This window comes from Peromyscus eremicus, chromosome 23, assembly GCF_949786415.1.
Source record: "Peromyscus eremicus chromosome 23, PerEre_H2_v1, whole genome shotgun sequence".
In the NCBI taxonomy this organism is placed as follows: Eukaryota; Metazoa; Chordata; class Mammalia; order Rodentia; family Cricetidae; genus Peromyscus; species Peromyscus eremicus.
The window spans coordinates 36,526,778-36,598,127 of NC_081438.1; the positions used below are offsets into that span (position 1 = coordinate 36,526,778).

The following is a 71,350-nucleotide window of genomic DNA, read 5'->3' on the forward strand; positions in this document are numbered from 1 at the left end:
GAGTACCTCTAAATACGGTTCATCTTATTCTGTCCTCAAGGTTTGGGCTTTTCACAGCAGAAACTCCAGAACTCCCACCAGGGACAACAGAAAATCTGGATCAGAGACCAGCTTCTGTGAGAGCCACAGGGAGATCCAACACACCACAAGGATGTTGTGGTTATGGACATGGTGGCTGCGGAACCAAGTGTGCCACACTCCCAGGCAGTGCAGCACATTTGTTGTGTGATTAGACCAGGCTCTGCCAACTCCTCATCTGATAAGGAACACCGCTGTCTGCTGAAGGGAGACAACCTCCACCTTCTGACAATCTGCTCCTTCCATCAGCCCCCTATGTTTCCTCTGGGACTAAGCATGGAACCATGACTGGAGAAGGTTTGTGGGTCTCCAGACAAGGTTAGGCTCCAACAACTGTGGGTCTATGTAAGTCTCCACATGGCTTCCTCGCTGTCCTCTTCCAGGATATCCTGTCACAGCTTGTAGAGTAAGATTCCAAGAAGTCAATGCCTGAAGAAGATGAGGTCTGAGGTAGGTTCCCAGAAAGTCAGGAGGTGGTTTCAGTGATGGACTCTACCAAGGAATAGTCCAGAATCTCAAAATGGAACTGGAGCATGACATCAGAAGGTAAGATATTCTGTTGTGAGGCAAAGGTCTGGGGATTCTCTAGTATGAAAGTTCTTTTATGTGGATGAATTTCTAAACAGTCATATTAAATAAGAAACACAGAGCCAAATACAGTGGTGAAAGCTGAAGAGATCAGAGAAATAGTGAGTAGCCACAACTAGCCTTAGCTTACCACCACGCAGTAGCTTCCCCAGAGAGAGAGCTTCTTCCTGTTTAACCTGTGCTTTTATTGTCTTCCTGTTTTGCCTTTTCATTGGCTCTAATTCCAGCCACATCACTTTCTCGTCACTGTCTTTCTATACAGACCTCCAGGTCTCTATGGTTGGTACTGGGATTAAAGGCATGTGTCACCACACTTGGCTGTGTCCTTGACCACACAGAGATTCTGCCTGCCATGTGATTGGATTAAGGGCATGTGCTACCACCACCTGACTTCTGTTTATGGCTTTGCTGTGACCTCTGATCTCCAGGCAAACTTTATTAACATACAAATAAAATATCACATTTCAGCACAAATAAAATATCACCACATTTTCCCTTTTTAATATTAAATCATTATTATTAATTATTAATATTAATATTAAATTTAATGTTTTAATAGTAAATCATTATTAATTATTAATATTAATATTAAATTTAATATTTTAATAAAAGGAAGGAAAAAGGTTATAACTAATATAAGAAAAACTATATATAATAAGTACAATAACTATATACAGTATATGTAAGCAATAAATACTTCAACAATGTGTAGTCCATTTGAATTTGACAAATTCAGAGAAAATAGTCAGCAATTTCCAGAATTTAAAATCCTGAATCATGAGAGGACACTGGAATTCAGGTTATCTGGTACATGAACTACTCGCACCGAATGTGAGGTCGAAGTGTAGGCCTTGTGTACATCCTACTTCACAAATGAGTCTGTAGGCTGAAGATGATGCCCCAACACTGCGGAGAAACCTCAGGTGACTGTCCAGGCAGCTGGCTGTTTCTGTCAACTCCCATTTTTTGGAAGTCGCTTGTTTGCACTTCCTGTTTTATTATGTAGTATTATTTCCTTCTTGGGTCTCTGAGGGAGTTGAAGATTAGATAGTTATAGTTAGTTGAAGATTAGTTATAATTATAGTTATAGTTATATGTTTCTTTGTTAAGAATTTCAGAAAAGAAACTCACTAAAGAGGTGTAAAGTGTATAAGTTTAAAAGACATTGTAAGATAGTTTTCTGTTGGTAATACGAGTTAGTAGAAAGTGAATCAGGTACATTACTTACCAAATATAGGATAGATAGGATATCTTCTTTAATTTTGCCAAATACAAATAGACTAGATATTATAAATAGACTAGATATTGTAACTGTAATTCTTGATTGATAATTGTTTTGTTATATGTAATTTTACTATGTTAAAGTTAAAACCTTCCTTTTTAAAAAAAGAAAAGGGGAAGTGCTGTGAATATCACTCTGAATGCGATATTGACTTCCTGAAAATCCTGGCTACAGACATAAAAAAATAAACCTAGAAAAACTACAAGACAGGTGATGTATATTTTACCTGCTCAAACATCAAACAGAAATCATCTTTGGCTGGTTTTTATACAATGCACAGTCTATACGTGTGCTAATGCAGATGTTACCTTTGGAAGTTTGCATGTTCTCAGCGCAAGGGAACCAGATATCAGTGAAAACAGGTGGCCCACATGATCCAGCCTCTCAGAGCTCCTCTGTTGCAGTTTCCTCTTAGTTCTGCATCCAGAATAGCTTCAAGGCTTCTTGGCTGAGAGGTTCCAGCCTTTCAGACTATGCTATCTAAGACTGCAGAGAAGTCTTGCAGTTTCCCATTGCATAGAGACTGAAAATAAATGTCATGGTTAGTTCTTCTAGGACTTGACCATTATCTCAGTTTTTCCAGGTTCCCTAAAGATGCCATTGCCCACAGACAACAGGAAGCAGTCTAGATAACACAATGCTCATATTCCCAAGAGGTGGGGTGGATGGTTTTTGGTCATTCAGTGAGTTATCGATGTTTGTCATTATTTAAGAGTGATTTAGGAATATAAGATAACCTCAGATATTTTATATTGTTATAGATTTTGGTATATTGATACAAATTTAAAGTTATTTTTGATAAAATGTATTTATGTTTCTATTCTTGCTTAAGGTATTGTGCTTATGCAGCTCATTTAAAAATGTAATGTATAACTAAGAAATGCAGGTTAGTAGTTAGTCATCTATGACAATCAAACTCAAAGTTATATTAGGTATGTTTTCAAGGTTAAACAGATATATTTTAGATAGATGCTCTTCAAATGCTTCAAAGACCTATAGCATTTAAGATGTTTAGTAACCTGAGACTTTTCATAGCAGTGAGACACATCTGCTCCTAGCAGCACCTATCTACTTCATAAAAGGATGACGGATATCGAAGGTCCTTCATGTGGGGTGCTGTGGGATGATCTGTATGTCAAATTGCTCTGGTTGGTCAATAAATAAAACACTGATTGGCCAGTGGACAGGCAGGAAGTATAGGCGGGACTAACAGAGAGGAGAACAGAGAAAACAGGAAGGCGGAGGGAGTCACTGCCAGCCGCCGCCATGACAAGCAGCATGTGAAGACACCGGTAAGCCACGAGCCACGTGGCAAGGTATAGATTTATGGAAATGGATTAATTTAACCTATAAGAACAGTGAGCAAGAAGCCTGCCACGGCCATACATTTTATAAGTAATATAAGTGTCTGAGTGATTATTTTATACGTGGGCTGTGGGACTGGCAGGTAACAGAGATTTGTCCTGACTGTGGGCCAGGCAGGAAAACTCTAGCTACAGTGGGGTTTGCTTTCCTGGTGGCAAAGCTAGCCACTTGGGCAAGGAAGTGCTCTTCCCTTGACTGCTGACAGTATACTGTACAAACTGGACAGGCAGGACACAAAGGAAAAAGACTGTTGAATTGTGCCAAGATAAGGCAGAACTCTGTTACAGCTCTGGGGGGAAAGGTATCCTGACTGTCAGAAGTCAGGCTATACCTACAGCCGTGAGAGGAAGTTATCCTGGATATGTACAGCTGTAAAGAGAACGGTATCCTGACTGTTGGGAAGCCAGGCTATATATCTACAGCCGTGAAGGGAAGGTATCCTGGATATGTACAGGTCTGAAGACGGTGTTACCCTGACTGTCGGAAGTCAGGCTGTATCTGCAGTTGTGTTCCAGTGGGTGATGGTTGACCTGCAGGATGTGGCAAACCTGCTCCTCTCAGAGAGAGAGAGCCATTAAAGCTGAGCTCTGCTCCACTCTGCTAAGAAGCTTCCCAGCAAAGATGTCTGTTGCTTCCCGGCTCCACTCCCGTCACGGAATTTCCCAGCAGAGATGCCCATTGCTTCTCTGCTTTATTCTGCTAAGAGGGAAACCCCTGCCGAAAAACGGCAGTCTGCTCTGGCTCAGGTGAAAATCGTTACAGAAATCTGAGTTGAGGCCATCCTGGTCTGCAGAGAAGTCCTGTCTCAAAAGCAAGCAAACAAACAAAAAGTTAGCAGAGAGGCTGAGAGACGGCTCAGCAGTTCAGAGCACTGCCTGCCCTCCCGGAGGACCTGGATTCCACTCCCAGCACCTACATGATGGCTCATAACTAGCTATAACTGCAGTTCTGGGGACCCCGTGCCTTCTGTCCTCTTTGGGCACCAATCATGCATGCGGTGCACAGACTTACCTGTAGACAAAACACCCATACACATGAAATAATAATATCAGGAGACGAAGCTCCCTGTTTCTGTGTTTGAGTGTATTCTGTGTGTAGTTCTGGTAGGAATCCTGATATCTTGGTGTCTTCATGGCTTTTATCGATTTACTTCTCTCCTGAGATGAAACGGGCTCTTGGTTCTGTAAGGCCTGTGGGTATCTGCTGAGAGAGTAACTATGGTGACAAGAACCACAGTCTCAACCAAAGCTGCCTTGGGTCTGGATGTTTCCCTTCGTGACCTTTGCTTTGGAATGGCATATGCTGAATGCTGATGTACTAGAGTGCCAGAGGTACTTTCATCTGCATTCATTTTAGCTTTGTACATATTCTACTTACACTTCTCTTGCTGCGACTGAAAACAGAAAAGGAAAAATCTGCAAACCTCTGACCAAAAGCATCTTAAGGGAGGAAAGCATTTATTCGTCTTAGGATTGAAGGTTACAGCCCAACACTGAGGGAAGTCAATGCAGGATCTGAAGGCGCACCTGCTTGCTGGTACACATAGCATTACTTCCATCAAAGGATCACATTTCACAAGCAAAACTTAGAGCAGGGCTCATAGAGAAAGCTGCTTACTCCGTGCCTTGCCAGCTGGCTTATACCCAGCTGGCTTTCTTTTCTTTTCTTTCTTTCTTTTTTTTTTTTTTTTTTTTTTTTGGTTTTTCGAGACAGGGTTTCTCTGTGTAGCTTTACGCCTTTCCTGGAACTCACTTGGTAGCCCAGGCTGGCCTCAAACTCACAGAGATCCACCTGGCTCTGCCTCCCGAGTGCTGGGATTAAAGGCGTGCGCCACCACCGCCCGGCTCCCAGCTAGCTTTCTTATACAGTTGATTTCCACATGCCTAGGGATGGTACCTCCCCCAGTGGGCTGAGCCTTCCTACATCAGCTAACAATCAAGGGAGTCCCTCACGGACATATCCACAGGCCCATCTGATCTAGGCCAATTCCACATTGAAGGCTCTCCCCTCAGATGACTCTAGCTTTGACAAGTTGACACTTTATGCTACCTGGGTCAATACTCAGTATTGTGTTGTGAGACACCGTTTTAGAGAACTCTTTGCTGTCAGCTATCATGTTTCTTTGCCTATAAACTGTGGAAACTATCATGGATCTCTTAAACAGAGCCTGTGAGTATCAAGAAAAGGGGTCAGAAATGGGTTGAAAATTTGCTGGGCTTCCAATCCTGCATTTCCTGGGTCCCCTAGCTTAATATTATTTGCAGGCAGCTAGCCAGGTCAGGGTCGCCTCCCCCACCAGGTGTTTACACTTCTGTAATCTTGTGTCAGGTGAAGGGAAGGAATCTTGTTCTGGCTTTAAGTTGAACTGTGTCAATTGTACCTAAGAGGTCTCAGAAGACAGAGGAGTGAAACCTCATATATATCTCAGCAACCCACTTGACGTTTTGATTATCACTGCCAATTGATCTTTGGAACCTGGTCTTGGGTCCCATCATGTCTTCATTAACCCTTTCTTGTTCTTGGACCTTCTGTTCTCATTGGCTGTGTGGAGCCCATGGCCTCTGTCTAGTCTTTTAACCCGAGTGTCCACAGCCTTATGCAGGGGCAAGTCATCTAATGATAGAAGCATCTCTCATGATGGAGAACATTCCAGCAGAAAAATAAATGTTTTTTTTCTGGGTATGGTGGTGCACACCTGCAATCCTGCCATGTAAAGCAGTGGTTCTCAACCTTCCTGATGCTGTGACCCTTTAATTCAGTTCCTCATGCTGTGGTAAAACCGGCCATATTTTCGTTGGTACTTCATAACTCTAATTTTGCTATTGTTTCGGATCTTAATGTAAATATATGTGTTTTCTGATGCTCTTAAATGACCCCTGTGAAAGGACCATTCAACCCACAAAGGGTCACGACCCACAGGCTGAGAAACACTGATTTAGAGGATGGAAGCAGGAGGATCTGGAGATCAAGACCAGCACAGACTTCAAGGTGAACGCCAAGTGAGCCGGTACTACGCAGTGAGACCCTGTGTCAACACAGCACCCAGGACCATTCTCTCTGTTTCTGTACTCTTGCCTCAGCTCCATTGATCCTTCTGGCTCTCTTCTTGACAGTTGAACCCACTTAGCTGGTAATAGCTGCTTGAGGTGGGATTGAAATTGGCTGTGATCTAGTTGTTTTGGTGTGTGTGTGTGTGTGTGTGTGTGTGTGTGTGTGTGTGTGTATGCATGTGTGATTTGTTTGTATCTGTACACAAGTTTTGGTGTGTGTGTGTGTGTGTGTGTGTGTGTGTGTGTATGCGTGTGTGGTATGTTTGTATCTGTACACAAGTTTTGGTGTGTGTGTGCACACACATGTGTAAGTATGTATATGTGTGGTCTAGTTGTGTATGTGTTCATTCATCTGTGTGGAGTGAGCATGTGTAGCCATGTGTATGTGTGGTGTATGCATGTGTATGTGTGTGCATGTGTGTTTGTGGTCATGTGGTGTCCACATGGGTGGAAGCAGGAGTTTGGCACCATGTGTCTTCCTTAATCCCTCTACTCTTAGTTTTTGTTGAGCCATGTTCTCTCACTGAATGCAGTGCCCACCAACTGACAAGACTGGCTGACCAGTGAGCTCTGGGGCCCTGCTGTCTCCTAGGGTGTCTTAGTTTTCTTCTCTCTTGCTGTGATAGAACAGTGACCAAAAACAATTTTTGAAAAGCACTTATTACATCTACAGGTTACAGTTTTTCATGAAGGGAAGACAGGGCAGAAATGCAGACAGGTACCTGGAGGCAGGAACTGAAGCAGAGACCATGGAGGAACACTGCTGACTGGCTTGCTCCCCTTGTCTTGCTCTGGTGAACCTAGTTGCACAACAGCAGGTGGAAACATCCCCCTGGCAGTTGGAACATTCACAGGCATATATTGCTGCAGGCCTCAGAAATATGTAGCAGGAATTCAGCTAACTATGACCAAAGCTGTTACCTGAAAGGTCAAGGACTTTTGAGAGAAAGCCAAGGCTCAAGGAGTTCTGGTGTTATTCGGCTTTTGAATGTATCAGCTGTTTTCTGCTATGAATTTCATGTGCACTATCATATTTTCCCCAATTGATTCCTTCTCTTAAGAACTTATAACAGTGTGGATTGATCATTCTTTGGGCATAGTTTTCCCTATACAATCAAGGTATTTGGATAACAGTCCCACAGGCAAGGCTTCCTTCTTCCAGGCTTTTTGTTTCTCTTTTTAACATTAGACTCAGATATCTGCCTTCTGTAATTATCTCCATTAGCAAGTATCTAAGGCCAGGGCCCTTCTCTGGACAAAGGCATTTTATCTGAGATACCTCTCAAACATCCAAGGATAAATGACAGACAGAATAAGCATTCCAGACCACCTGCTACTCTCCTGAATTAAGGTAAATATCCATAGGGAGACACCACCTAGGCCAAGCAAATGTTAGGTACATAGCTTTGTTTCTTGTGCAAATTAAGTTTAGATCCTCCTTTCTTACACAGCCCAAGTGACACCTCTAGACTTCCCCTGTAATAATTACTCAGAACAAAAGGACTTTTTCATGTTAGGTACATCAAGCTATGACACAGGCCTAGCTAACCCCACCCTGCTAGATGTCATGATTCAGGATTTTAAATTCTGGTAATTGTTGATGGTTTTTTAATTCATTCTTCTTGGCTGTGTATATATGGCTTCATCTCAGCATAGATGGGGTTGTGCTTTAGCTTGGTGAAGTAATACCTAGTATGCCTTGACACCTACCCTACAGCAAAAGACCTTCATACACATCAGTTCTTGCTGGATAAATCCTCCCTTATAGCCTAGACAAACTGACACAAATCTCAGAACCTACTAGGAATATCACCCTATATTGAAAAGACCCACATGTGACTAGAGCTTAATGTTCTTCTCAGTATCACCTCCCCAAAAGCAAAGTTTCAAATATACATTCATGGCTAGTTGTCACATTATACTAGGTACCCTATCCTCTACAGCTAATGTTACAGGTACACAAAGAGATGGTGTTAGGTCATTCTGACTGACCCCTGCCTTGCAGTCAAAGCTTTCTCTCTCTTTCCCCGCCCCCCCCTCTCTCTCTCTCATACACACATACAACTATGTGCCGATTACTTCTAGACATTTTCTACCCACAGCAAAAGCCCCACATACACACACAGGGCTAGGTTTCTACTTCTGCTAAGTACAATCTCCCTAGGAGGATCTCAGGAGGATCTCTAGAAGGACATGGTATCAAGCTTGTAAGAGGAATATACATACAGCCAAAGCTAGACACAGAAAACTAGGTGTTGGGTACTTTTGGTATCCCTTCCCCTCTCTGTACCTCCATGTTTTATATTCACTTCAGAAGTTTGTGAGTCAGAAACAGCTGATGGAGATGACCTCTGGCATTTGTCTTCCTGGATCTGGCTTCTCTCACTCAACGTCATCTTATCCACATCCATCTCATACAGAAAAAGATGCCATAAAAACAGAGGATTATTGTGGTGAGTGTCTGAAATTAGGCCTGTGATTTTACAGTTGCATGCAGTTTACAGGACCATTTCTTGATTAATGCCTAATGTGGGAGATCTAGGCCCATGTCGGTGCCTCCACCATGTATGTTGGTCAGGAATTGTGAAAGAAAGCAAACTGAAGTAGCTGTGAAGAGCAAGCCGGTAAAGAGCTGTCCTCTGAATCTGCTAGAGTTCCTAGAAAACTTCCCTAATGATGGACATTAAACAGGACATGGGGGCCTAATAAACTCTTTCTACCACATTGGGTTATGTCAGGACCTGTCTATCAACAATACGAAGTATACTAGGACAGTATCCCAGGACTAGTCTCAATTTGTAATCCTCCAGACTTCATCTACTGACTGCTGGCTTTAAGAATGTAATATAAACCTCTATGAACAAATGGAAGTTTAAGGTTGACTAGATCTCAGGGAGAAAAGAAATCAAGGACCAGTACAATACAATTCCATGGGGTGAGGATTGGAGAAATACTGCTGAATGAGGATAGACACAACAAATAGTGTCCAATGATATATACAGAGACAGGGGAGAAATCTGAGTGTATTTGTATTTTTTTTATTTTTTATTTTTTTGCTTTTGACTTCTTTATTCAATCAATAATGTATGATTATACATTACATTTGTAATGCTTTTATAATTGCCAAAAGTTTATGCTGTATAAATGCAGCCAACAAACTCAACCAAAGTAGAAAATATTTCAACAAAATAATATATACAACTTGCTATGCATATGTGACTTTACATATCTTAAGACATCCTCCACAGTCACAGTGCTGACTGACAGGGGTAAGGAGCTAGCAGGGTATTTGTGTCCTGCAAAGAGGCACTTGGTCTTTCTAGTTAAGAAGTAGATGACAGAAAAGGGTGTTCCTTGAGTATATGTTTGAAAAAATATGTAATTTTCTTAGACCATGGAGTTTATAGGGACAGGGAGGAATCGTATCTACAGATGGCAGTTTCCTGACAAGGTGAGGAATTAGTGCATCTACAGCATCAGAGAGGTGGAAAAGAAAAGAAAGGAACAGGATAGGACAATGGAGGTAACTATATTAAAGGTATTCAAGTCAAGTGCCATTGGGGGCATAAAATGTGAGGATGGAGATAAACACCTGAGATGATCTGAAGGACATCGGTGAAGGTGAACAAGTGAGGATGTCACATCGAGTGAAAGTATCACCTCAACACTGGAAGCAGTTAAGGAAGCTGTGAGTTTTTAAGGAGGAGACAAAAACTGGTGTTGAAGCCCTAATGTAAAGCAACAGGGGATGGCATTCTTCCTGTGCCTGCCTGACTACTCAGTCTTCAGCTCAATAATCATATGAAAGGCCCACTAAATGATACATATACTTAATCTTAGACTCTGAGTGTATTTTAATATGATAAGCACCAATCAGAGCGTATAAATAGAAGAGTGAAATCATATGACTTGAGATAGTTAATCTTGGGATTTATAAGCAGCAAAAGTGGTTGCAGGAAGGTCAGTTTAGGAGGCTGGCAGAACTTTGGCAACATCATGTCATGTTCAATCTCTGGATCCAACATTGGTGAATGTACCCACTGCACTCTGTGGAACATGGCTCATAAAGTCAGAATACATGTTAGCACATTGTGACCAGCACACACAACCATTGTAATACACATAACCTGGCTCATGAGATCAGAGGATGTGGGACATTCTGAATCTTGCCACAGCACACATCTCATCTCATTTCCTGCATTCTGTTTGGTGAGGTCAGAAGGGATACCACTCCTAGATAATCCAGCATCAGCCAGCTCTCCCACCTACAAACCAGCACCGTGTGTCTCCACACCTGAGCTCAAGCAGAGCACAGATGTGCCAAGCACAACCAAACTCTGAACACCAAGCATCAATCCAAACACTCCCAAACACAAAGAAAACAGAAACAATCAAGTAACAAACTAAATCCAGATGAGCAAGGCCCATGACAAAAACAGAAGTAATATGAAAAACCCAGGACAACATAACTCCTCCCAAATGAGTAATCCCAAAGTAGTGGGACATAACTCCTCCCACAATGACCAATCCCAACGGAGAGAGACTTAAACAAATTCAAGGCTGAGTAACAAGGGAAGTTCAATGGCAGATGCATGGATCTCCCTGGGAGGGGGAAATAAAAGAATATCTCCTGGGTGCAGGTGAGGATGGGAACAGGAGGGTTTGAGTTGGGAGGTATATGAAAGGGTACTCTACGGAAAGAGATGACTGGAACACGGAAACATAATGGGGTCAGGTAAACATGATGCAAGGGGACTCCACAAAATCTACAAGGATAAACCCAGCTAAGACATCTAGTAATAAAGGATCCACAGCCTGAACTGGCCATCTCCTGTGATCAGATTGTTGGCTACCCCAATTGTCGTCAGAGAGTCTTCATCCAAAACTGATGGAAATAGATGCAGAGACCCACAGCCAAACATTAGATTTCTTTGGGGTTCAGGGAATCCTGCTGAAGAGAGGGAGGAGGGATTGTAGAAGTCAGAGTGGTCAAGAACATCACAAGAAAACAGAAACAACTACCTGGCTCATATGAACTCAGTCTGAACCAACAACCAGATAGCCTACATGGGACTGACCTAGGCCTTCTAGATATATCAGTTGGTTCTGTAGCTGGGTCTACTTGTGGGACTCCTGACAATGGTAACAGGGGCTGTCCCTCAGGCTTTCCTGGCTCTTGGGAACCTATTTGTGAGTCCCTGCTGTGCACCACTCTACTTCCCAAAACATACTGGTCAGTATAATCCCAATTGGATAAGTCCTGACTCACAGAAGGGTAGAGAACACTGAGATAAGATGAGGTCTGTAGATGGACAAGAAAACATGGTTATTACTCTGGGAATATAGTGGTGTCACTGGGCAGATACTGTTGTGGGGTATGGGTTGTGAGCACTTTTGAAGATCTGGCAGATCCAGTGCTGGATGGTGATTCGGATAACCCACATGGCAGGGAACATGTCAAGGAAGAACTGATACTCCATTGGTGGAAACAAACTGCCCTTGATAGGTAAGGCTTGGTGTTATGCATGCCTTTCCTGATCCCACCCAGTACCTTACTCTCCAGCCTAGCATTACTGGGGCCCCAGGAAAGTTAAACCACTCTGAGAGCAGTGGGCTGAGGAAACCACCTGGTGAGACCTAAGGAGGACAGCTCCACAGTGATGAAAAACCCCAGTAAAGCAAAGTGGAATGCCATGACCATTGACCTTCAGCTGTGTCTTGGCAACAGCACACCTCCCTTCCCACCTTGATTTTAAATCATAATTCATAGCCATTCAGTGTCACACATTAATGACCAAGATCTCACGTGGAAAATAACACCCAAATGATGTTGATCCTCCATGGATTGTAAGAATGAAGTTAAAGACCAAGGCCAAAGGGCAAGTGGCATGGCACTAATGACTATGAGGTCTGCTCATAGCTGCTTCATTGCCCACCAGAAAGAACCAGAAGGAATCCATACCATGAGAACTCTTTGTGAATGAAAACTCAGCAGAGTGGGGCATTGATTGGAAGACAGTGTCTTCTGGAACATAGAAACTATAGGTATTTTATTCAGGAGCACCTACATATTTTGAGATATGTATGTCAATTCTGGAAAATTCTCATTGAAGAAGATCAGGACTTTTTAAACACGGTCAGTTCAAGGTCATGTATCCCATGCTTTTTAGTGTTAAATGACAGAGGGCTGGGGGAGAGAAAGAACCACAGATTGACTGTATCAGTCATGGCACCTAAAATGTAACTTCACACTGCCTGTCTAGAGACACATGATTAAGATTTCACTAGTGCTACTTGAAGAGGACAAGGACATGTCAGGAGAATATTGAGATTACAAATGCCATATGACCAACTGGACAACTCTGCAGATGTCCATGCCATTATTTCCTCCCCTTGTGTTGACTTGTGTTTCTATAAATCTGAAGTTAAATAAACCCTGCCTCCTGTAAGTAGATCTTTGTCAACTATTAGATCATTACCATGAGAAAAATTAGTAGTAGAGTCGCTGGAGACAAGAATGTGAGAGGAAAAAATGAAAAATCACTATGGATTTTGCCAAGCCTTGATTGGACCATTGCATGTGACATCACATGGAGTCCAAGTGATGTAAGCTAGATATCAGCCAATAAAAGGGCACCACCTAGGGCTGAGTTTGTCTTTGTACTTCAGAGAAGCAGTTGGTTGGTGGGAGAGCAGTTGGATTCAGTTGCTTCTGCTAGATTTGGACTTTTCAAAGCCTGTCGGATCTCAACTTAGTAAGGTTTTCAGTTTGGGCTTTTGTATCTATTTGGTATCTATTCATTGCTTTATTTACATGTTTGGTTTGGGTTTTGGTTTTTGCCTGTAAATGCTTTTTCCTTATTTCACCTCATCTTCCTTTTATCAACTTCTTTCTTTGTCACTTTTGCCTTTGTTCTTGTGTAATTCACACATAGAGTGGTATAGATTATCTCTATAGCATGAGGAATTTGATCATGACTTCCCATATCTGACTGTTTTCCAGTTTGATCACATTTACATGCTCTATTTCACTTACCCACACATTGAATGTGGCAAGTACTTCCAAATGATCTGAGGTTCTTCCCTCTGCTTGTTCAGGATCCCTGGGAAACAAAGTGTGACAGTTGTGTTTGTGGAACTAGAATATTTGAAGTAACACTTTCTCTAGTTTCAAATGTTTTCCTGAAAAAGGCATTTGATGTCCTTTGATGTCCAATTATAGGACTTACCTTAATGTTGTGTGTGTGCTCTGCTTTGTGTCAATTGGTATGTGTGGACGAATCCCAATGTTCCCGGGTGACTGTGAAGTATGGTCTTGATGTGTTGTTGAATTTGGTGTGAGCTATCTCTCATTAAGGATTTTTATAATCTCTTAGTCAAGGATATTGCCTGACACTGGCCTCTTTTTAAGTTTTATTTACTTGGTGTGAGAATAAAGGTAATGCATCTTTTATGAGAAAAATTTGAAAATGTTCCTTTCCTCAGACTTATAGGATACTGAAATATCTGGAGAACATTGCTGTTAGATGTTGAGATGATAGAATTTATCAGTGAATTGTCCTGGTCACTGTATGAGTCTTTCTTGATACTCAATACTTTCAGAGTGTTTTGTCTAGTTTTATTTCCTAGACTTTAATTTTCCCTTTGACATATTATTTCCCTCCTTCTTGGATGTATTTTTATTTTTTATCAGGGGAAGGAGGGAATGGCCAGAGCTTACAGAAGGACAGTGATGCATGGACAGATCTTCCTTTCAGACAAAAGGTCATTAGTAAAGATGGTCTGGACACTCTGTGGGTGTCTGGAGGAGTTTTATTCCCACCAGACAAAGTGTGTCTCCATTAACTTCATGGTATCTGAGGGGAAAGGAGTTGCTTCAATATCAAGAAGCAGGCTTGGTTAATATGAGATTTGTGTTACATGACAGAGGATGGGATCTGGAATTTAGGCTACTTGAAGAGCTCATTGATTATATTCACAAGGTGGAAGGGAGAGATATGTTCAATGTGTGACTGTGTGACAGCAATGAATCTATGTTGGCTTCTGGGGAAGTAACAGGAGTGGGGTTGCAATGCATAGCAGCCCTCTCTGCTAAGGGCATTTGTCCTTGGGGACAAGAACATAAACGGAAAAAAATTAATAATTTAACAGAAAATAATTTTTAAAAATCACTGTGTTTTTTTCTGAGCCTTGATTGGTCCATAGCATGTGACATCACATGGAATCCTTGTGAGGCAAGCTAGATACTAGCCAATAAAAAGGCACTGCCTGAGGCTGGGTTTGTCTGTACTTTGGAAAAATCCGTTGGTTGGTGGGAGAGCAGTTGGACTCAGTTGTTTCTCATACACTTGACATTTTCCCTGATCTGTTGGATGTGGACATAGTGAGTTTGATTCCCAAGTTCTCAGTTTGGGATTTTGTCAGTTGTATTTAATTCTTTCTTTATTTACATTATTGGTTTAGGTAGCATTTTTTCCCTGTAATTCCTTTTTCTTCATTTCAACTTATTTTCCTTCTATCAACTTATTTTCTTTGGTCATTTTTGCTGTGTTCTTGTGTATTTTTACAAATTTAGTGTTATGTATTAAATGCATAGGATGAGGAATTTGATCATGACTGATATATGGCTGTACTCTACTTTGATCATATTTATCTGCTATAGTTTACTTCCTGACCCATTGAATTGGACAAGTACTTTGTCAATGGGACAAGTCCCATTGAATTGGACCCATTATACAAAGGCAATCCCCCTGCCTGCTCATGACCTGCAGTGAACAAAATGTGACACCTGTGTTTGTGGAACTGGCATGTTTGTAGTAACACTTTCACTAATTCCAAGTTTCTTCATGAATTAAGCATTCTATTCCACTGATGTCTGATTTAGGACTTGCCTCAGTGTGGTGTGTATGCTGTGCCCTTTGGCAATTTGTGTCTGTGGACGAATCTTGAGTGTTCCTGGTTAAAGACGTCTTGATCATGAAGTCTGGTCTTATTAATGTGGTGTTGAATTTGAGGTGAGCTATCAATTATTCTCATTCAGGTTTTTCCAATCTGTCAGTCACGAATATTGCTAGATACTAGAATCTTTTTGAAATGTCTTCTATGGTTTGGAAATTAGGGGAATACTTCTTTTATGAAATGTGCTTGAAAGTGTGCCTTCCCTCAGTTGTATGGTCTACTGAAATACTTGCTGATCATTGCTGCTAGTTGTTGAAATTGGACAAGTTGATTTCCACTTTGTTGGTTTTGGCTCCTGGGATTTAGATTTGCTGTGTCATATTTATATTTATGTTTTTCAGTTTTCTTTATATTTATTCTTCTTTCATACAGTCCATCCTGACTGCATCCTCCCCTCCCTCCGCTCCTCCCAGTTGGCCCTCAGCTCCTCTCTCCACCAGATCCACTGCTCCTCTGTGTCCTTGAGAAAAGAGCAGGCTCCCAGGGAGAGCACTGAACACGGAATAACGAGATGCAATTGGATTGTATCGAAACTTTGGTTTTTCTTTTAATGTGTAAATACTTTTGAAGAAACATTTAATTTTTTGTTCTTTGAGAATTTCATTTTATTTTTATTATTAAAATGTTTTCTTTTCATTTTACATACCAACCACAGACTCCCCTGTCCTCCCTCCTCCCACCCCCGAGCCTTCCTCCCAACCCACACCCCATTCCCACCTCCTCCAAGGCAAGGTCTCCCACGGGGAGTCAGCAGAGCCTGGTACATTCATTGAGGCAGGTCCAAGCCCCTCCCCCTTGCACTAAGTCTGCACAAGGTGTCCCACCATAGGCACTGAGTTCCAAAAACCCTGCTTATGCACCAGGCATGGATCCCGATCCCACTGCCTTGGGGCCCCCTAGCCAGTTCAAGTTAAGCAACTGTCTCACCTATCCAGAGGGCTTAGTCCAGTCCCATGGGGGCTCTTCAGCTATTGGTCCACAGTTCATGTGTTTCCACTAGTTTGGCTAGTTGTCTCTGTACTTTATCCCATCATGATCTCAATGTCCCTTGTTCATAGAATCCCTCCTCTCTCTCATCGATTGGACTCCGGGAGCTTGGCCTGACACTCAGACGTGGATCTCTGCATTGCTTCCATCAGTTACTGGACGGAGGCTCTATGATGACAGTTAGGGTATTCACTGTTCTGATTACTGGAGTAGGCCAGTTCAGGCACCCTCTGGACTATTGCTAATAGTCTAAGGTGGGGTCATCCTTGTGGATTCCTGAGAACTTCCCTAGCAACCTGTTTCTCTCTATTCCAATGATGTCTTCATTTATCATGGTATCTCTTTCTTGCTCTCCCACTCTGTCCTTTTTCCAGCTCAAACCTCCCCATTCCCTTATGTTCTCATCCTCCATTCCTTGCCCTCTATTACCCCACCTCACCCCAGTTTGCTCATGAAGATCTCATCTATTTCTCCTTCGCTTGGCTATCTACGTGTCTCTCTTGGCGTGTTCATGGTTAGCTAGCTTCTCTGGAGCTGTGGGTTGTAATCTGGTTATCCTTTGCTTTACATCTAGTATCCACTTGTGAGTGAATACCTACCATGTTTATCCTTCTGAGTCTGGGTTATCTCAGGATATTTTTTATATTTTTATACACATTCCCCTAAGCAATCGCATGATACATTTCCATACAGCCCTACACTGTACTTGATCATATTCCCCTGCACTACGTCCGTCCCCCACCATATCTTTGTGACTGATACTGTGACTTTTACACAAGCCTAGCCCTCTCCTTCCTCATGACCAGGAGAGACAGAGTAGATCCTGTTTCTGTTTATGGACCTGCCTTGTCTCCTGTAGAACTCTATCTAGTTTAGCTACTTTCCTTAGAACACAACAGTTCTCTAGCCACTGTGATGAGTGTGGAGTCTTCTGACAGTCTCCTTATGTGCTATGCTGTTGCTCCATTTTTATCCATGTTATTCCGCCATTGGGACCGTGAACAAAGGGCTCTTTAGTGTGTTGCTGAGATGGAGGTGAAGTATCAGGGACTCTGATAAATGATCTTCACATCTATGTTCATCAAGGAAAGGAGCTCACACTTGCTCCTTTTATTGAGCTTACTTGGTGGTGGGATCAGGCAAACACTGGCACAGGGATGAGTTTGGATGTGTTCTTTGCTTTCTCTTTCTTGAATTATTTTCTATAACCCTGGTCTTCATTCTTCTGCAAAGCTTTGAATGATTCAAGGAATCCATGAGATCTGGGCTCTGCCTTGTTTGGAGCTGTTTTTGTTGCCAGTCCAAACTGGTTGCTTATGACTTATGTGTTTAAATGTTTTTTATTTTGTCTTAACTCAATATTCATACATGTCTAGGAATTCCTTTCATATTTTAAAATTTTCTGGAGTTTAAAAACTGTAACATCCCTGAAAGAGCTTATGGACTGTAGTTATATCAGTTACAACATCAACTTTTCTCTAGTGTAATTTGTATCTGATCTCTCTTGATCAGCTTTGTTGAGGGGTTTGCACATCATGGCACATCCTTGAACAGAAGCAGCTCATTCTTTCAGGGATCTCAGGATTTTCCTTTGCATGCCAACTTTACTTATACCAACTCTGATCTTTCCTAGGATTCCTCATTCACTGCCTTGGGTTTAGGTTCTTCTAGTATTTTTATATCCTTGAAGAGCATCATTAGATTGTTTGGGATGTCTCAGATTTCATAACAGAGAATCCCAAGATATGTCCTCCCCTTCTAAAACTGCATTAAACTTTTTCTTTTAGCATTGTGTGGGTCTGAAATTTCCCACAAGATAAAGTGGTTGAAATTGAGCAGAACACCATGGGCAGCCACATGGAAGAGGACATCATTGAAAAGGATTTCAGGATGTTAACATCTCTAGGGTGTGGTTCATTCAGGGAGGTGAAGCTGGCCTGCCATCTTCCCACACATACACGAGTGGCTGTCAAGGTCCTTGAGAAAAACACCAACAGTGTGGCTGACATCAGCACTAAAGTGAACATCCTTCAGTCACTGGAACACAGGCACATCGTTCGATTTTTTGACATGATCGACACACTGTCAACCACTTACGTGATTATGGAGTATGTGGCAGGAGAAGATCTGGAGAGCTGCCTCAGGGCACTGGGCTGTCTAAAGGAGGAGGAGGCTAGAGGGATTTTCAGGCAGGTGGTGTCAGCGGTTCACTTCCTCCACCAGAGAAACATCGCACACCGTGATATCAAATTAGAAAACATCCTAGTCGATGCAGCAGGAAACGCAAAGCTTTGTGTCTTTGGGATGGCAATTGAAATCACAGAGGGGCAGATGTTGGAGGAGATCTGTGGCTCCTTGCTCTATTGGGCCCCAGAGATCTTGGCAAGAAAACCCTATGATGGACTGGCAGGTGATATGTGGAGCTTGGGTATCGTCCTATATGTCCTGGTCACAGGGCACTTTCCATACATGGAAGAAACCCTTGAAGGTATGCACAGGCTCATCACCACCACAGTATGTCCCATTCCCTACCATCTGTCAAAACCCTGTCACATCATCATTGCCCGACTACTCATGGTCCCCACCTGGTACCGATTCACAATCTCTCAGCTTGTGGAACGACCATGGCTGGGCCCCATTCAAGAAAATGTACTGCCTGCCACCAAAGAAATCCTGCCCAGGGTCGTGGAGATTATGTGCACCATCGGCTATACCTGTGAGGAGATTGTGTCATCCCTAACTCACAGGCGAGAAGATAATCATGTAATGGCTACGTGCAACATTCTCAAATATCAGCTGAGTTGTGGGGACAGCCATCTTCAAGATCAGATGCCCTGGCTAACTAGCAGCCCTGCAGGTCCTGTTCGCCTCCCTCTCCCCTTGACCAGGAGAGCCAGTGAACCAGCGTTTACAACCGGTCCACAAGCTGGGAAGGGTCACTTTAAGGAGGAGGGTGTGGAAGAGAAAGGCAAAAGATGCAGAAGCCACACCATGCCCCACACATCCTCCCTCCCGGACGATCTGCCCGGTTCAGACAACACAGTCCCAGAAAGAGATGCTCTTATGGCTGATGTCATCAACACTGCTACAGAGGACATTGCAGTCAACAGGAATTCTGTTGACACCCTGCCTGGCAGATTTCTGAACCTGGACTTCTCTGAAGAAGATTCATCCCAAGAGTCAGGCATTCCCAGTGACCAGCCCCAGGTGGCACCCACAACATCTGGATCCAGGCCATTCAGGGTCTGGAAACTGGTGAGGAAGCGAATTTCCCATGCCCTGAGAACACTGTGCTGCTGCTGCTGCTGCCTGCCCACCCCAAGGTGAGCCCTGAACCCTTGCATCAGGGGTTCAAGGAAAAGAGGGGACAGTGGAGAACTACATGGAGAACAGTAGGTTGGGCCACACAGATCAATTCCTACATTGTCTATTCAATATGCTATTTCAATATCCTTTTTAAATGAAAAGTTGTACCCACTCAGAGGGCCCAGAATTTCAGATGTGCGGTACATTAGATGGCAAATTCACAGCTTCCTGTTCATGTAAAGTCCTGAAAGGTTGAGGGAAAAGCAGATAGCATAGCATGGGGTCCACAGGGTGGAAGGAAGGGAGGAGAGTTTGTCTAAAGGGGTTAAAGGTTCAGAATGGAGGAATGAGGAGGAGAAATATGGCACAGAACTTTTATCTGCCAATGTCACTAATAGAGGTGCTTTCATGTTTCTTTCTGCTTTGAAGTGTGGAAACTGAAACGGCCCAATAGAATTCCAGACCTGGTGAGGAGTGAGTGCCACAGAAGTGAGCCAGAACTGATCTCCAGTGTGCCAGCTCCCTCCAACCCAGGGCAACAGGCTCCTGCCTACATTCCTCCTCCAGCTATTGGGTCTGAGCTGCCACTCTGCATCTCTTTCAGCTTAACCCAGCTTCAGAACTGTTGTGGAACAATGCGGGGTCGTAAGGCACATGGACCCCATGACCCTCTCCCTTCCTAGCTTTGGTTGTGCTTGTAGGACCACTCACACTGCATGGAAAACAGCAGCCTCTACCATCGGGAAGGATTATTATACCAATCTCAGCTGCTCATCATCTTGGTCACTTTAACCCTCAACTTACTCTGTGACTGCCTTTTGGAAAGAACAGCAAGACCTGTGTAAATCCTCTGGAGAATGGAGGTGGGTGAAAGGAGATAAAGAGGATGAATTGGGAAACAGTTTCAAGACAGGAATCGGGGACATGAGAGTTGGTGTACATTAAGGAGTAGAGTCTGTTCTGAGGAACTTCCTGTCAACAAAGTAACATGAAAGAGATGTGTGTGCTGAGCTGCCACAGGGGCCGTGCACAGTCTACAGCAGGAACGAACCTCCCCTGAAGTGCAGAGGAGGAGGGAGCTAGGGATAGCCAGCAATGAGGAGGAGAGAGCCTGCTCCGATGGTTCCTAGCATGTGTCAAGGCACACAGGTAGGATGTTTTCTTGTAAATAACATCCTGTTCTTTCCTACAGATCTGGGGTGTAGCAGGAGAAAAGTGCAGCACTATTGGTCAGTGTAGTCACGTCCTCTTCAGTGCTAAGTAAGTCCTGTCTGTTAAGGTCACTAAGAGAGGCACTTTCTTTATTCTTTCTGGTTTTTTTTTTTTTTTTTTTTTTTTGGTTTTTTGAGACAAGGTTTCTCTGTGTAGCTTTGCGCCTTTCCTGGGACTCACTTGGTAGCCCAGGCTGGCCTCGAACTCACAGAGATCCGCCTGGCTCTGCCTCCCGAGTGCTGGGATTAAAGGCGTGCGCCACCACCGCCCGGCTATTCTTTCTGGTTTTATTTGGGGAAAGTGAAATGGTCTACTTGAACTACAGTCTTGGTGTGGTGTGGTGCAACAGGAAGGATCCAGGCTGGAAATCTGTGTTCTGTGTGATGATACATTAGGGCTACAGGTTCCAGTATCCATCCTCCAGGTGTAGGGTCTCAGCTGCCATCTTCCCCATCCTTCACCTCACTGCTGCCCCTGCACTGTTGTTGAACATCCCTAAGTAGTCACGTGTAGCATCGACCCAATGAATGTCTACATCCCTCATGGTTCCCTGTAGAACCAGGGCTCCCTGCCATCTAAAAGTGCTGCCTCTGTCAACAGGACATACTGGCACACAGTCTCAGGCTTCCCTCATTTTTGATCACTTCATCACCTCCAAACTGCTCTCTGACAGTCTTTTAGAAGATGCAGGAACTGTAAATCTAGTGGGAGACAGAGGGATGGAGACAGGGGAAAGGAGGTGGAGAGGATGAAGAGGAAGTGAGAGGACCTGGAGAAAGTAGAGTCTGTCCAGAAGAGCTTACCTGAAATGAGTGGAGAAAAGGAGGTTTTGCTGGGTTAAGGGTCTGAAAAAGTGAGACCAGGAACAAATGTCTCAAACAGAGCAGAGTGTGACCTTGGGTGTATTGCCAGCCATGAGGAGGAATGGACCCTGTTCTGATGGTTCCTGGCATACGTCAATGTAGTGAAGTATGGGGCTGCTTTGGAAAGGGGTTTCCATTCTGGGCTACTGAAGAAGGGTCTGGGAGAAGAGAAAGGTGTTTCCATCATGCAGTGGAGTCCTCTCCTGCTCCTGTCTGACGTGTCCTTTGGCAGATCTGATGACATCTATGTCTTTGTTTCCATAGCCTTCTCCATTCAGGCTTCCGATGTTGCCCCCCACCTGCTGATCCAAGAATCTTACATCATTTTTCCATCTCATAGAGGGATTGATAACTGACATTGACCTTACATTAACATTGTTCTGTCCCAGTGTGGGAAGGTAAGTAGGCATTGCCAGGCCTGATGCTGAGTATTGCCTCTACAAGAACAGCAGCCATGGGAATTCTCTATAACCAATGCCCACCACTGGGGTCAGTCTGACAAGGAAACCTTGATCATCATGGAGTTCTTGATGACAGCCCCTGGTGCAGTGTGAAGCACTGGTGAGTGTAGTGTCTGAACTGGGTTCCAGGTCACCTTCTAGGTAGGGAACAAATCACTGATTTGGGAAGAGGAAATGAACTCAACAGGGACTCGAGGGTACTAATCTGTGTGAATCAGGAACCTGAAGGTAAGGTTGAGTACAGTAAGTATCTGTGTGTGGTAGAAGATGAGTCTCTGAAGCCTGGTCTTGATTTCATGAAGAAAAGGATCCCATGAAGTAGCATGTGCCAGCATCCCTGACACAGAGGGAAAGTTATCACTGACTTGCTCAACTGAAGAGCAATAGGAGACTGAGAGACTGCAGAGGTGTGACAAGGGAGGAACCATCTTCTATGTTACAGTTGGCCTCCAGCTCCATTCTGACCATCTGACCCTGGCCTGTTAGCACACACTGAGGCAAACTAAATGCTCTTGCCAGATTTCTTCTCAGTGAATGACAGCCAGCTTGTGCTGTCACTTACTTCTAGAACCCTGACCATCTGGTGAGTCCCATGTGCACAGAAGATCAGTCAGTTTGTTCAGGAAGAGAGAGAAATTTTCAGCTTGTGGGTATCACCTGGTGTCAGGCTGGGTTTCTGCTGTATATCAGTGAAGGCAGGGCTGAGAAATGGTTGAGGATTCTGTTGAATTCTAGAAATGAGATAGGGAAATTTCCTGAATCATCACTTGATAGTTTACTTTTTTTGAGACTGGATCTCACTATAGCCCTGTCTATCCTGAGACACTCCATGTAGAACATGCAGCTCTCAACCTCACAGAGATTGACCCCCTCTCTGTCTCCTGAGTGCTGTGATTACAGATGTGTTCTCCCATGTCTAGCTTTATGCACTGTATGTATAGCATCAATGGTAAACTCCTCAAACATTTGAGGGAAAGGAGACAAGTTCTGTGCTTCTTTCATCCTGACAGGGTCAGGAATTGAACTGAAGGTTCTGTCATCCAGGATGGACTACAAACAGCAGCAAAGTCCAAATCTAACTTTCAGAATAGAAGTCTATGTCCACCACTGAACAGATACCTGGAGGTGAGAACTGCTGTCATGAATTCTTCTGGGGACCCCGGTCAGTGGGCTAGAGGAGGTATGCACTAGCTGATACCTCCTTGGGAACAAGGCACAGAGCATTCAAAGTCTACTCTCTAACCCTTTTCACAGGATCCCCACCTGAAGACCAGGCACAAATCCCATGACTTCAACCTGACCAATCAGGAGAGTCCAGATTGGTCCCTGGTCTGATGAATTGAGTTCTTTCCATTTGAGCCTTGAGATCGCAGCTGAGGACTCAAGGTGGGTCACTGAGACAGCTGGTGCCTGTCTTGGGATGTTGAAGGCAGGCCTCTCACTAAAGGACACCAGTGGCAGAGGGAGTGCATGAAGCCACAGATTCTAGGTAGGAGCTTCCAGTTCTACTCATCTGACACCCAGATACTGTCTGCTTGTCTGCTGACTTCTATGGCTACTCTTGCTCATGGGTCCCACAGTGCTTTTGTTACTTGTCAAAACCACTTTGGGTTGGATTTAGGCCACTGAACTTTGTTCATACTTTCTGGCTAATGGGGAATCAGGGCCACAGGATTCTGGATTCTAAACCAACTGGGACTCTGTGCAGTCCACTCTAGACAGTTAGAGGTGATCAGCCCCTCCCAAGAACTTTGTGGACCATCCCAGGAAGAGCACTGTACTATTCCATGTATTTAGTGTTCTGTTGTTCATGTTCTGGCTCCTATGACCTGAAGATTTTGCATATGAAAGAAAACAGGGATCCTTGTCTTTTGGGACATGATTGTCACACATAACACAATCATCCTCACTAGTATCTATTTTCTGAAAAATGTCTAAATTTCATTCACTCGGTTATGTGCTCTTTGCCCAGTATGCTCTTCATGTACTTATTCCATCTATTTATTTATCTCTCTACTGAGTTATTTATTCATTTATATATCCATTCTATGTTTTTTATGTCAGTATCTTGATCACATTCATATCCCCATCACTTCACACCTGCCCTCCACTCCTACAACTGCCCCAATAAAACAAAATTTAAGAGAATAAAAAGGAAAATAAGATAAACTAAAAAGTGGAGACTTAAAGATCTCCTCATGGAAGCTGCAGTGACCGAGTGTGACGGAGAGAGTCACACTGTGAACCCCTCTGTCCACATATCTTCACTTGTCAGTGCTCATTGCAGAGTCACTGGTCAGTTCCAGGCCTCGGGTTTCTACTACACTAATTTTGTATTTGATACTGTCGTCTGTCCTTTGCAGTTGGCACATTAACTTCTTTCACTGTGTGGGCATGCAAATTTAAAACTCTGACTTCAAACTCACCAGTGCCACAGTACAAACTCGCTTCTAAATAAAGTGACATGGTTGATCTGGAGATGGAGAGCAGATGATGAGAACCAGACATTGCAGAGGCAGCAGGAAAGAATTGGCTAAGGGAGAAATTTGGAGAGGATGGAGGAGAGAGAGGGGAGGAGCCATGGGGAGAGGGATGCACAGTAGGTCTAGCTTAAGTGCTGCATATTTCAAGTTCCCCTAGAGTCCCTTTCACATGTCCTTCCTCTTTAAAGGGATGAGCTCTCTACATCAGGAGACAAACGGTGGCAATTAGGTGTGGCCTGAGACAGCAGAAGTCGGAGCTCTGCAGGAAGTCCAGATGGCAGTGTGCCCACTTCCCCAGCATGAAGGGTCTCTGTCCAGCACAGGAGGAGGTAAGCCAGCTACTACAGGATTCTCTCCAGAAAACCTTAGTTATCAAGGATCCAGGGCTGGTGTTTCACAGCATCCTTGTCTGAGGGGGCCATGAGCCAATACCAGGTACAAGTTACCCATGACAAGAACCCATGGACCAGTCTGCAGGGGAATAACCTGCAGTACTCATTGATCTGTCCACCCTTCAGGTGTCTGGTCCTAGGGAAATGTTTCCCCACATGAGGGAAAGACAGCTCCTCCCTCTCCTCCCCCTCCTCCCTCTCCCCCCTCTCCTCCCTCTCCTCCCTCTCCTCCCTCTCCTCCTCTCCTCCTCTCCTCCCTCTCCTTCCTCTCCTCCCTCTCCTCCCTCTCCTCCCTCTCCTCCCTCTCCTCCTCTCCTCCTCTCCTCCCTCTCCTCCCTCTCCTCCCTCTCCTCCCTCTCCTCCCTCTCCTCCCTCTCCTCCTCTCCTCCCTCTCCTCCCTCTCCTCCCTCTCCTCCCTTCCCTGCTCTTGTATTTGCAGCCTTCATTTATCCCTGTGTCCTGCCCATCAGAAAAGACACAGTCCCACTCCATGCTGGTCTAGTTTACGTGTTTGTGAAGGGGCCTCACTGTAGGGAGTTTCATCAGAACCATATTTGTCTCCTAACAGGAAAGTGACAGCAAGCTGGAGGAAAATGGGTACCACTCCGGATGGAATGCTGGGACACTGCTCCACTCTGGAAGTGAGTAGGCCTTACCTAGCCTAGGGCACAGTGGTCAGAGGTGGGGTCAGCACTCCTAAAACTACTTTGTACCCAGGTCCACTGGGTACAGCGGTCAGGCCTAGACAGCCTTGTTGACCATAGCGCCGGGGCTTTCCGCTAGGCTGACTGCTTGCTTGTCCTGCTGGGATAGTTGTCTAAAGTGTTGTTGGGTGCACGTGACAGGCAGACAGCCTCTCCATGCAGTGAAGGATGGCCACTGAGATGTGGATGAATGCCAAGGCTCACCTGTGTGCATCACATAGCTGAAAGCATCACTGAGACCACTATATAACCGTCTGTAGCAGATGATTAGTGTTTGGTTTCAGGTCTAAACTTGACTCTGGCTTAGAAGTTAGGAAGAATGAGTCTGCTCAGGCAGGTCTGCCTCAATCCCAAGGGTAGGTGGTCACATAGCTTGTATTACAAAGGAGGAGAGAGAGAGAGAGAGAGAGAGAGAGAGAGAGAGAGAGAGAGACAGAGAGAGACAGAGAGAGACAGAGAGAGACAGAGAGAGACAGAGACAGTGAGACAGAGAGAGAGAGAGAGAGAGAGAGAGAGAGAGAGAGAGAGTAAGCTGAGGCATGGCTACAGATGATATAGAGATTACTTGGTGTAGGTGACATATCCCTCTCTTCTGATCCTAACACCATTGAGAAGGAACACTTTGAATCAAAGATGGGAACATCTTCTTATACCTGTAGGTTGTGACATCCATTCTGTCACTGGCCAGTGACTTAGTCTGTGTTGGGTTCCAGAGACTGGGGCATGGGGATTCATACACCCAAGCAAGAGAAACTATCCAAGACAATGACCTGCTTGCTCCTCAAGATCATGGCTTGTCTGTTGGTCAGTGAGTGACCATTAAGGCAGGCTTCACCCTGATGCACTTAACTGAAACCAGGGTCTGTAGAAAGGAGTCTTGGGTACTGTAGCTAGGCATGGAAACTCTCAGGATACAGCACTTCTGGACAAGGACTCCAAGCCCTGGGAATGGTATCTAAGATTGTGACTATTAAGAACCAGAGTTAATGTCCAAGTGGCCAGGTAAGTATAATGTGAACTTTTTATATCGCTGGCCACTGCTGGGAGCATGTGGTGGCCTTTAGACTGTGACATGAGAGAAGTCAGCTTATGATGAGTTTCAAACACTCAACACCATCATTCCCCCACTGCCTGCCTCCTGAGGCAGCAGGAAAAGGCGCAGACAACACATGCCATTGTACAAGATATTTATATATACTACTCCAAATTTGCTCAGTAATACTCTCCTCATAGTGGAGAAAAGTGAATCCATGTGATGCTGGGTAGCTTGCTCTTTTGGACAGAGCCTGACTGGTTGGGACTGTTTACATTCCTCCCAGGTCATTGACACAGATAGGATGACTAGTGTGATAACAGCCTGGGTCTCTTGTAGTCTCAGAGGTCAACTCCAGAACTCTCATTGACCATCCTTTTCTCCTCAGATCTGCAGCTTCTTTTGGACATGTTCAGACAAACCTCTTCTTCACCATATGTGCATCCTTTCTCATCTAGGCAAGTGTTCAGTGAACTGGGTGCAGGAAGCACAGTGTCTAGAAACAGACATGTTGGTGGAAACTGCTTTTCCTTCTTGATCCTAGAGCTTGTTTATGGGACAGTAGCAGAGCAGCTAGGACAAACCAGTCCCTGAAATCAGGGCTTCCCATGGAGAGCCCATTGAATTCTCCCTCAGGAAGTCACATGGGAAGAAAAGGGTCATCATTCCTGCCTCATTAGGTCCTGAATTCCACCAGAAATAAACCAGCTGTTATCTGAAAGGCCACAGGTCTAGGGTGGTGAAGGAATCTTTCTGCCAGCCTTATCCATTGTCTAACATAAGCTTTTTCTTCTAGGTGCCTGGCCATATCCTGAATCGTGGACCCCGAGAATTCCTGACCTGAGTATGTGCACACTGAACATTAGTGACATTGAGGAACAAGAGCGCCTCTCCTCTCTCCTTCCTAGCAGACTAGCATGCACTGTCTGAGCTCCAGAGGAACTCAGAGGCTGCACACAGCAACAGGAGGACATGCTGTGGAGAACAATGACATGGTTTCTCTTCCACCATCCAACTACAGACAACCACCCCAAATTACCAACAAGATCTGGGGAATCTACAGGAGCGTCCCCCTGTGGAAGCCTCCCAGTGAGTACTTACTGTTGAATCCTGCCCAACTTAGACCCCTTTGCATTTTGACAGTTCAGAAAGTCACCTATGCCTCTCTGTCTTCACAGATAACAAAGAACACCTGCCTGAGCAGGTAAAGAAATATCTCCGAAGAGCCTTGGAAATTAAATGTGCTTCTCTTTCTGAATTCAAGAATGGATCTCTGAGAAGGGCAGTATCCATGGACCACCTGTCCCAGGCCCCCAGGCCTCCACTAACATGAAGAGGCAGAACTTGAGGTCATACATTTGGCCCATTTCTCACTGATTTAGGCAGAAATAATTTACAAAGAAATACTGAAGTATTTCATTAGAATTCCAACATAATTTCTATAAATTGGCATTCAAAATGCTTTGACCACTGGAGGAGAGAAATCCAAACAATATGAGCTCTCAGCTTCTACCAGGTGTTATTCTAAAGGTGACAGATGTTTGCACTTCATCTATAGACTCTGCAAAATCCAGTCTGATGCTCAAACAAAAGATGTAACAGCCAATGGGACCTAAACCTAGAAGACATGGCAGAGGACAGGAGAGATCCCTCCAGACCCTGATCTTCTTCTTCCAGGACTTCCCACCAAGCCTCAGAGATCCACAAAGACCTATATGGAAGTAATGGAGACTGGATACATGGAACAGAACAAAAGCTCAGAAACAGACCCAGTGAGATCCTGCCAGCTGATTTTCTCATAGTCACCCATGGAAATCAAGGCAAAGAGAATGGCTTGTCCACAAATGACTGCAGAAGAAGATTTAAAAACAAGCCATAGGGAACCCATTGAAAAACTGAACACAGCCACCATTTCAACTGACCTCAAAAACAAACACTATAATGCTCACATAAAGTTATAGAATAGGACTACATAAGTTCCTGCCTTATAGAAAGGAGGATCAGAAATAACACGGAGATGAACTGTGGACTCGGGAGCCCTGATGCCAACAGCCATGAAAATACAGAGGCTGGAGCATGGCTGGAACAGACACTCCACCAGGACCTCTAGAGAGAGCCTGGCCCCTGACACACCCCAGCAGACAACAAATCCCTGACAGTGAATGTTGTGTGGCTAAGAGGAGGGGTGGAGGTGTATTGTGTGCTGTGTGGTGTGAGGAGGGCTGAAACCCATCACATTGTGTGGGATGGAGATGAGCTGTCCAGCTGATCTGATAACAGCACTGTATGGATGGTCCAGTCAGCTGGGGAAAGCAGCAGGTCTGACACGTAGATACTCACATGTGCTACCCATACCCCTCCCCTTGTTAACAACGTACATACAGGGTCAGTGTAAGGACATGAAGGACGCCCCTCACCCACACTCACCACATAGTTCTCTAGGTATCAGGACTTGATATTCAACTCCCCTTCTGCTGTCCCACACACAGTGCTAGATTCTAGACCATGCTAGACATGCCTCCAACCACAATGTACTAAGACATGGGAAAAGGTATCAGACCCTGTTGGACACTTGACCTCCTGACAAGGACACACAGTTACTGCTTGGTTCAAAGACTCCTGGAATCTTCCTGCACTGACGTACAACACTAGGTATAATGCAGTGTGGGACACTACAGCCATGCATCCTCACTTGCACTACCAGCTGTCAGACCATGATAACCAACCTCTACATCACATCACATCACACACACACACACACACACACACACACACACACACACACACACACCCTAATACACTTACTTCAAAGTATCAGCCCATCAATACTTTCCACAAAATCACACATTGACTGCTGTGTTTCAGCCCTTACTGAACAAATGTTCACAAACAACTCCCATGTATTCTTAAACTGGGATGGAGAATGTCACTCATGTATCCCTTATTAACAGCTCCCTATCAGGCCATACTGGATACTCTCTTGCCACTGTACCCAAACACTCTGCTACTATTGGACCCCACTTGACACCCTAACATCACTGAAATTCCACATACACTGCTAGGGTTCAGGCCCTCTTGAATAGCACACCCCACTGCCACAATCTACAGTGTTAGTATCAGGGCCCAAAGGATATCACATTTCATCAACCCATATATCCGTGTTGGATACCAGACCTGCTGGGCATTGCAAACTCCATGGCAATTCCCACAAGGCTAGCTGAGGGCCCTGGAATGCACCCATCACCCTGCAGCTGCCTCACATGCACTGCTAGGTGTCAGGCTCTGCTGGCTCCCTCAGTGCCACACACACACTCTGAAGTGTCAAGCACATTTGGACATCATATCACACACTTCCAACCTACTTCAAAATGGATGATCAGACCTTGATGGACATCAGCTCAGCCATAAGCTGACACACACTCCGTAGGGATTGTGCAGAGCTTGACACCCCGTTCTTCCACTGCTCCCCTCTGACATGCAGTTATCATCAAACACACTGGACACACCACCCCTGTGACCACACACCCACTCTAGGTACCAGGTCCAGTTTGACTTCATTCCCCACATTAGTCGACAGCCATCAGATCATGCTGGGAACTTCTTCCCTAGTAGGTCTTCCACAATACTTAGAAATTTGCACATCTGGACACCCTCCTTCTGCTGAAGACACACCCACACTGCTAGGCATCAGCTTCTACTGGACTCCTTCCTACTCTATACCATGTGCTGGGTCTCAGGTTCTACTGCTGGTTACTGGGTCATGCTGGACATTAATCCCTGTCCAAACCTCAGTGCATATAAAGTGCTGTGTGTCAGGTTCACTTGAACACAGGCTCCATCACACATGACATGCTAGGTATCAGAGAAGGTTGACACACACCCTTACCCCTGATATTTACTACTGGCTCAGTGAACACTGCAATTTTAAAGGCTCTGCTAACACCTCCATCACTGACATATCAAGTTTTTTGCTGTCATGCTCTTGCTACCATTCTGTGCAGATTTCAGCCATGTATATTGAAGTACATTGCATGCATATACAATAATTGACTTCAAGCCTTACCCAAAATAGCACCATTCTGTTGACAACATACACTCCCAGACAGGGGCATGGGTGTAAGCATGGCTGAAAATTAGCAGGGCTTTTGCAGCAGCAGGATGGATGCAGGAAGAGAAACTTACTAGATGTGGCCTCTTATCATAATATCCAGTTTAGGACTGGGGAGTCCTGAGGATGTAATACCCAGTAGTGCATCCAGGCCTCAGGCAGGTGTACAGGAAAGTGTACAGTGTGTTTCAGGCTATATGGCAGGGGTAGGAGTGTCCAGCAGGGCAGTGGTACATCGGTGGGTCTGGAAGCAGGCCTGGGGGGCAGTAGCTAGTAAGGTCTGTTGTGGGGGCAGTTCCTGATAGTGGGATGAGTCTCTGTGGGAGAAGAGGAGTATGCTCTGCTGTGTGTCTTATGAACACAACCGTGTATGTTGAGTGGCAGCAGTTGGGAGCTATCTAGATCCATTAGGACATGACACCTAGCAGTCTATGTAGGATACCAGGGGAGATTCCAGCCATGCCTGTTCAATAGTAATATATGTGGAGCAGTGCTAAAGATAGAGATGTTATAAGGAAAAGTTTGTGTGTGTGTGTGTGTGTATAATATATACGTGTATGTGTATGTGTGTGTGCACTTGTGCTGAACTTGTGGTAATGGTCAATGTGACAATGCTGCATTGTCGTGGAGATAGCTGTCTTAGAGAAAACGAGTCAGTGACTAGGAAAATAGAAGCCCAGGGTCAGTATATTATCAGTGAAGTTGATCAGAGAAAGTGTCTTCAAGTTATAGACTTGAGAGATTTTGGAGGATAAGGGTAGAAAACAAGAAATGTGGGAGTTGATGAATACAGGTCTGGGGGAGGAATTTGACTTTATTTTTGCTGTACCAAGAAGCCAACTTTTCTCTTTGCCTACAACACTAGGTGTCATCATCTGTAAGGTGTCCCCACACTTAAATTTAAACCCACCCCCACATTGCTAGGTGTCAGGTGCTACTCTGAAAAATGTCTTCTACAGCAGGTGCTAAACACACATGCCTAGGCGTGAGGTCCTGCAGGGTCAACTGTCCACTAAAGAAAATGCTCCTCTCATACAGTTGGGAAGCCTGTCCTCCATGAGATCAACAACGCAATGGCTAAAGCCCCATGCACAGGGCTGGGTGTCTGGTCTTTCTAAGGATGCCTTTACCTACAGCCACAGAAGCCACAAACAGCTGCCCACATACTCTAACACAAGTGTCAGGGTCTAGTGTTTATCTCTTCCGTTACACCACATATCATACATGGTTAGGTCACATTCCTGATAGGAATCACCTCAGCCACAGCAGTGCCACACACCCAGAGCTAGGTGCCACATCCTGGGACCATACAGTTGCACAGCTACTTTTCTAGTACTGGTTTCCCTCCCCTATAGTCAAACGCCAGGTACACAGTCGCACACTCAGGCACACACGCACTCATGCACTCTCATCTAGCCGTCACTTCAACAAGGTCTCCACCATTCAGACAAAGCCCTATTTACACAGCCATCGAAGTGCTGCCCTTCTGGGTGTCCATCCCCTGCAGCCAAACACATACACAGAGAGACAGGAGATAGAGACAAAGACAGGGAGAGACAGAGACAGACAGAGACAGACAGACAGAGAGACACAGAGTCTGAGGTCAGGTCCTGCTGTTCCCACTCCACAACAGACGAAGCTGTCTACTCGGAGCTAGGTGACTGGTCCTGATACATACCTCTTTTCCTATATTCACAGTGCAATACTCTTACACAGCCAGTCTACCAGTGTGCACCCCCTCCCCTATAATCAAATGCTAGGTACACAGTCACACCCTCAGAAACACACTTAGGCACGCATGCTCCTACAAATGCCTTCACGAATTCAGACCACTCTCAGCTAGCTATCAGGACCTAGAAGACAGCCACCACACAAGGAAAGCCCCACATATACTTCTAGGTGTAAAGTCCTGTAAGGTAGAGGTATCACCCATACAACAAACAAACACACATCTCTAGGTGTTAGGTCCTGTGAGGTGTCCCACATAGAGCCAAAGCCCTATTTACACACAGCCAACAAGGTGCTTCTGCTGCTAGGTGTCCATTACCTACTGCCAATCTCTCGGCCACCTCTGCTCTCCGTTCCTCTGCTCTCCTCTCCTCTCCTTACTTTCTCTCTCCCTACTCCTCTCTCTGTTTCTCTCTCTCTCTCTCATACACACACAAATACACACACAAAAAAACACACACAAACACATGCACACACAAAATGTATGTGCACGCCCTGCAAGGTAAAACCTTACATCTAGCCCATCTCTTATACACATATACAACTATGTGTCTGTTACTTCTAGACATTTCCTCTACACAGCAAAAGCCCCACATACACACATGGGGCTAGATTTCTACTCCTGCTGGGTACAATCTCCCTAGGAGGATCTCAGGAAGATCTCTAGAAGGACATGGTATCAAGCTCTGTAAGAGAAACATACATACAGCCAAAGCTAGACACAGAAAGCTAGTGTCAGATACTTTTGGTATCCCTTCCTCTCTCTGGACTTCCATATTTTATACACACTTTAGAAGTTTGTGATTCAGAAACAGCTGATGGAGATGATCTCTGGCATTTGTCTTTCTGGATCTGGGTTCTCTCAATCAATATCTTGTCCACATCCATCCAATACACAGAAAGATGGCTTAAAAACAAAGAGGATTATTGTGTTGAGTATCTGAAACTAGACTTGTGATTTTGCAGCTGCATGCAGTTTACAGGACCACTTCATTATTAACACCTAATGTGGGAGATCCAGGTTGACTGTGGGTGCTACTCTGCCTGTACATTGTTCCTGAATCGTGTATGAAAGTAAACTGAAGTAGCTGTGAAGAGAAAGTCAGGAAAGGGCTATCCTCTGAGTCTGCTAGAGTTCCTACAAAAGCTTCCCTAATGATGGACATTGACCAGGACATGGGAGCCAAATAAACTCTTTCTACCACATTGGGTTATGTCAGGACCTGTCTATCAACAATATAAAGTATACTAGGACAGTATCCCAGGACTGGCCTCAATTCGTAATCCTCCAGACTTCACCTACTGGCTGCTGGTTTTAAGAATGTAATATAAACCTATATGAACAAATAGAATTTTTAAGGTTGACTAGATATGAGGGAGAAAAGAAATCAAGGTCCAGGACAATACAAATCCATGGGGTGAGGTTATTTTAATGAAGTTAATCATAGGACACATCTCAAGCAGACAGTTTGGAGAAATACTGCTGAATGAGGATAGACACAACAAATAGTGCCCGATGATATATACAGAGACAGGGGATGAATATGAACTTATTTTTAGTATGTTAAGCACCAATCAGAGGGTATAAACACAGGAGTGAAATCCTATGACTTGAGATAGTTAATCATGGGACGTATAAGCAGCAACAGTGGTTGCAGTTTAGGAGGCTGACAGAATTGTGGAAAATCATGGCTTCGTCATTCTCTGGATCCAATGTTGGTGAATATACCCACTGCACTCTGTGGAACATGGCTCATGAGGTCAGGACACATATTAGCACATCGTGATCAGCACACACAACCACTGTAATACACATAAACTGGCTCATGAGATCAGAGGATGTGGGACATTCTGAATCCTGCCCCAGCACACATCTCATCTCAGTTCCTGCATTCTGTTTGGTGAGGTCAGAAGGGATACCACTCCTAGATCATCCAGCATCAGGAAGTTATCCCACCTACAAATCAGCACTGTGTATCTCCACACCTGAGCTCAAGCAGAACACAGAGGAGCCTAGCACAGCCAAACTAGGAACACCAAGGATCAATCCAAACACTCCCCAACACAAAGGAAACGGAAACACTCAAGTAACAAATTAAATCCAGATAAGCAAGTCCCGTGACAAAAACTGAAACAACTTGAAAAACCCAGTACAACATAACTCCTCCCAAAATGACCAATCACAAAGCAGAGAGACTTAACCAAATTCAAGGTTGGGTAACAAGGAAAGCCCAATGGCAAATGCATGGATCTCCCTGGGAGGGGGAAATAAAAGAATATCTCCTGGGGGCAGGTGAGGATGGGAACTTGAGGGTTTAGGTTGGGAGGTGCATGAAGTGGTATTCTACTGAAAGAGGTGACTGGAACGGGTGCATAATGGGGTCAGGTAGAACATGATGCAAGGGGAACTCCCCAAAATCTACAAGGATAAACCCGGCGAAGACATCTGGTAATAAAGGATACACAGCCTGAACTGGCCATCTCCTGTGATCAGATTGTTGGCTACCCCAATTGTCGTCAGAGAGTCTTCATCCAAAACTGATGGAAATAGATGCAGAGACCCACAGCAAAACATTGTCTCTTTGGGTTCAGATAATCCTGCTGAAGAGAGGGAGGAAGGATTGTAGGAGTCAGAGGGGTCAAGAACATCACAAGATAACAGAAACAACTAACCTGGCTCATAGAAACTCACAGAATATGAACCAACAACCAGAGAGCCTGCACAGGACTGACTTAGGCCCTCTACATACATCTGACATTTGTGTAGCTTGGTCTACTTGTGGGATTTCTAACAATGGTAGTGGGGCTGTCTCTCAGGCTTTGGCTGGCTCTTGGAAACCTATTTGTGAGTCCCTGCTGTGCACCACTCTGCTTCTCAACACATACTGCTAAGTACAATCCTAATTGGACAAGTCCTGACTCACAGAAAGGTAGAGGACACTGAAATGAGATGAGGTCTGTACATGAACAAGAAAACATGGCTATTACTCTGGGAATATATTGGTGTCGTTGAGCAGATACTTTTGTGGGATGTGGGGTGTGAGCACTTTTGAAGATCTGGCAGATCCAGTGCTGGGTGGTGATTAGGAAAACCCACATGGCAGGGACCATGTCAAGGAAGGACTGATGCTCCATTGGTGGAAGGAAACTGCCCATGAATAATGCCCTCAATGTTTAAGGCTTGTAATAACATGCATGTATTATGCTTGCCTTTCCTTATCTCACCCAGTATCTTACTCCCCATCTTGCCTATTTCTGGGTCCCCAGGAAAGTTAAACCACTCTGAGAGCAGTGGGCTATGGAAACCACCTGGTGAGACTTAAGGAGGACAGCTCCACAGTGATGCAAACCCCAGTAAAGCAACGTGGAATGCCATGACAATTGACCCTCAGCTGTGTCTTGGCCACAACATACCTCCCTTCCTACCTTGGTTTTAAATCATACTGTAGTCATTCAGTGTCATACATTAATGACCAAGATCTCATATAAACAGTAACACCCAAATGATGTTGATCCTCCATAGATTGTAAGAATGAAGTTACAGACCAAGGCCAAAGGGCAAGTGGCATGGCACTAATCACTATGGGGTCTGCTCATTGCTGGTTCATTGCCCACCAGAAAGAGACAGATGGAATCCATACCATGAGAGTTCTATGGGAATTAAAGCTCAGTAGAGTGGGGAGATTGGATGAAGGTAAAAAGTTCCATAGCAGCCCATGCCAGGAGCAGCTGAGTGGGTAAAAGGCCTTGGGACTTCATTTCCTACACTAACAAACCTTATACCTTATACCAGGCAAGTGTTCTCCAATCACTAAGGAGCGACTGGGGATCTGTCTTCACCCTCAGGTACTCTGTCCTTTCTGCAGCCATCACTGAGCCAGTCCTGGACACCACTCTGGTACCCTGACTCACATGTAGACACAACTGAAGGTTCTGACTCCACCTTGTATTGATTATTTCTCAGGGAATCACATGGTTCTCTGGGGAAGACAAAGGGTTAACACTACCCATTTTCACTTCTCAATGAGACCGCTACTGGTGTTATTTTAGGAAGTGGTCTCCTGTGCCAATGTGTTCAAGACAACTTCCTACTTTCTCTTCTATCAAGTTCAGTGTATCTGGTTTTATATTGAGGTCTTTGATTCACGAAGATTTGAGTTTTGTGCATGGTGATAGAGATGGATCTGTTTGCAATCTTCTACATGTTGGCATCCAGTTAAGCCAGCACCATTTGTTGAAGAATCTTTCTTTTTTCCGTTGCACAGTTTTGGCTTCTTTGTAAAAAAATCAGCTGTTCATAGGTGTTTAGATTAATGTCAGAATCTTCAATTCGATTCCATTGGTCCACATGTCAGTTTTTTTGCCAATATCAAACTGTTTTTATTACTATAGCTCTATAGAAGAGCTTGAGGTCAGGGATGGTGATGTGTCCAGAGGTGGCTTTATTGTACAGGATTGTTTTAGCTATCTTGGGTTTTTTGTTTTTCCATATGAAGTTGAGTATTGTTTTTTCCAGGTCTGTAAAGAATTGTGTTGGGATTTTGATGGGGATTGCATTGAATCTGTAGATTGCTTTTGGTAAGATTGCCACTTATACTATGTTGATCCTACCTATCCATGAGCATGGGAGATCTTTCTGTCTTCTGATATCTTCTTCAATTTCTTTCTTCAGAGACTTAAAGTTCTTATCATACAGGTCTTTCACTTGCTTAGTTAGAGTTACCCCGAGGTATTTTATATTATTTGTGGCTATTGTAAAGGGTGACGTTTCTCTGAATTTTCTCAGCTTGTTTATTATTTATATATAGGAGGGCTACTGATTTTTTTTTTAGTTAATCTTATATCCTGCCACTTTACTAAAGTTGTTTATCAGCTGTAGGAGTTCCCTGGTAGAGTTTTTGGGGTCACTTAGGTATACTATCATATCATCTGCAAATAGTGAAAGTTTGAATTCTTCCTTTCCAATTTGTATCCCCTTGATCTCCTTTTGTTGTCTTACTGCTGTGGCTAGAACTTCAAGTACTATATTGAATAGACATGAAGAGAGTTGACAGCCTTGTCTTGTTCTTGATTTTAATGGAATTGCTTTGGGTTTCTCTCCATTTAATTTGAAGCTGGCTGTTGGTTTGCTGTAAATTGCCTTTATTATATTTAGGTATGTTCCTTGTATCCTTGTTCTCTCCAGGACATTTATCATGAAGGGGTGTTGGATTTTGTCAAAGGCCTTTTCAGCATTCAATGAGATGATCATGTGTTTTTTTTTCTTTTAGTTTGTTTATATGGTGTATTACATTGACATATTTTTGTATGTTGAACCATCCATGCATCTCTGGGATGAAGCATACTTGGTCTTGGTGGATAATTTTTTTTGATGTGTTCCTGGATTCAGTTTGCCAGTATTTTATTGAGTATTTTTGCATCAATGTTCATGAAGGAGATTGGTCTGTAATTCTCTCTCTCTCTTTTTTTTTTGTTGCATCTGTGTGCAGTCTGGTTATCAGGGTAACTGTAGCCTCCTAAAAAGAGATTGGTAATGTTCCTTTTGTTTCTATTGTATGGAACAACTTGAACAGTATTGGTATTAGCTCTTTTTGAAAATCTGGTAGAATTCTGCCCTGAAGCCATCTGATTCTGGGCCTGTTTTGGTTGGGAGACTTTTAATGACTGTTTCTATTTCCTTAGGAGTTATTGGTCTATTTAAGTTGTTTATCTGGTCTTGATTTAACTTTGATATATGATACCGAGTCAGAAAATTGTCCATTTCTTTTGTATATTCCAATTTTGTGGAGTACAAGTTTTTGACGTATGACCTAATGATTCTCTGGATTTCCTTATTGTCTGTTGTTTGTTCTCCCTTTTTGTTTTTGATTTTTAAATTTGGATGTTCTCTCTCTGCTTTTTGGTTAATTTGGAGAAGGGCTTGTCTCTCTTGTTGATTTTCTCAAAGTACCAACTCTTTGTTTCATTGACTCTTTGTATTGTTCTCTTTGTTTCTATTTTGTTGATTTCAGCCCTCAATTTAATTATTTCCTGATGTCTATTCCTCCTGGGTGAGTTTGCTTCTTTTTCTTCTAGAGCTTTCAGGTGTGCTGTTAAGTCGCTAGTGTGAGATTTTTCTAGCTTCTTTACATGGACATTTAATGCTATGAATTTTCCTCTTAGCACTGCTTTCATGGTGTCTCACAAGTTTGGGTATGTGGTATATTTATTTTCATTAAATTCTAGAAAGTCTTTAATTTCTTTCTTTATTTCTTCCTTGATCCAGTGGTGATTTAGTTGAGCATTATTCAGTTTCCATGAGATTGTAGGTTTTCTGTAATTTTTGTTGTTGTTGAAATCTAACTTTAAACCATGATGGTCTGATAAAATACAGGAGGTTATTCCAATTTTTTTGTGTCTGTTGAGATTTGCTTTGTGACCAAGCATGTGGTCAATTTTGGAGAAGATTCCATGGGGTGCTGAGAAGAAGGTATATTCTTTTGTGTCTGGGTGAAATGTTCTGTAAATATCTATTAAGTCCATTTGAGTCATAACATCTGTTAGATTCCTGATTTATCTGTTAAATTTCTGTCTAGCAGACCTGTCCATTGGTGAGAGTGGGGTGTTGAAGTTTCCCACTACTAGTGTGTGGTATTTGGTGTGTGATTTAAGCTTTAGTAATGTTTCTTTTACAAATGTAGGTGCCTTTGTTTGGGGGGCATAAATGTTCAGAATTGTGACTTTATCTTGATGGATTTTTCCTGTGATGAATATGCAATGTCCTTCTCGGTCTCTTTCGATTTATTTTAGTTTGAAGGCTACTTTGTTAGATATTAGAATAGCCACACTGGCTTGCTTCTTGAGTCTATTTGATTAAAAAGCCTTTTCCCAGCCTTTTAATCTGAGGTAGTGCCTGTCTTTGAAGTTGAGGTGTGTTCCTTGTATGCAGCAGAAGGATGGATCCTGTTTTTGTATCCATTCTGTTAGCCTGTGTCTTTTTATAGGCAAAATGATTCCGTTGATATTAAGAGATATTAATGACCAGTGATTGTTAATTCCTGTTATTTTTTGGTGGTAGTGTTGTGTGTTTCCCTTCTCGGGTATTTGTTGGTGTGGGATTATCTATTGCCTGTGTTTTTATGGGTTCATCTAACTTCCTTAGGTTGGATTTTTCCTTCTAGTGCTTTCTGTAGGGCTGGATTTGTGGATAGGTATTGTTTAAATCTGTTTTTATCATAGAATATTTTGTTTGCTCTGTCTATGGTGATCGAGAGTTTTGCTGGGTATAATAGTCTGGATTGGCATCCATGATCTCTTAGTGTCTGCATAATGTCTGTCCAGGACTTTCTGGCTTTCAGAGTCTCCATTGAGAAATCAGGTGTTATTCTGATGGGTCTGTCTTTATATGGTACTTGGCCTTTTTCCTTTGCAGCTCTTAATATTTTTTCTTTATTCTGTATATTTGGTGGTTTGATTATTATGTGGCAAGGTGACATTTTTATATGATCTATTTGGTGTTCTGTAAGCTTCTTGCATCTTCATGGGCATTTCCTTCCAGGAAAACTTCTTCTATGATTTTCTTGAATATATTTTCTGTGCCTGTGGGCTGGTATTATTCTCCTTCTTCTATCCCTATTATTCTTAGGTTTGGTCTTTTCTTGGTGTCCCAGATTTCTTGGATGTTTTGTGTTATGACTTTGTTGGATTTAATGTTTTCTTTGACTAACAAATCTATTTCCTCTATCATATCTTCACCACCAGAGATTCTCTCTTCCATATTTTGTGTTCTGTTGGTTATGCTTGTATCTATAGTTCCTGTTCATTTACTCAGATTTTCCTTTTCCTGAATTCCCTCAGTTTGTGTCTTTTTTATTGTTTCTATTTCAGTTTTCAAATCTTGAACTGTTTCCCTCACCTGTTTAATTGCTTTTTCTTGGTTCTCTTGGCTTTCTTTAAAGGATTCACTGATTTCTTCCAATTTTTTTGTTTGTCTTTTCCTCCATTTCTTTAAGGGAATTTTTCATTTCCTTTTAAGGCCTCTATCATCTTCTTAAAGTCATTTTTAGGTTGATTTCTTCTGCTTCTTCTGCATTGGGATGTTCAAGTCTTACTGATGTAAAACCACTAGGTTCTGGTGGTACCATAGTGGTCTTGATGTTGCTGACCGTATTTTTGCACTGATATCTACCCATCTCTTCCTCTACTTGGTGTAAGAGGTGTCTGTGTTCGAGGGAGCCTCTCTTGGTCCAATTGGAGCTTTTATTCCAATGGGAGCTCTTGGTCCAATGGGAGCTCTTGATCTAATCAGAGCTGTTGGTCCAATAGGGGCTGGCAGACTCTTTGTCTTAGGGAGCAGCTGCGGTCTCAGAGTTTGGGTGGCTTTGGGAGGTGTGGTGGGGCTTGTAGGGTCCGGTGGAGGATGATGGTATTCCAGCCTGCCATCAGTAGTCCTGCCTGCTGTCATGAAATTGGGACTGTAACAGGTGGTGGTATGGTGGTATGGGGTTGTGCTCCTGGGCCTAAAGCCTAGAGGCTGGAGTGATTGGCTAGGAGAACAAAGACTCACCTTTCACTCCAATGGACACTGGTGGACTCTGTTGCAAGTTCTTATTAGAAACATCTGAAGGGATAGGGGAGACTAGATGAATTGTCTGGAATGGAGAGTTTAAGGCTGGTCTTGAATTTTCTCAATGTTGTATCTATTGAAGGAACTGTTCTTACTTATGGATACCAAGTGGCTTCATGTGTGAGGTGTGTGTGTGTGTGTGTGTGTGTGTGTATTGTCTTTGAAATCCTAGAACACTCTGAAGTGTTCCTCAAGAATCCAAATTAAGGGAATGTGTACAAACCTCCCGGGGTGTACACTCTTCTATCTCCTGGTTCAGTATTAACCCATCGTTTTATAGTACAGAAGTGACAGAGTGAAGCCAGACTTAGTGGCACACAAGTATAACCCTGGCACTCAGAAAAAAGCAAGAAGATGGAAAAGTTGAGGCCAGGGTGGAAGTCATCTCAACATCTAAACGAGGGGAAACAAAAGAGCCACAGCTAGCCAAGGTGCAGAGAATAAGAAACTGCACTAAGTGGGACTTCTCCTCTGTGTAACGATCCCCTACCCTAGGTACAGGGATTGTTGTAAATGAAGGGACAGTGATGTTGGAATTTCTAAAGGTCGTATAATAAAAACCCAGTACTAGATATTGGGGTAAATGCTGAATGACTAGAGAGACAAAGGAACAAGCCACTGTTATGTCTCCCCTCTCCAAGTTGAGGAAAGGGTTTATTTGACTTCCATTTGCCCATCATAATCCATTGTGAGCCATGTCAGGGCAGGAACTCAAGCAGGAACTGAAGCAGCGTCATGAAGGAGTGCTGCTTCCTGGCTTTCTCTAGATGGCTTGCTCAGCTTGATTTTTCTCTAGATGACTTGCTCAGCTTGTTTTCTTATGTAAACCCAGACCACATGCCCAGGGGTGGCACCTCCTACAGTGAGCTGGGCCCCACAACATCAACCATTAATCAAGAAAATGAGCCACAGTCCTGCCTAAAGGACAACCTGATGGAGCTGGTTTCTCAGTTGAGGTTCCCTCTTCACAGATGACCTTGCCTGTATCAAGGTGACAAAGAACTAACCAGCACAGATGTGATTCAGTACTTGAGAAGCTGAGGCAGAGAACACTAAGGTTTTTGAAGCCAGCCTGTGCTCCATGGCAGGATCCAGTGTAGATCCAATCTAGATCCAGTCTAGATTCAGTCTAGATCCAGTCTCCAGCCAACAACAAAATGGAGTCACCAGCGGCAGTCCTTCATGAGCAGCTACGATCAAGGGAGAGTGGAGAAGTGATCCTTGTACGTGGGTGCCTGCATGGCCTTGAGTGTTCCTGCTTGGGGTCTGTGTCTGTTATTTGGTTTGGATATAGGCCTTTTCACCTCAAAATTCAGTACTATAAAGGGACACTGAGGCAATGTAACTGTCCTGGAAACAGGGAAGGTACTCCAAAGAGACACTGTGCCTCTCTGATTGGATACAAGGAGATTGAATCAATGCAGCCCAGAAATAATTGACATCACTCTGAAAATTTCATGCAGGCAAAGGGAAGAGACTGAAGCCTGGTGCTGGACTGAGGAAAAACGTGGCTCCCCAAAAGATTCGGAGAGTTCTGGTCTCATATCAGATCACTCTGCAGGAGACACTGGGACAGAGGAAGTCATGGCTCAGCGGTGGGCACGACCACACCTTCATCAGGACTGCTTAGTTTTGCATCCTTCTTGCTTCACATTTAAAACTAACCTTCATGTCAAGACCCTAAATAAGGAATGGGGTGTCACTGGACCCCATTATTTATTTGTTTCTATTCCCAATGTGGCTATTTGAACTAAATTTCCTTTCTCTGCAATTTTGTTGTTTGTTTACTTGTTTTGGTTTGGTTTTGAAATAGGGTCTCTCTTTCATGTAGTCTGGGAACTCACTATGTAGATAGGCCAGGCTGGCCTTTAAACTCACAGACATCAACCTGCCACTGTCTAAGAATGCTGGGGGAAGAGGCATGCACCACCATGCCTAGGATTTCTCTGCTCTTAAAGTTGTCTACCAGACAACTTTATAGAGGATGATGGCCAAAGTCTAAGATTTTAGAGGTCCCAGGACCCAGGCTCTGACCCTAACAATCCCCCACACACACCTGAGCATCTCTGCCTGTATGTTATGCTATGAATAGCCATCAGGTGGATGTCTGGGAGACAGGAGCAGAATTTTGAGGAGTTGGAGTGTCAGCAGACAAGACAAGTTGTGGGTCTGACTGGTGGATTCCTGGGCCGAGAAGCTCCCAACATTACCCCTGAGATGCACACCAGGTTCCCCTGGATACCTGGACAAAAGAGGAGCGATCAGATCATGATCGGGGCTGAAGTCTCAGACTCACCCTTTTTTAAGTGAACATTGTCTCCATGTGAACACAGATTCGGATGGGGCTGTCATGCAGGGCCACCCAGCATACACAAGGGCTTGGTTCTCCTTGAATATGGGACAAATCTCAGCATTCTGGGGTAAAGGTAAAGCTATCTGGAAATCTGCCTTTGAAGAACTTCCATCAATTACCCCACCACCCTCTGAGCCCCAGAACAGCAACTGTCAGTCCTGATGTGGCCAATGCTTCTGCAGGAGGGGGGCACCTTTCACACAGACACGGGCACCTGCTCTGCAGAGAATCAAATCAATGGAAAGCTACAACCTCTGATTTCATCTCAACAGCCTATCAAGGACATCCATGTTAGGAGTGAAGCTCTGCCCAATCCTGTTGTATTGAGTTCACCTCAGTAGCTACCCCCATTCCCATCCCTATTTGAAATGTCCCTGAGATTCCATCAAACAGGTCAGGGAGGGCCTCCTTGTGTTTCCATGGAGAACCACTGTCCTCTAGTGGCCAGATGATGAAGAATAATATCCATGGGGAAAGGCTCACAGGCACTCAACTTTATGTCAATTAATCTTTGTGTGTGTGTGATATATAGATAGATAGATAGATAGATAGATAGATAGATAGATAGATAGATAGATAGATATAGATATAGATATAGATATACCTCCATATGATGCTGGGAGAGAATTTGTGCAATTTCTCAGGAATTATCAAAACTCAATTAAAAATAAAAACATGTGTGCCCCATGCAAAGCAACTCATATTCTAGAAGTATATTCAAAGAGTCTGGAGTTTTCCAAGTCTGGTGACAGGAGTGTTTCTTCTAGAAAACTCTACTCTCTACGGACAGGTGGACTGTGTTGCCCTCTCCTGAAGCTATTGGGCTTTTGGCACTGCCCTGCTGCATGGCTGACTTCAAAGGCCAGGCTCTGAGAGGCCTTCTGCTGGGTCACCACCACCATACTGTGGGAACCAGACCCCAGCTGTCCCAGCCGGCAGCCAGCAGAGCATCCCTTGGCAGACCTGAGTCAGCAAGGCTTCAGACCCTTGAGGACCCAGCTGATGGGCAGCCCGTCTGCGTCCTGGAATACAGCTCCACCCATCCGCCCATCCCTCCTGACCTGTCTCCATAATTGTACAGCTGTAGCCAAAATAAACGTGGCCATCAACTGAGGTTGCTAACATTCTTGGTACAATAGTTTAATTAATAGGACAGACGTGAATGACACTCACCACCAAGTTGTACAGAATAACCCAGTTGGTCTCACTGGACACTGATCATGGTTTCTAAAAGGGGCCACTCTGTGACCACAAAGAGGAAAAATGGGCTGGAGAGATGGCTCAGTGGTTAAGAGCACTGACTGCTCTTGTAAAGGACCAGGTTCAATTCCCAGCACCGACATGGCAGCTCACAACCATCCATAACCCCAGTTCCAGGGGATCCAATACCCTCTTCTGGCTTCCATGGGCACTGCACATACGCACTGCATAGAAACACATGCATTCATACATAAAAAATAAGGTAAATTTTTTAAGAACTAAAACATTTTTTAATTATGTAAATGATTACAGTTCTTAACTATGTGATGTGTAACAAGAGTTTATTGTTATATAAATACATATTTACATTAAGCAAATCTCCTCCCACACATCCTTCTATCCCCATAAGTCCCTTTGAACTCTGTTGGTCACTTTTAACTCCCTAGACCGTTTACAGCATATATATTAACATGAATTTTTGTATTTCTATAAAATCTCAGAACCACAAACTTACTCCATTCTTCTTCCTTCCTTCTGGTTTTGAATTGAATTTTTAAGATTTCATTTTTCCTTCAACAAGCCTGAAACTTAATTATGAATGAATTTTAAACTAAGAATGAAGATATGCAAACTTTTACCAAAGTTTTAAAGTTAGTGTGTACTTTTCCCTCAGGTAAGGAATGTTGTGAGAGGTGTTGACATCCTGTAAACCAGAACTGAGACTGCAATATCTGGGGATACAGAAGAGGCACACCATTGCCTGTGGAAGCCCAAAGGGAATAAACACTAGCATGCATAGAAGGAGAGGAGCCCAGCCTGGTCCAAGTGAAAGGCACGATTAAACATGAACACATACAGTTTGCCATTGTCTGTTACCCTGACACTAACCTCAACCTAAATATCCCTAAGGCCACCTAAGCATCACCCTTTCTATACTGACATGTTCCTGGGCACTTGTAAGTGGGTCCTCTGTGTGCCCTTGAGAGTGTGGGTATGAAGACATGGGCACATGTGCCTTTTTGTGCCTTCACCTGTGGTGACAGTGGTATGGGGTTTCCCAGGTATAGGGAATATGTGATCATATACACATGACAGAGTAGGAAATTGGTGCTGGAATGATCCTCAGGGAGCAGGCGATACCTGAATTCAGGCCCTCGAACCTCCTGGTTTGGTTTGAGGAGGACTCTGCTCTTCCCTGGGGCTTTGTGCTCTCATGGCACAAGTATGGTTGCACCCTGGCAGCGTTGTTCTGGGGCCTGCCCCCTCAAAGTCACGTGGCCAGAGATTAAGGGCGAGGAGATGAATTTGTGACATATGCTTTGCCCAAAAAGTGTCAAACATTACTCTTTCTTATGCCTTGAGCAAAGCCATGTTCCCATTTGTAAAGAAGGTTCTAGACCCTATCTGGATTATATGGATTCAATGGAGCCAGATAAGGATCCCTGCAGAGCCCCAGGAAGTGCTGTACATCGAAGAAATCTATCAAGGAGCAGCTTAGGTTCGATCCATTGCACGAAGATCCTTGCAGAGCTGGGACAGAGGCTCATTCCCAGGCCCTCAGCATGGACGTTAGAACAGTGCAAAGAGCCCTCGGCACCCACACCTCCTCCCTGGCTTCTGTTCCTGCACCAGATTCAAGCAGCTCCCTCTAGATCTCTTGGTGGGTTGGGGACACGTAGCCCTAGCAGTGACACCCTCATGGAAGGCCACAGGTATGGACCTTTGCGGACCTGTGTAGCAGCCAGACTTTGTGGGGGATCAGGAAAAAAAGACACGAGTTGCCTTGGGTGACGAGGGAGGTAAGAGCCCCTCTACACAGTGGGATGTCTGGGGTGGCTAGGGTTGAGGACTGAGCCATTACCAGTCACCCTGCTCTTGGGATACCTGCTAGAGGGATGGTACCAGAGACTTCACGTGCAGGTAGAGAAAAACAGAAATCTCCATTGATCTCCTTGGTCCTGAGGAGCACAGGGATTGACAGAAGCTAAAGGGCCCTAGGGGAAACCATCCCCACTACAGCCCAGCCCAGTCTGCCCAGTCCCTCCTCCAAGGGACAGAAAGTGTCTCGAGCCCTGTCCATACAGCTCTACACTCCTGACCACCATGCCCAGCAGCACATGGGCTGGGCAGCCTTTTCCTCATCTAAGGGACACTGCTGTGCTAGTGAAGTGAGGCCAGGCTTCTGACTCTACTTCCCGCCAGCCTGCTCTGCCCGCAGCACCATATACTTTTTTCTGGAGCTGTAGATGGAAAAAGTGCCCCAGGATTTTTATGAGTCTCCAGACTGGGTCAGCCTGAACCACCTGTTGGACTACCTGAGGCTCAACATGCCTTTGACAAACCTAGCCATCTACATCCAGAAACTTGTGTCACAGCTGGAAGAGCAGGAGTCCAAGAACACAATGCCTGAAGCAGATGAGGAGGCCTGGGGTAGGTGCCTGGGAAGGGAGGATGTGGCTTCAGTGATGGGTTCCACCAGGGAATTCTCCAGAAGCTTTGACTTGGAACCAGAGTTGGACACTGTTGTGGAATATTAGTTTAAAGTGTGTTACATTCATTTTTGCTGTGGAATAATTTTTAATGATGCAATGATATGTTGCATTCTTTTATGTTGCATTTAACTCTGTGAAGGTGTGTTACTTTGCCTGTCTAAAACACCTGATTGGTCTCCTAAAGAACTGAACAGCCAATAGGTAGGCAGGAGAGAGAAATAGGTGGGACTGGTGGGCAGAGAGAATAAATAAGAGGAGAGATCTAGGGAAGAGAGCAAGGAGCAAGAAAAGGAAAAGGAGAGGAGGATCCCAGGGGCCAGCCACACAGCCACACAGCCAGCCACAGAGTAAGAAGGAAAGAAAGATATACAGCATAAAGAAAGGTAAAAAGCCCAGAAGCAAAATGTAGTCAAAGAGAAATTGGATAATTTAAGTCAGAAAATCTGGCTAGAAACAAGCCACACTAAGGCCAGGCATTCATAAGTAAAAATAAGACTCCATGTATTTATTTGGGAGCTGAGTGGTGGGCCCCCAAAGAGTAAAAAAACCAACTACAGGACACCAGTCAGGTGAGATGTCCTGTTGTGGGGAGAGGGGAGTAGGGGTTCTCTGGCATGAATAGACTTTGGGTGACCAGCAAGGCCATCTCTGGGAAGCTCACCCCATCATGGAAACTTCTAGGGCACTTCCACTAATGGTCCATCTCTTTCTGCCTTAGACGATGGACTCCTCAGGGAAATAGATCCAGAGGCACCCATGCAGGATGCCTCAGGGATGGCAGAGACTGCATCTGGGACCAACTTCTGTGGCAGGGCCATGGGGAGATCTCACACCCCGAGAGGACACTGAGCTCATGGACCCAGCAGTTAGGGAACCAACTGTGCCAGAAGCCGGACCAGTGCAGCTTCTGACTTTAGATCAGCCTCTGCCCACATCAGCTGATACACGGTCACCTCTAGATGTGGCTGCAGATGTTCCAGCTGCCAGGCAGTGAGGTGCACCAGAGCCCATTTCCCCTCTGCCCTAGGTTGACATATAGTTAGGTAGTGGAATTACCTGCTGAGTTCCACCCAGCACCAGATCCATGCCTAAGTTGTGCTTTCTGTCTTTGAGAAAACATCTCCTTTCGTTTTCTTTTTTGTTGTTTTCTTTGTTGGGTATTATTTAGGTTTTGATATTAATAAAATTTATTGTTTACTCATTTTTAAATATATGGTTCAGAGACATCGTGTCTATTCCCTATGTGATACAATCTACTCATGTCAGCATGTGGATGGCAGCTCAGAGACAAACATGTGGATCATGGAAGGAGGACCCCTGCAGACCATCTAGGAAGCAGGGAAGTCAGTCCACCAATGCGGCAGAAAATGGGCAAATGCCAACAGTGGCCAGGAATATGTGACCGTGAACTGGCAGTCTTGTGCTCGGCGGTGCCCCTAACACTTAGGGACAGAGATTCTGAGCTCAGATAGAGCAGGGCTCAAACTCAGAGGTCTCCACTTTCTCCCCGGGCTTCTGCTCTGTCCAAGTGGACAGCTGGGCCGTGCAGAGAAGGATGAAGTCAGCTTAACTGTAATGGTGCTCCCCTTTCTCACCAGCCCTGAGCCCAGAGCCATGTGGACACACTCACTACACTTTGTGACACTTTGTCCCACCCCACTGAAATTGTTTAAACAGATCATTTTCTTTGTAAGATTTATTTATTTATTGTGTCTACAATGTTCTGTCTGCATGTATGCCTGCAGGCCAGAAGAGGGCGCCAGATCTCATAGATGGTAGTGAGCCACCATGTGGGTGCTGAGAATTGAACTCAGGACCTCTGGAAGTGCTCTTAACCCCTGAGCCATCTCCATAGCCCCAAAACAGATCATTTTCACAAAGAATTGTCAGGCTTTCCCCAAATTCTGGGGGTGACTGACAAATGACAAGGTTGAGCTTATGGAAAATTTATACACCTGTCTTTGGGGAATGGATTGGATGCAGTCTTACTGTTTACTGTGTACAGCCCACCACCCACAGGATAAAGCCAGAGATCGCCATCAAAAATGGCTCCCGGCAGTCCTCATCCTGGGCATATGAGACCTTTCTGCCATTTAGAGACACTGAGTGGAGTCAGGGGCCTTTCAGGGTGTAGGGCAGCTCATTTGGGCTCTGATGAGGGAGACACACACACACACACACACACACACACACACACACACACACAAATCAATGGCCACCCAGGCTTGGGGAAAGGTTATATATTTCAGGCTAATCCACACCTCACCAAGAAGAAGTGAGCTGTACATGTCATCTAGTTACCAGAGCTGGGTGTTCAATGTCTCTGGGGACTGAAGACCCACTAGCTAGGCTGAGAGAACCCCCCCCCCCAGGCTGCAGGCTGGGGACAGGCTTCCTGGTTGAACAATGGAGGCCTGAACAGCACAGAGAACAGAGAGGGACAGCAGCCAGAAATAATGGCAGCAGTGCTCTGGCTGCCGTCCCTACAGAAGGGGAAAGGGAACTAGTCCATCAGCAATGTGTGCAGCAAATCCTGAAGAATCCACAGAACACTATTAGAGCTAGTAAGTGAATTCAACAAAGTCGCAAAGGAAACGCCAGCACACGTCACGTGAAATGGACTTGCCATACAGCCTTACACCAGCCATACGCAAGGAGGAAAATAAGCAGATGTGGCCATTCAAACAGCCATCAACTCTGTTACTGCCTTGTCCCCTGCTCTCCACAGTGAACCTAATGTTCTCTCCAGAAATACTGAAAGAAATGTAAACAATGGGTAAGAAATTATAGCATGTAGCTAAAAAGACAAGTTAAGTCGACAGATGCAGAAACAGCAGTTTCCTGGGTCCAAGAACCATACCTTTTTAAATTGGTGATGTTGGAATCAATCTGCACATGCCCTGCAAACACTATGGGCAGCAGTGGGGACGTATATGTCGGTGTCCCTGTGCAGGTCTGATGTACCCCGAAAACAATACAGATCAGTGCCAGGGAGAGAGATGCCTGTCGGCACGCTGCCCGCTGAGAAAGCACAGGGGCCGGATATGGAATCCAGCATTCATATTCTTAAAAAATGGCGTGCTTGTGTGCATCTCTTACCCTATATGCTGGAAGGTTGTTGTTTTCAACTTGATACAAGGTAGGGTCAGTTGGGAAGAGGGAACCTTAGTTGAGAAAATGCCTCCATCAGATTGGCCTGTAGGCAAGTCTGTGGAGCACTTTCTTGATTAATGCTTGACTTGGGAGGGACAGTCCTCTGTGGGTGGTGCCACCCTTGCGCTGGTCATTTTGGGTGACATAAGAAAGCAAGCTGGGCAAGCCATGAGGAGCAAGCCAGTGAGCAGTGTTCCTCCATGGCCTCTGCTTCAGTTCCTGCCTCCGGGTTCCTGCCTTCAGCTCCTGCCCTGACTTCCCTTCATGATGGACTGTAACCTGTAGATGAAATAAATGCCTGCTTTTCCAAAGTTGTTTTTGGTCATAATTCTTCTTCTTCTTCTTCTTCTTCTTCTTCTTCTTCTTCTTCTTCTTCTTCTTCTTCTTCTTCTTCTTCTTCTTCTTCTTCTTTAATACATTTATTTATTTATTTAACATCCCAGCCACAGCTTTCCCTCCCTCCTCTCCTCCCAGTCCCCCTCCCTGCCCTACTTCCTCTCTAGTCCCACCCCTCAATCCATTCCTCCTCCATTTCTGTTTAGGAAAGGGTAGGTCTTCCATGGGTATCAACAAAACAAGGCTTATCAAGTTGCAGTGAGACTAAGCACCTCCCCACGTATGGCAAGGCGACCCAGCATGGGGAGTAGGGTCTCAAAAGCCGGTAAGAGTCAGAGACAGCCCCATTTCCCGTTGTTAGAAGTCCCACAAGAAGACCAAGCCACACCACTGTACCATACATGCAGAGGACCTTGGTCAGTTCCAGGCAGGCTTCCGGGTTGTCGGTTCAGTCTCTGTGAGCTCCTATGGGCCCAGGTTAGTTGGTTCTGTAAGTTTTCTGTGGAGTTCTTTCCCTGTATATAGGAGGGCTACTGAATTTTTTTTAGTTAATCTTGTATCCAGCCACTTGACTAAAGGTGTTTATCAGCTGTAGGAGTTCCCTGGTAGAGGTTTTTTGGTTTGGGGGGTTTTTGTTTGTTTGTTTGTTTGGTTGGTTGGTTGGTTGGTTGGTTGGTTTTTGGTTTTTGGATTTTTCAAGACAGGGTTTCTCTGTGTAACAGTCCTGGCTGACCTGGAACTCACTTTGTAGACCAGGCTGGCCTCGAACTCACAGAGATTCACCTGCCTCTGCCTCCCAAATGCTGGAATTAAAGACATGTGCCACCACCGCCCAGCGCCTGTTTTGAGGGTCACTTATGTATAGTATCATATTGTCTGTGAAAAATGATACTTTGACTTCTTTTCCAATTTCTATCCCCTTGATCTCCTTTTGTTGTCTTATTGCTGTAGCTAGAACTTCAAGTACTATATTGAATAGATATGGGGAGAGTGGACAGCCTTGTCTTGTTCCTGATTTTAGTGGTATTGCTTTGAGTTTCTCTCCATTAATTTGATGGTGACTGTCAGCTTGCTGTAAATTGCCTTTATTATGTTTAGGAATGTTCCTTGTATTCCTGATTTCTCCAAGACCTTTATCATGAAGGGGTATTGGATTTTGTCAAAGGCCTTTTCAGCATCTAAGGAGACTGTCGTGTGGTTTTTTTTTTTTCTTTCAGTATATTTATATGATGGATTACATTGACAAATTTTCATATGTTGAACCATCTGGGATGAAGCCTACTTGGTCATGGTGGACATTCTTTTTGATGTATTCTTGGATTTGGTTTGCTAGTATTTTCTTGAGTATTTTTTGCATCAATATTTATGAGTTTCTTTGTTGAGTCCTTGTGTGGTTTGTGTATAAGGTTGACTGTGGGCTCATAGAAAGAATTTGGCAATGCTCCTTCTCTTTCTATTGTGTGGGAATAATTTGAAGAGTATTAGTATTAGCTCTTCTTTGAAAAATCTGGTAGAATTCCAGGTTAAAACAGTCTGGCCCTAGACTTTTTTGGTTGGAAGACTTTTAATGACTGTTTCTATTTCCTTAGGGGTTATTGGTCTATTTAAGTTGTTTGTCTGATTTTGATTTAATTTTGATATATAGAATCTACCAAGAAATTTGTCCATTTCTTTTAGAGTTTCCAATTTGTAGAGTATAGGTTTTGAAGTATGACCTACTAATTCTCTTGATTTCTTTGGAGTCTGTTGTTATGTCCCCCTTTCCATTTCTGATTTTGTTGATTTGGATATTCTCTGCCCTTTAGTTAGTTTTGTTAAGTGTTTATTTATTGTGTTGATTTTCTCAAAGAACCAACTCTTTGTTTCATTGATTCTTTGTATTACTCTCTTTCTTTCTGTTTTATTGATGTCAGCCCTCTGTTTGATTATTTCTTGCCATCTACTCCTCTTAGGTGTGTCTGCTTCTCTTTGGTCTAGAGTTTTCAGGTGTACTGTTAACACTGCTTTCATTGTGTCCCATAAGTTTGGGTATGTTGTGCCTTCATTTTTATTGAATTCTAGAAAATGTTTAACTTCTTTTTTCATTTCTTCTCTGACCTGGTGGTAACTCGGTAGAGAGTTTTTCAGTTTCCATGAGTTTGTAGGCTTCCTGTTGTTGATGAAATCCAACTTTAATCCATGGTAGTCTGATAAGATACATCAGGTAATTTAAATTTTTTTTTTTTTTGTATCTCTTGAGACTTGCTTTGTGATCAAGTATACAGTCAATTTTGGAGAAGGTTCCATGTGGTGCTGAGAAGAAGGTACATTCTTTTGTGTTTTGTTTCTTGGTTTCTCTCTCCTCTCTGGTCTTCTGGTCTAAGTGGCCAAGGGTTATGGTGGCTAGTGTGTCTTCAGATCAGGTACAGTGTCTGCTCTAGGGTTTTGGGCACTAGCATTCCCTAGATCTGGCCTGGCCTCTGGTAAAGCCAAAGTCTTCTTCTGAAGTTGTAGACCAGGATATGGAGCCTAGGGGAGAGGGTACAGCTTTTGGTGCCTAGATCTGGTCTGGTCTCTGGGATCCCTAGGACCAGCCTGTGCTCCGGTAAAGCTAAAGTCTTCTTCCAAAGTTGTAGGCCTGGGGTCTCTAAATCCAGCCTGGCCTCTGGTCCAGTGGAAGTCTTCTTCTCAAGTTATAGACCAGGATATAGAGCCTGGTGTGTGTGTGTGTGTGTGTGTGTGTGTGTGTGTGTGTGTGTGTGTGTGTGCAGTCTGGGGTTGTTGGGCAGGCTTAAAGGGGTTTTGTGGGCAGTGGCAGTATCTTACCTGGGGCTCCTAGAAGCAGTCTGACCTCCCACAAGGCTACCGGGGTTGTAGGCCCTAGTATGGAGCCCAAGGGAGGGGTGTAGTCTAGGGTTTTTGGGTGGTTTTAAGAAATGTTAGCTAGCAGTGGGCAATGTATCTGGGGTTCCTAGATCCTGCCTGGCCCCTGATAAAGCAAAAAACTTCTTTCAATGTAGTAGGCCCTAGTATGGAGTCCAGGGGTGGGGGTGCAGCCTGGGGTTGTTGGTCAGGCTTAAAGGGCAGTGGTGGTTTAGCAGTGGTGGATGGTGTCTTCCCTTGGGTCCCTAGGACCACTCCAACTTCCAGTAAAACTGCCAGGGCTGTGGGCCCTAGTGTGGAGCCCAAGGGAGGGAGGTCTTTGGTCAGTATTCTATCACAGCAAGAGAAAACTAAGATACCCTAGGAGATAGCTGGGTCCACAGAGCTCACTGGTCATTCTGTCTTGTCAACTGGTGAGCACCAGAGTCAGTGAGAGAACATGACTCAATAAAAACCAAGAGTAGAGGGATTAAGGAAGACACATGATGTCAAACTCCTGATGAACACAAACACACACGCACACACATATGCATAAACATGCACACACTACATACCTACACATGTGCACAGACACAAATATAACACACACACACACACACACACACACACACACACACGCACGCATGCACACACACCACATTCATGCCATGCCCACAGAGGCTGGAAGAGGGCCCTGATTCTACTGAGCAAGAGTTGCGGATCATTGTGAGCTGCCAGGTGGGTGCTGGGAACCGAACCTGGGTCCTCTGCAAGAACAGCAAGTGCTCTTAACCACTGAGCCATCTCTTACACATCACATTTAACTATAGTTTATTTAAATTATTTTCTGACTTCCATGAGGATGATTCTATTTTTCCAGCGTCTCTCTAGGAAACCAATGCTTCACTTCTAAGGAAGCAAGAATGTGCTGGCTGCTTTTTGTCACTGATGTCCTTTAGTGAGACAAGCCATCTGTATGGTTTCATCCTTGGAAACTTTTGAGACATGAGCAGATTACAAATACATCAGCAGGCCTTAGAGTGATCGTTATAGTTACGTCCATCAGGTGGCATTTGTCTCCCTAATGTCTGAGAGGAGAACTGTCCCGCAGTAACAGCAAATTTGCCTCTTCCTTCTTTCTGTTCCACGGGAATTTTCTTTATATATTTTGAAGCACTATTCCATTGTGAATATAAACAAAGTCATTTTAGGCCAAGTCAGAAGCAACGCTTATGGCTTTGTGGGAAGCTAGCCTCTGTGTTCCTTTCTCTCCGCCTCTTGACCCAGTGGGAGATGCTGCCAACACACGCTGCTAACTGCTGCTGGGGCCAATCCCCCTCCACCTCCACGAGCTGTGATGACAGCCACAAAGATCACTTGTTTGAGAGCCAAATGCGAGTGGCCAGGGCCCGGGAACACACAATAGGTTACTACAAATACCAGGTCACAGTGTTGTAACACTTGGTGATGTTCTTTTTTTTTGGGGGGGGGGGGTTCGAGACAGGGTTTCTCTGTGTAGCTTTGCGCCTTTCCTGGGACTCACTTGGTAGCCCAGGCTGGCCTTGAACTCACAGAGATCCGCCTGGCTCTGCCTCCCGAGTGCTGGGATTAAAGGCGTGCGCCACCACTGCCTGGCTTGGTGATGTTCTTATAGTGACATCAAAGAAAGCAATTAAACAAGACACTTGGATGACACACTGGTAGGAACACCACTTGCTGGGCAGCAGCAAGGTGGGGGAGCCCCAGGGTGGGGGTGTGCTGCCACAGCCTTCATAGGGTATCAGGTGCCGTTCTTAGCCTTTGGTTGGTAGACTTCACAACCTGCAGACCACTGTGGGAGCTCAGGGTCAACCTTCCTGGATTCCCCGCCCTTGAGGCAGACGTGCAGGCCCATGATGGCAGAAGTTCCTGGAAAGAATCTCAGAAGATACAGATGTGCTGGGCGTCAAATCCCCACCCACCCACGGGAGAGGTGTGGCCCGAGTTGAGATTTGGTCTTTTTATAAGCCCTCCTCCACCATATCCTGGGCCCTGCTTCTATCCAAATCAAGTGATGTCAATATGAACTGTGGGAATGGACCAGAGCGAAGGCAAAGGGGCCTGGTGACTTCCTTTCCAGAGCCTGTAGGTAGGCACCTGCTTGCTTCGGGGCATTAAACCTCATCAGCTCACTCCAGTTCTGAATAAAAACAACAAATACAACTAAAAAAATACAACAAAAAAAAAATACAACTAACTCCAGAAATATTATTTTTTCTTTTGTTATTCCTTTACTTGTGTATGTCTGCCACATGTGTCCAGGTGCCCAAGGACTCTAGAAGAAGGTGACAGGTGGTTGTGAGCTGTCTGATGTGGGTGCCGGGAACTGAACTTGGATCCTCTGGAAGAGCAGCAAGTGCTCTAAATGGCTGAGGCCTCTCTCCAGACCCCAGATATTCATATTACATCTATTCATTTACTTATTTCGTGTGGGGAGACATCCATGCTATGGTCACATGTTGGGGTCAGAGAACAGCTTACAGGAGTCAACATGTAGGTCCCAGAATCAAACTCAGACTGGCTGCTATGTTTGGCAGCAAGTGTTCTTAACTGCTGAGGCATCTCACCGGCCTGAAATATTCTTGAAGCAAGACAAATTCTCAGAGGGAAAATCAGAACTCATCTCCTGGAGTCCATAAAAGTATCATTCATTTGCTGCTTCATTTGTGGAACGACTCACATAAATCTTTGCTTATTTTTACATTGATGATGTTGTTTTCTGGGGCTGGGGATGTGGCTTAGTGGTACAGAGCCCATCTAGCTTGGCTTGAAGTCCCGGTCTGGATCCCCAGAACAGGAAAGCAAGAAAGCTAAGTAACCTAAAAACGAACATATAAAATGTGTTTCGGGCTGGTGAGGTGGCTGGAGAGTGGCCAGATGGTATGAGTGTGATCCCCAGAGCTCAAATGCTGAAAAGAGACAGACAGCGCACGCGCGCGCGCACACACACGTAATAACACATAGCATAAGTATAACAATAAATTAAAGTACAATTGTTTATACAAAATCATTCTAACCAGGCTCTTACAACAATGTAACAAAAAAGTACACTGCCTTTTTATAGCTTTGGTTTTTTTGTTTTTGTTTTTGTTTTTTAAAAAACCAAAAGTTCCAGAGATAAGCTCTGAAGTTTTGAGAGAGGAATAGTTCCAGCGACTTACAGCATAGTACAACTGTGACTTTGAAAAATTTCCAAGACAATGGCTAGCGCTATTTCTAAAATTGAAACAAAGCACAGGTCACTATCACTCAGGTCCCACGAGTGGATTTTCTTCCACAGTAGACAGTCTCTGAGGACTTTGTCAAAAGAATTTATTTCTTACACTGAACATTTAAAGATTAAGGTTCAAAGAGTCACAGGAATTTTGTTTGTTTATTTGATTGGTTAGTTTTGGCTTTTGCTTTTGTTGGTGGTAGTAGTTTTGTTTTGTTTTGTCTTGTTTTTTTTCTTTTGGTCTTTCAAGACAGGGTTTCTCTGTGTGGCTCTGGCTGTCCTAGAACTTGCTCTGTAGACCAGGCTGGCCTCGAACTCACAGAGATCCGCCTGCCTCTGCCTCCCGAGGAGCTGGAATTAAAGGCGTGCGCCACCATGCCTGGCCATAGAAACATTTTTTAGGAGGCAGTGTGAGAATGAACTAGACAACCAGGTGACAGACACCACTGTGCACAAGTGGCCTCTTGGAGTGCACACAGTCAGATCACCAATTAGGGCTGCTTTCGTCAGCAGGGCCAGGGCTCCTACTATGTGTGTGTCCTACTGCAGCCATGTTACAGAGATTAAGCCAGTTAAGTTCCCTGAGCGAAGTGTTTTCTGAAAAACCACAGAAAAGGAAGGCTACTATCAAGCACATTACTCAGAAGTCGCTGGGAGCCACAAGGAATGTCACACCTGCACAACTTCAAATATAAGACTTGTGAGAGTCCAAAGGATGTGTTGCCCTCTGCAGACCATCAGAAGAGTGAGGAGAAGGTGAATGTCTGAAGACTGTTGCTCTTTCCCAGGAATGAGCCCCGGGAGGCAGGAACCCAACTCTTCCCAGTTTCAATGATGCGTTCTCTCTGCTGTTAAGGCAGAAATCTCACTTTTTGACTTTTCCTTGTTACTGGAGTCTGAACTCGGCGTCCTGTTCACAATAGGAGACCCCTTAACTGCTGAGTTATGTCCCCAACTCTCCTCACTTTTCCTAAGGCCCTCCTGGTCTGGTGCCACCTCAGCCACCAATCCCAGGATACAGGTGGCTCGGGGCTAACAGCACCGCTTCAAGTTCTAGCCTCCCAGGCATCCCTCCTTCCCTGTTCCACAGGCTCCCTGTCATCTAACCCTCATGAGTCCTTGGCCTCTTCTCTTTCCTGGAATCAGGTGGTAAATGAGAAGCTGCCTAGGACACCTGGCCCAGGTGGTAGAGGGTTTAATCCACTTACGAATCTCCACAAAGCTCATAACGGGGTGTGTTTGCAGTAAACACTGCCAGAAGCCTATTGGAATTTAAAGAGGGCTGAGGAAAACCTTAAACACAGGAATGGACTTGTCCAGAGGTTGACTGACAGAGGAGAAGGGACCCCGGAGTCTCTCTGTGGAGCCAGGATGTGCCTAGTTCTGTTCCACATCCCACATGCCTGAATAAGCAGCTCTAGACACAGCTTGACAAAGATGGATGCCTGACCTGAAGCAGGAACAAGTGGCCCTGGCCCTCAGCCCAGAATTGTCACCAGGAATGTGTCCAGGAATGGTTGTAGCTTGCTTTCTACAGATCAATTCACTTTAAAGGAAGAATGGAGGAGAAAGGCTATTATTTTTAAAGGGCCACAGCGAATCTCCAGGGTTACAATTATCATCCCAAGTGGCAATTACTCCAGACTTTACTGTTTTGTTGATTTGATATCTCTGTATGTTAAATTTTCTTAAAACAGGCAGAGTGTCTAATTTCAAGCTGGCAGAATGGTAAAGGAGAGAGACCAAGAGGCAGAAACCAGGCTTTCAAAAATATTATTACTGAGTTTACGTAAAAATAATCTCAACAGTGGTGGTGGCGCACACCTTTAATCCCAGCACTCGGGAGGCAGAGGCAGGCGATCTCTGTGAGTTCAAGGCCAGCCTGGTCTACAGAGCAAGTTCCAGGACACAGGGAAACCCTGTCTTGAAAAACACAAGGGGAAAAAAGTCTCTTGGGGCTTGAGAAATTGCTCAGAAGATAACAGCACTGGCTGCTCTTCCCAAGGACCTGGGTTCAGTTCTCAGCACCCACAAGGTGTCTCACAACCGTTTGTAACTTGAGTTCCAGAGGCTCTGACACCCTCTTCTGACCTCCTTGGGTACTGCACACACATGGTACACAGACATACATACAGATAAAATATTGTTTTAAGAAAAATCTCTTGAATCTCATTTAGTTTATACCTGGATATGTTCTGCCCAGCATGGCAGCCAGCAGCTGGGTGCGGCTTTTAAATATAAGTGGGTTAAAATTAAGTACATCTAAAGGTTAAGTTTCCCAGCTGTACTCAACCTTCAAATGCTCAGCAATCACAGAAGCTGAAGTGTAAGGACACGGGCAAGTTTCAAACCAGAAACTTCCATCAGGAAGTCTTCTGTTTCCTCAGTGATCAATAAGCAGAAACTAAAGCTGATCAAGCTTTTCTTTTCTCTCTTTCTTCTTCTTTTTTTTTTAACATAATTCTTTATTCTTTGGGAATAAATTCACATCATGCACCCCAATCCCACTCATCTCCCAGTCGCTCCATATCTGCCCCTCACCCCTACAGTCCCCCCAAATTAATCAAAAACAAAACCAACAACAACAACAGAAACACCCACCTTGCTCCTCCATCTTTCCAACCCCTCTTCATTCATCCCAGTGGCACCAGGAACTACAGTGTGTCACGCAGTACACCCTGTTGTCCGATCAGTGTCGTGTGCAAACGCTCACTGCAGTGAGTCATTGGTCTGGTTCAAGGTCTCTGGCACACCATCATCACTGGACCCTCACTGAAACTCCTCTCGGATGTCCTGTTGTGGCCAGGAGTAGTGGAGATCCTGTGGTTAGGTTTGGCCAGATCAGTCCCTTCACACACTCCAGCAGGTCGTAGATGGGGTAGATGTTAGGATGCGGGTCTGGGTGGTAGCTGAGCTGGTTGGCCTGGGCCACTGGACTTGCCCCCTCAGTCGAGGGGCAGATCCAGATCTCCTATGCCCATTCTATTGGGGCCATCTCTCCCAAGTGTAGGGGCCAGCTCCCCAGCTTCAGTGTCCAGAGAGGGGCAGGGCCAGCTATCCCAGGGCCAGTGAGGGGCAGGGCTGGCTTAGCATGGCCCTCGGACTTCAACACTGATTGGTTCCTGTTACCCCCTGTGGTAACATGGGCCATGGACGTTATCACAGACCCCAGCTGCAGCAGGAACACGAACCTAGACATGCCCTTGGCAACAGCTCGGTTACCATGGCTCCAGTGGCAGCACAGGCCACTCAGATCAGTATGGCCCTGGCGGCAGCAAGGCCCTCGGACACCAACATGGTCTCAGGTGGCTGTTCAGACCCTGGGCATCCACTCAGAGCCACGCCCTTCACCCACCCACCCCCACCTCCCACCCCCTGTCACGGCAACAGGAGTCATGGACATCAACCCAGACCCTGGCTGCTGCTGGGCCACAGACCCAAATGTGACCCATGGTAGCAGCCAGGGCCTGGAGGACACCACGGCCACCCAGATCGTCATGATACTGGTGGCGGCACAACCCTCAGACACCAACATAGCCACAGGTTGCAGCCCAGACTCCAGCCATCCATGTGGCCTTTGGTGGTATCACAGGGCATGGACATCAACATAGAACCCGGCTGTGGTAGGACCATGGATCCAGACATGGTCCTTGGTAGCAACCTGGGATTAGATGTCACCATGGCCCCAGTGTCAGCACGGCCCTTGGACACCAAAATGGCCACAGGTGGCGGCCTGGTATCCCCTTGGCCTTGGTGGCAACATGGGTCATGGACATCAACACAGACCCAGACATGGCCCTAGGCAGAAGCCCGTGTCCTGACACCACTCTGGTCCCAGGTGGCAAGCAGGCCACCAACATCAGCCCATTCCTCACCACACTCGCTTCTTCGGAACTGCCTCTTTACACAGCACATGAACCATTCCACCTCTCTTTCTCTCCATTCCTCCACCATATACTTGCTCATCATAATGGCACCCATCCATCAGGTGCCTTCTGGATGCTTTAGACAGGTCTGACCATGTGGACCCAGGCTGCCCTGTGGGTGTCTTTCCCTGCCTCCTGGTCCAGCTCTTCAAACAAGTCATCTGGCCACTCTAGACTAAACATTTTCTAGCTAAAGTTGTAGATCCAAAATAAGCATGGTGCATTATCATGAAAAAATCACTAGTTGTTAAGTGGTCTATTTTGAAAAATATAGAATTTAAAATGCAAGCTTGGAAAAACTAAGCGTGTGCTGCCGGAACTCTGTAGTCTGACAATATCTTCCTTGCCATATTTCATTTTTCTTGCAGAAAAAAAAGCAATCTTTATTCTACACATCCTCAATAGTTTTTCATTACCAAAACCTAATGAGAGTGCACACACATGCACACATGCATGCACATACAGACACACATATACATACAAATATATACATATATACAGACACATGCACACACAGACACACATTTACACATACACACATATATACATATATGCAGACACAGGCATACATACATGTACACATACATGCATACACATATACACACGTGTGTGTGCACACACTGTATTCATGGAGCCTGCCTGCACTCTGTAGCCCACTGTTCCTGCACCACACCTCTGTCCCTGAGCTGGGACTGTCTTTGGAGAGGCTCCCCATCCTTTCACATCCATCCTTGGGTGGCCTCACTTGGCCTTTCCTAGTATGTACTACTTAAACCTAAGTATTAACAGTAATGTATAATACAAAAGACTGCGCAGCTTTGGGCAAGTTGCTTCACCTCTCTGTGCATCCGTTTCCTTATCTGTGATGGGAGAGCATATCAGTACATCCCTCATGGCATTGCTGAAATGATTACCTGAGATCTGGGCACTTCATTCACGGACGAATGGAATCAGTGTTGGTAACTGACAAGCCCTGGGGAAGCAGCAGCGTGGACAACGCCAATGCAGCAGTGGTAAGACCAACCAAGGAATGTGGCGTCCAATGGTAAGACCAACCATGGAATGTGGCGTCCAGGCAGATATGTGTCCGTTCAGGAATTCCTGGACCTAGAATGGGTCTACGCCTGATAGAAAATAAGGGAAATGCATTTACCCACCTGACCCATAACCTGTCTGCACCGTGCATCTTAAATATTTATCACGCCTGTCTCACCTGCTGTTGAGATGGGTTCTTGGAGCATGCTCAGTTTAGCAAATCAGAACTTGCAGGCTCAGAGAGGAAAAGGCCAGCTGAGCACGAGGCGACATGACAGCAGTGTGTTTAGGTCCTGGGCTCCCATCCTACCTCATCCTAGAGAGATGGGGTGCACATCTTATCTGCACACATTAGGAGGGCGAGGAGAGTCACATCACCACCTGTGGTTGGGACCAGAACCTCACAAAAAGAGAGCAGCTCCAATAAGAACCATTTTGAGTACTTGGAACGTGGTCTCTGGCATCAAGCATTTCTAAAGGACACTGCCTGAAACAGTGTCAGGATCTGAAGGCTGAAGAGGCCTCCTGAAAACACCAGGCACAATCCAGAAAAGCTTCCCCGGGGTCTGCTCGCTGCTTCTGGATACTGCTCTTTCTGGACTCTAAGTCACAGGGCCATGAAGCTGGTGTGAAGGTGGGTGAGATGGCACAGTCCCAGACCCTTCAGGATTCAGTGTAAAACACCAGAGGTGGTCTTCTGACACAGGCTTACCAAGGTGTCCCCAAAAAATCACTACCAAGCTAGACTGAAGGCAAAGTGTGTGTGTGTGTGTGTGTGTGTGTGTGTGTGTGTGTGTGTGTGCATACACATGCATGTATGTGAACTCCTGTGAACACCACTGCAGGACTAGAGAAGCCAGGTGTGGATGGACAGAAGATAGCTGGATAGATGGTGCCCAACTAGAATATTCAGCTACTCACAGACTGCTCGTGAGCAGGGACAGAAGAAGACTACTCTCTGCAATGTCCGCGGCTCTCATTGCCAAGGTGCTTTCTATCTGAGGGACATCAGATAGAGGGTAACAGTGGCACAGAACTCATGGCAGCTCAGTTCAGTTGTGCTTGACAAATAGAAATGCCTTGAAAACAGTAACCAGAGTGAAGCAGAAATCTACAAGCTGATTTTGACAGTCGTCTCTATGGGCTGCTTGGCACTGAGGTGGCATAATGACTCCAAAGGGTCCCGATGATGCAGAGACATCAACGTCACTAGCAACCTTATATGATGCTGGAATTCAGCAAACTAGTGCCCATCAGAAACACCTGGAGTGCTACCCCTGGATAGTGGGGCCCCACTCCGAGTTCTCAGCAGTAAGTCCGAGAGCAGGCTGGAGAATCTACTGGAGTCTGTTCCCATGAAATGCTGTTGGTGGTGATGGTGATGGACCACTCTCTAAAACCCACTATTCTGCAGAACAGAGAGTAACCAGCAGTGCTCTCTACCCAGTAAGTATTCTGTTAGTGAATGATGGTTCCCATTTTGATGACTTGGTGTCAGGAAATGTTTAGATGAAGAAAAAAAAAAAGGCAAGGAACAATGAATCAGTGAAAATAACCAGAAATACACAAAATAAAATCTGAAATAAATGATTTAGGTAATTGGGGTTGTTTTACTTGAAGGTGAAAGCAATAACAGCCAACAAATTTTTTTCAAAGATTTGTTTTATTTTTAATTTTGTGTATGTGTGAGGTCTGTGTGTGGGTATGTGAACATGAGTGCAGTGCCTAAGAGACCAGAAGAGGGCACCCAACCCCTGGAGCTGGAGTTATAGGTGATTGTGAGCCAACTGACAGACTCTGGGAATGAACTCCGGTCCTTTGGAAGAGCTGTATATGACCTTAACCACTGAGCAATCTCCCCAGCCAACCTCAACACATCTTTTTCTAACACAAAAATGTGATCATAACTCCTGGGATTCGGAGGTGTCTCTGTACCTCCAGATGCTAGGTCCAAACGAAACAGAATTCTAATGCAATGAGAAAAACCTGGGCTTGAGGGTATTACAATATTGCTACTCATAATTATAGGAGAGTTCACAGCTTCTGTTTAAAATACCTTGACTGAGATGATTCATGTTTGATTTGGAAAAGTCGACTTTATTGGTTTCCTTCCAAGTACTAGATGATATGAAATTCAAGAATAAATTTATTGTGGTTCAAATGGCCCTAGAAGGAGGATACAGGTTGGTCAGAAGCAACTGTCTCAGGGTCTACCCCAATGACTTCATGACATCTATAGAAGAATGGCCACAGTCCCTCCCTGTGGGAAAAGTTTACATTTTCAGCCACTCAAGTAAGACTCCCCTAGACTCAAAACATGTTTGGTTGAGAAATGCAACTCCAAGCCTTACTGAAATTTCTGTAATCTTTTTGTTCTTTGGTTTAGTGTTTAAAATATTCTACTTAAAATGATCTGTCCAAAGAGCCAAATGCCAAGATAATCTGTGCCCAAGTACATATTTTCATTTCTCCTCTAAACTTATTTTCAAGTAAAAAGTCTTTCATTGGTGACCAACTTTAGAATCTGATTTGAGAGAGGAGGAGGACGAGGAGGGAGGGGGAGGGGAAGAGGGAGGGGGAGAGGAAGGGGAGGGGGAAGAGGAGGAGAAGAAGAAGAAAAGAGTCTTGCTATGTAGCCCAGGCTAGCTTTAGACTCCAGACTCTCCTGCTTCAGTGTCCCAGGCCTGTGCTTTCATACTGGACTTGGAATCTAGAAAAAATTGATCAGATTCCAGCCTGGGCTACATAGCAAGATGCTGTCAGAAACAAAAACAAACCTAAATCACTTTTTAAAATATTTTCTACAAAGGAGATATTTCAGTTGTGTGCTGGCATTCACCTCAGCGACTTACTCTAACCTATTTCTGTCTGAGAAAATAAAATGTAAAATTCTCATCTCTTTGGACAGGAAGAAAGCACGGGAGATGAAATGTTTTGGGTTAAGGTTAATAGAATTTCTAATGCTGCAACAGAAAAGGTTACAGATAAATGTCAAATGGAAGTGAGATTGTTCCACATGCCTTTGATGTCCCTATTGAGAAAAATTGCTTTGTGGGGAGTTCAGTCTGAGTGCTGAGCCCAGAGGGCAAAGGTTTTCATCTGAGTTCCCCCAAGATGAATCCATGCATACACACACAAACCACTCACGTCATAAGAGAACTGCCCTGGAAAAATGGAAGGGAGGGGCATCTGCAGGTGGGAACACTACATGGAGTTTCTAGAAATTACTGCCTTCAGACCATGCCAATTAGAGCTTAAACAGCAAGATACTGACATGGAACTCATACAGTTCCAGTTTTCATAGCTACATATTAGGAAACTCCAGAAAAGGTTTAAAGTTCGTGTCCTTTGGACACACTCTGTTAATTCACTAACACTCATGAGAATAAACACTTTAAACACATGTATTTGTTGATTGATATTTGTGTGTAATATTTATATTTTGCAAATGCTGAAAATTTGACATTTTCTTTGTGAGGCTTCACAGTGTCACTCATAGACGTTCACTACCAGAATCCCTCGGGAGTTAGTAAAACACTCAGCCATGCCCAGGATACAGGGGCCAGAATCTGAATTTTTAACAAAATTCTTAGGGGATTCATATGCTATGCCTCTTAAATACAGAACATTCTAGATGCCTTCATGAAAATGACCATAATCTTTTCCATCATTGTTTTCTAGAAGGCAAATATGTCTCCTAATTTAATCACAATATAAAACTATTACAAAATCCTTAGTTGAATGATTCTTTTAAATAACTTATTTATTTTATATGCATTGCTGTTTTGCCTGCATGTATGTCTGTGTGAGGTGTCAAATCCCCTGGAACTGGAGTTATAGACAGTTTTAAACTGTCCTGTGGGTGCTGGGAATTGAACCTGGGTCCTCTGGAAGAACAGCCAGTGCTCTTAACCACTGAGCCATCTCTCCAGCCCCAAGTCGAATGATTCTTAAAAGTTCGAGCGAGATCTAAAGGTCCTAAGTGGACACCAAAACCATCCCAAGAAGCATTACCACTTTCAAATGGGACAAGAAAGCAATGTGTTCCAGTATTACAGTGCGAGAATCAGCAAGGTGGGAATGAATATAAACCCGGCTCGAAATCACACCGGAGTAGTCACTGATGTGGCATGAGATTCCGGCGTGAAATGGTGCCCTATTCACCTTCACGTGATACTTACTGGGACCGTGAATTAAAGGCAACCAATACTTTAGTAGCTGATGAGTATTTTTTTTTTAAGTTTAAGGAATCTCTGTTGTCCTTTTTTGAGTATGATTCCCTGTCTTCATCGTGTTTCCATCCTATTCCAAATCCTGGGGAAATCTATGGCTGTTTCTGCTCCACAACTTGACTCTTGGATTTCGGCGTTTAAATGAGGAAGGCCCTGGCCCCATCTCAGCTCCCAGGAAGAGATTAGGGCTGCTCCACCACTAGCAGCTTGACTGGAACTGGGTGTGTAGCTCAGTAACTGAGCACTACTTGCCAGGGAGCACCAAGTGGACTTGACCGAAATAAAGAACGTCCAAGACTAAAATGAGATAAAAACTCAAATAGCCACCACCTGGGTAAATAGTCTGGACTAAGGAGTCTGCTAAAATAATTAAATTGTCTAACAGATACAACTGTTTCTACCGACAAGACAATACATTCCTTGGTACGTAGTAATTGTAATCATATGGAGTAAAAGAGTCTCTGCTGTCCTAAAGTAGCCAAAAAAGTGACTAATATATATACTCATAGCCTTGTACACATAGACATATATTGAGATAGGTGCCTGTTTCTTAGTGGTTATCCTTATTCAAAACAGAGAAACCTTGTAGGAAATAACTTAAATGTTCAAAACTCTTAAAATTTAAACAATAAGGACTGAAGAAAAACCTTTCCAGTAAAATTAGGTGTTTTTCTAAAAACATGGGTCAAAAACAACCACTGAGCCAGCGAGATGGCTCAGCAGATAAAAGGCCCTTGTCACCAAGCCTAAGGACCCAGAACCCACATGTAGAAAGAGAAAACTGATAACTGACTCTCACAGATTGTTCTCAGAACTCTGTACTTGTACCATGGTACACACACACACACACACACACACACACACACACACCATACACACATGTACATACACTCATACACAAACAAATGAACATAAAAACTTTTAAGCAACCACTGAATAAATATTTATAAGACCATTTCGCACAGCTCACCATGGACACAAACATTGGTTATTGGTCCACACGTAATTTTAAATTGGAAGCTTTCTTTTAATCATAGAACCCAGATTCCGTGACAGCGATATGTTAAAAGGCAGCTTTCTTTGGAGTGAGGGATCAAAGACAGCATTATGCAAGGAAGGAACTCGCTCTAGGCTGTGGAAGGCCTACACTACACTGTAGCCTCAGTCTGTTTCTTTGCCTCTCTCTGCAGTTGCGGTTTTCTCACCACAAACGTGTGTTTTCACAGCTACAGTTTTTTAAAAGTTGGTAAAACACCAAGTATGGAGCTGAGAACACGTGTGGTCCCATCGAAACTTACTGTTCTCCTGTAATTCCTACCAGAGATGTGCATATGAGAACTTCCATTTCCATGAAACATCATCTGTTGCTTTAAGAACTCATTATGAATATTTCCCTGCCCATGTCTAAACTAACTTACTAGGGCTGGAGAGGTAGCTCAGTGGTTAAGAGCACTGGCTGCTCTTGCAGAGGACCCTGGTTCTATTCCCACCATCCACATGTGGCTCACAACCATTTGTAACTCCAGCTCCAGGCCAGTTGGGTATGTCTGGCCTCTCAGGGCACCTGCACTCACATGCACACACACACACACACACACACACACACACACACACACACACACAGATGCATACACATGTGCATATATGTAAGTAAAATAAATAAAATATTTAAATAAATAAGTAAACAGACTCAACCTATTCATTCTACCAAGCCCATCTGATATTCAAAAGAAATGTTTTAAAAACTATCAACTGGGTTGGGGGTGTTTTATAGTGCTGACAATCCTTTCCCACTTCTTAAAAATCACGTGCTTCCACAAATAACCTCAGAGAGGAGATGCAGATTCAAGTAGAGGATTTATTCTCACTTGCGCTACGTGAGAAGCAGCTTTGGAGGAAAGGCTTTGGCATGCAGGCTTTGGAGATTGGTCCTAAAACCACCCAGGGCATACTGATTGGGACGAATCTTTGAGGGGGACCTATTACAAATGATCCCCCCCAAGGATACTGGTCTTGATGCACCAGCCAGGAATTTTTCTGCTTCCCGTAGAAACATAGCAATGAGCCCATTACAAACAGAAGGATGCTGTCTGTACATCTGTCTGCTCTCACAGAAAGTGACATTCAGGCACAAGGACCTTGCTGAGCGTTTCAAGTCACTTCTTGTGCTCATTTCCCAGCTAAACATTTGCTCTCTGAAGGCAGGTAACAGAGTCCTTGTAGGGTATCTTTTGATGAAAATAAATTAAACTTTTCACCAACAAACACATGGTCGCTCTTCCTGTGAGCTGTGAGCCCACAGGACACAGACAGCACACGCCAGTCATGTTAGCTGGGCATTTCACAGACCTGGTCATTAAGATAGGAGACTACCTGCTTCAGATGCATTTTGCACTACCAACAATATGAACCAGAAAAAATTGGTTTATAATACTTAATTCTATTCATCTTAAGCAAGAAAAACAATTAATAGATTCATAGACAGAGATGTAAGAAGTGATGTTTGTAGATTTCTTAACAGTGCCATACTCATTTATTTTTCAGAATATATTAAAATAAATATAATCTACTTTCAATAGATACTATTAATATTTTCTCTTTTGTTTTCTGAAGACCACCAGACTGAAGTTTTAAAAATCACAATGGCAAATCTATGGCAAATCAGTGCTACTTCATTTGTAATTCAAAACTTTTTTTCATGACTCATTTTGGAAAGACTATATTAAAACTGTATTGAAAAATGACTTTTAATTCTGGGTTTAACGTGGCAATATTGCAATTAGTGGTCTAACTACCACAGGTAACCATGCATACCAAACTGTAACACGGAGAAACTGCAAAGTAATTCTCACGAGCAGTGACTGCTGATAGTAGAGAAAGAACAAAGGAGTTTGTGGTTTTGTTATTGGTAACTTATTACTGAGTTCGTGTTACTGAAAACAAGTCTTTCCAAACATAATTTTGTGAACTATTTTGGTCATATGGAAAAGCTCATATCCTGTTAGATACATACAGAATGGAAGATCTACCTTGATTTAAAAAAAGAAAATCCAGAAAAATTCCTTCTCCAGTTTCCTTAAAAACTGATTTATTTTCAAGTCTAGGTTAAAAAGCCTAGGACTTGTGCAGAATTTCATGGCCACATGGGGTCCCACTACACCTTCCAAACAAACAAACAAAAACCTCTTAAATAAAATATTTTTTAAAATAATAATAAAACCTAACTTCCAAATCCAACAACATAATGCTGAGCAGAGAAGTCTTTTTTTTTTTTTTTTAACACTGGTGACATGATTTTTTCCACTGTCCTTGCTTATCTGATGTCATCGCTTCTGCTTGGGATAATCCAGTGCAAAAGAACTCCAGGGGAGGACAGCACTGGCCACCCTGGGCAGTGGGGGTGCTTGGTAGAGGCAGTGTCCTGCAGGCACGAGGCTGCTACACGTCGCTGGGAGACCGCGCTCTCTGGGACAGCGTGGAAGGGACGCACCCACAGCAAATGAGGCAGAGGGCTTTCTGGATCTCCTGGTTCCTAAAAGCGTATATGACAGGGTTGATGATTGAATTGTAGGTGGCGGGCAGGAGGGTGGCGTAGGTATAGATGGAGGGGTAGGTGTAATCGGCGATCAAGGAATAGAGCGTGAAAGGCATCCAACATGCAGCGAAGGTCCCCAGGATGAGAGCCAGGGTTGAGACCCCTTTCCGGGTAGTCACGTAGTGCGATGTGGCCAGGAAGTGGTGCTGCAGGGCTATCTGATGGGCATGCCTCATCACAATCTTACAGATCTGGATGTAGAGCTGAAGCATCATTGCAAACATGAAGAGGAAGGAGATGGAGAGGATGGCAGCGTTGTTCTTCGTGAGAGGTCGGACCACGCTGCAGGTGGACTCGTCCCTCAGGCAGTTCCAGCCCATGACAGGCAGCAGCCCCAGGCAGATGGAGGTCCCCCAGAGCATAACCAGCATGACATAGGTAAATGTGACGGTCCTCTCAGAGTGGTACGTCAGGGCATAATACAGTGAGAGGTAGCGGTCCACAGTGATAGCCAGCAAACTGCAGACAGAGGCAGAGAAAGAGGCGACAATGAGTCCGATTGTGACCAGCTTGGTGGCTTCCGACTGAAGCAGGTAAGCAAAAACAAAATTGATGATGAGTCCCAGGCCAGCCAGCAAGTCCGCAAGAGCCAGGCTGCCTATCAGCAAGAACATGGGTGCTCGCAGGCTGGGGCTGTGGAAGATGATAAGGACGACAACGGCATTTTCACAGCAGATGAGGGTTCCTGAGCTGCACAAGACAATGTCCCAGGGGTTGACAACAAGCTCAGGTTCTGACTCCACAACAGGGCCCTGGGAGGGGACAGCGGCTGAGATGTTCTCCGGAGCACTGGCATCTATACAATCCCGAGGCAGCCCGCTTAAATTGACCTTCAGGTCTTCGTTCATTTTAACCCCTGTCCTCTTCAACGGAAAGACAGGCTTTTTAATGTTTGGGTACGGTAGGGTGCCAATCCAAGATCATGCAAGACACACAGAGACAGACAGACAGCCCTGGGCTCAGATACCAGTGTCAAAAACGCCACGAGCTTCAGGAATTAGAAACAAAAGCTGAAGTCTGCATGGATTAAACCCCACAACTGAAATGCCGTTTGTCACCGAGGGAAGCACAGGACAGGACTCCCGAGGCGGCACAAGAGCGCTCGCCAAAGCCCTGGGAACCAACATTGGCTAATTGCATCTCGCATGCCAAAAAGCAACAACTGTTTGACATCTGGGCAGCGGAGAGCACCGCCCAGCAGCTACAAGTCTGCAGGATGGTGGAATATTTTAAGGACCTCGAACTCCCACCCTTCCCAAACATCCCCCACGCGCGTGCACACCCCCAAACACACCTCCGGACCCAAACAAAGAGGTGGGGTGTCCCAGCCTCTCCCCGTGTGCACGGATCAGAGAGCAAGGGCCACAAGAGGTAGGTGTGTACCACCGAGGTGCCCAGACAGACAGACAGACAGAGAGAGAGAAGGATGTGCATGCATTTGGCCGCTCCCCTAGAGGCGGGGGCGCGCAGCCAGCGGGGCAGGGGGGTCATCGGGGGTCACCTTGGCACGCCCAGGCCGAGGGGGGCTCCTCCGGTGCTGCTGAAGAGCGCGGGCCACCCGCGTGGCACGTCCGCGGTGGCGCCCGCGGCAGGTGAGCGGCGGCGCTCGCGCCCGGCTCTCCGCCCTGCGCGCTCCCCGCCCGGCGCGCGCCCTCGGGAACCCCATGAGGCCGCGCGCGCCCCCACAGGTCGCAGCTACGAGCGGGGCGGGAGCCCGACACAGTGGACGCC

The 71,350-nt window shown here is 44.7% G+C and overlaps 3 protein-coding genes and 1 long non-coding RNA gene across 12 annotated transcripts; 3 read left to right on the top strand and 1 right to left on the bottom strand.

Annotated features, from left to right (window-relative positions):
- The first annotated feature begins 5,089 nt into the window (after window positions 1–5,089).
- Window positions 5,090–26,110, top strand: LOC131897859 (putative sperm motility kinase W). 9 transcript variants are annotated; one of them, XM_059248823.1, is made up of 9 exons: window positions 5,090–6,301; window positions 8,678–8,816; window positions 18,096–19,631; window positions 20,044–20,477; window positions 20,807–20,874; window positions 21,954–23,275; window positions 23,405–23,536; window positions 24,822–24,962; window positions 25,594–26,110. In XM_059248823.1, exons 3-4 carry the CDS (start codon window positions 18,154–18,156, stop codon window positions 20,066–20,068), a joined length of 1,503 nt encoding a protein of 500 aa, XP_059104806.1. In that variant the 5' UTR covers window positions 5,090–6,301; window positions 8,678–8,816; window positions 18,096–18,153; the 3' UTR covers window positions 20,069–20,477; window positions 20,807–20,874; window positions 21,954–23,275; window positions 23,405–23,536; window positions 24,822–24,962; window positions 25,594–26,110. The 9 variants fall into 9 exon arrangements, with proteins under 9 accessions (XP_059104806.1, XP_059104808.1, XP_059104811.1 ...); XM_059248825.1 differs by lacking the exon at window positions 5,090–6,301 and having other exon boundaries at window positions 8,423–8,816; window positions 21,954–22,733; window positions 23,161–23,275; window positions 25,594–26,109; XM_059248828.1 differs by lacking the exon at window positions 5,090–6,301 and having other exon boundaries at window positions 8,423–8,816; window positions 21,954–22,087; window positions 23,161–23,275; window positions 25,594–26,109.
- An 872-nt stretch (window positions 26,111–26,982) lies between these two features.
- LOC131897999 (uncharacterized) lies at window positions 26,983–33,804 on the top strand. The gene is made up of 2 exons (XR_009375833.1): window positions 26,983–27,851; window positions 27,941–33,804. It is a non-coding gene; the product is annotated as an uncharacterized LOC131897999 (long non-coding RNA).
- Window positions 33,805–43,598: 9,794 nt separating this feature from the next.
- LOC131897943 (ral guanine nucleotide dissociation stimulator-like) lies at window positions 43,599–48,242 on the top strand. The gene is made up of 4 exons (XM_059248974.1): window positions 43,599–43,629; window positions 44,182–44,249; window positions 47,003–47,179; window positions 48,030–48,242. Exons 1-4 carry the CDS (start codon window positions 43,599–43,601, stop codon window positions 48,240–48,242), a joined length of 489 nt encoding a protein of 162 aa, XP_059104957.1.
- A 21,220-nt stretch (window positions 48,243–69,462) lies between these two features.
- On the bottom strand, window positions 69,463–70,467 carry Gpr12 (G protein-coupled receptor 12). Its single transcript, XM_059249669.1, has one exon. The coding sequence runs from the start codon at window positions 70,465–70,467 to the stop codon at window positions 69,463–69,465; it is 1,005 nt and encodes a 334-aa protein (XP_059105652.1).
- Window positions 70,468–71,350: the final 883 nt, after the last annotated feature.

Excerpts from the sequence above, each read along its gene's own strand:
- LOC131897859 (XM_059248823.1), top strand. The coding sequence starts at position 18,154 with ATGGGCAGCCACATGGAAGAGGACATCATTGAAAAGGATTTCAGGATG. Across the intron at positions 19,632-20,043 it reads TGCTGCCTGCCCACCCCAAG|TGTGGAAACTGAAACGGCCC; the intron begins GTGAGCCCTGAA and ends TCTGCTTTGAAG.
- LOC131897943 (XM_059248974.1), top strand. The coding sequence starts at position 43,599 with ATGGGACAAATCTCAGCATTCTGGGGTAAAG. Across the intron at positions 43,630-44,181 it reads CTCAGCATTCTGGGGTAAAG|AATTTGTGCAATTTCTCAGG; the intron begins GTAAAGCTATCT and ends ATGCTGGGAGAG. Across the intron at positions 47,180-48,029 it reads TGCCTGAAGCAGATGAGGAG|AGACTGCATCTGGGACCAAC; the intron begins GCCTGGGGTAGG and ends CAGGGATGGCAG.
- Gpr12 (XM_059249669.1), bottom strand. The coding sequence starts at position 70,467 with ATGAACGAAGACCTGAAGGTCAATTTAAGCGGGCTGCCTCGGGATTGT.